General features: G+C 39.1%; 1 protein-coding gene across 2 annotated transcripts; it reads right to left on the reverse strand.

Annotated features, from left to right (window-relative positions):
- Positions 1-943: 943 nt before the first annotated feature.
- On the reverse strand, positions 944-59856 carry LOC127414206 (NACHT, LRR and PYD domains-containing protein 3-like). Of its 2 annotated transcripts, XM_051652071.1 has the most exons (9): positions 59798-59856; positions 49279-49407; positions 31078-33006; positions 25294-25467; positions 24473-24646; positions 15457-15630; positions 11083-11256; positions 2617-2663; positions 944-2539 (listed from the first exon to the last, which is right to left on the reverse strand). In XM_051652071.1, exons 2-9 carry the CDS (start codon positions 49392-49394, stop codon positions 1962-1964), a joined length of 3366 nt encoding a protein of 1121 aa, XP_051508031.1. In that variant the 5' UTR covers positions 49395-49407; positions 59798-59856; the 3' UTR covers positions 944-1961. The 2 variants fall into 2 exon arrangements, with proteins under 2 accessions (XP_051508031.1, XP_051508035.1); XM_051652075.1 differs by lacking the exon at positions 15457-15630.
- Between the last annotated feature and the right edge of the window lie 12233 nt (positions 59857-72089).

The raw sequence follows: 72089 nt of genomic DNA on the forward strand, positions 1-72089 counted from the left end.
ATGCAGCTTAAATGGATATCATACCGATGTCTCAGAAGTCAAAGTCTGCTGGTTTCAAGTGTTTTAGTTGGTTTCCTTCATCATGTAGCCTATAGGTAAGTGCCATTTTCACAACTGTCACATCTGTTTAGGTTTTTCTGCACTAACATAAGAACGAGAGAGAAAAAAAAAATTACGTTTTTAGGTGTGCCAACTCTTCTAAATAGTGTGGCTATAATTATTTCTGGAATGTGCATTTAAATTTAGAGTTTTTACAAAGTCTATTATTAATTAATTTTAAATCAACAATTGGTTTTTCATATCAGCGTTTTCGTGCTTATAATAGATATGCCAGTGGTTTTAATTTGGTCAATAATTGGCCGTTAAATATCATTAGCCGATAAATCGGTTCATCCCTAGATAGAACTTTTATTGATATTAGACTTTTTATAATTAGACAAGACAGTTAAAATTGCCTGGAACTGTTAAGGAGAAAGAGGGTGAATGAGCTTGTGTGCATCTGTTTGATATACAGAACTGTTTAATTGATACGTTGTTGAACGGTGGTCTATTATTGTGGTAACACAATGGCAAGGAACAACAAAACAAACAGTGATTGGTTGTTTACACGTCTCAGATGTCTTCACGTGCAAGCAGGCGATTCCTGGCGTTGTCAGGCCTTGAGAAACAAATTGTTCAAATGGGAAAATGTATCACCCCTTGGCGATAACCTAAAAATACCAAATATCAGCTAATTAATCGGCCGACCACTAATAACGAGGCGGTAAGGGATAGACTTATAGTCTCTTCAATGAGCTGTGCTGTTTTTATACAGTTTTTGATCGTTTTGAGGATAATGCATTGAAAAAAAAGGGGGGGGGGGAGTATACAACAACTCCAGAAAGCACAAGATGTGAGAATTCAATTTAGGACCATTATACAGCTTGATACTGTGCATGCAAATGAAGACTTTAATGGCCCCGATATACTCATGGCAAAGTTCTTCTTTGTCATTCACTCAGAGCTAAAAAGTCTGAAACAGTCGAGCAACTGTATGCTTTTGGCAAACATTCAGACACTGGCCACACCACTGTGGGAGGCGTTTAGAGGAGCATTTAAAAATGAGGACACAACACTACATGTAAAACATCAACTAATATAACATCAAAATGTGTTATCAATGACTACGTGCCTTATTCTATGAGAAGAATTCACACAAGATCAGTAAAAGATGCTGTTTTTACAACTCAACGATCAGTTAAAGTAATATGCAGTAGATATGTGTAATTTGTCATGTTTACATTCTGAATTTGTGGTGCATACTAACACACTATACATGACCATAATATGCACCAGTTACCCTCTATTATTGTCATTTATGATGACACAAATACTACTTCAAAGATGGGTGTATAAAAGAGTGTTAATGGACAGAATGCAGACAAAAGAACAATGATAAGAGAGGCATATTTAACTTTGGGCAGATGTGTGAATGGCATTCAGCTGAAGATGGCACATGAGTGAAGCAGAATATAAAAGGAGCCAAACTATATAAAACAGTAGCCATTTGTAGCCATTAAAGTTCCATTCACCATGAATTCCAGGAAGTCAAAATGAAAATGAAATAAAGGCACTGCATTATATATTGTGAGTACACTTCTGAGGATTTCCCATTGAGTTGTTCTTTTTGGTTTATTTGAATATAAAAGTAAAATAAACCCCCCCTCATTTTTCAAGGATAACACAACAAAGTTAAAAACCTATTTCCATTGTGGTCCTTGAAAATACATAACATTGATTGCGACTGGTGTACTGACATTGATAGTAACTGGCCTTTACATACTATGTCCACATATATAAAAAAATGATGCAATACAACAACAAAATATTCTGAGTTAAATACAACTTAAGCTCTGTGGTCTGTTGTTCTCATAATAATGTTGACTCATCCTGCAGTTTGTAAAAATGAACGGAAATCACATTTACAACATATCACTTACAATGGAAGCTTGTTTACTGCGAATGAATGGAATCTGTCCAATCGAACACAAAGACACTGAGTCATGAACTCTAAAACCAGCATAGAGGGGTTCAGTGAATGTGGTGTGGAGTGTGTATAAGTGTGTGAGTGTGTGTTTGTCAGAGATGCTGTAGAAGGACAGAATGCCAGCTGGCCAGTCCAGATACACTCCTACTCTGTTAGAGGGGGGTGAAGGGACAGGTATGTCTGTGCCATTTCTGTGACAAACTAACAATCTTTTATCAGAGCAGTAGAGACTCCACGACTTTTCATTGGATCCAAGCTCACATTCCTCACTCCTTCCTTTTCTGTTGATTCCTTTATAAGTAATTGATATATGAGCCTTCCAACTCCATTCGGCCTCCCAGTAACAGCGTCCAGTCAGACTCTCTACACACAGAACCTGAGGATACTTATCAAATCTCTCTGGATGATCAGAATATGACTGCTCCTCTCTCACATATGTCACCTTTCTGTTCTCTTCAGACAGAACAAGTTGAGCATTTGTTGTGTTTGGATCCAGTGTGAGATAACAGAAATCTAAAAACAAGAAGGGAAAACATTTATACACAACAAAACAACAATCACTAAACAAGTATGTATGTATGTAGACCTACATTTTTGTAGACCAGCTCTAATCATGAACTCTCCACCATGATCCACACTACAGTAAATCAAACACACAAACATATAAACATGTTATAACATTCAACGCATACTGTATATGGAGAAACATAACAGAGACAATTAAATGAGCACTTAAATTAACCATTACTTGATTAAAATGTAATGTTGCAATCAATAAATAAAAATGCTAGAGCTGTCAATCAATTAAAATGTTTAATCCAATCAATTACATAAAATTATGATTAATAAAATTAATCACAATTAATTCCATAAATCAATACGTATATATATATATATATATATATATAGCCAAATCCCCCCTATTGAAATATTACGAGTCATCTGCTCCGAGTCGTTCTCAGCCGAACGACTCAGACAAGAACATTCCAGAGGTGAACTAATCATTTCTGTTTCTCTTAATTTGTCCTTGGCTGCATCATACATTTTTCCTTATTGGGACTATAATCAAAGTTTGCATAAGTAGACGTGTTGGGGGGGATTTGGCTATTGAAAATGTAACATTTAAAATGTAATTCTGCTCAAATGAACGAAATGAACGAAATGACTTGAATAAAGATTCGTTCATTTTGCTGAACAAGATTCAAAGATTCAAGTCAGTAAAATGATCCGATCTTCACTAACAAGCACAATAGATTTTCACTGAAAAATCTTTTATATTATATATATATATATATATATATATATATATATATATATATATATATATATATATATAATATAAAAAATATTTTTGCCACTTGTAAATAAAATATTTAACATTTATTAACCATAGATTCTAAATTTTAATGGTTAAATGAACTGTGACATTTTTAATCTCGTTTAATTGTAAAACTGCAGTCGCAACTTTCCCAAGCTCAAGGTTGCTTTACAATTTGCACATTTCATTGATACAATTTGATTGATACAAACACACACACAAAAATAAATAAATAAAATAAAATAAAAAATATTAATAAAAAATAAATAAATAAAGTATCAAGACATCACTATCACGTATCTGTTAAATCTGAGTCAAAATGTGTAGAAAAAATATATGTTTTTAGTTGAGACTTGAAAGCAGTTAAAGAGGAGATATTGGGAAGATTAAGAGGTATTGAGTTCCACAGTTTAGAAGCAACAACACAGAATGACCTACCACCCACTGTGGCCAGATTAAATCTAGGAACTGACAAAAGACCAAGTTCAGAGGATCTGAGAGACCGAGATGGGAGATATGGGTGAATTAAATCAGACAAATAAGTTGGGGCAAGACCATTTAAAGCCTTAAATGTTAGAAGGAGTACTTTGTATTTAATGCAAGTTGCAACAGGCAGACAGTGGAGATCATGCAGAAGAGGTGTAATGTGATCAGAACGCTTAGTGAATGTGAGGACTCTTGCTGCAGCATTCTGAACATCTTGTAGCCTAGCAATGCTTTTTTTGGTTAAGCCAACAAGCAGGGCATTGCAATAATCCAGGCGTGATGTGATCAATGCATGTACTAGGGTTTCAGCATCAGCCAAGGTGAGAGAAGATCGGAGGTGTGCAATATTCCGTAGATGGATAAAAACATTTTTAACGACAATGGAAATGTGAGAATCAAAAGAAAGAGTTGAGTAAATAGGACGCCAAGATTACGGACAGTGTGGGAGGGCTTCACATGAACCCCATCAATGTCAATACATCCACATCACAGAGGAACTCACATGGTCCGTCCACACTGAGGTCACTGTGAAGAAGGCTCATCAGCGCCTCTTCTTCCTGAGACGGCTTAGGAAGTTTGGAATGAACCACCACATCCTCACACGGTTCTACACCAGCACTGTGGAGAGCATCCTGACTGGCTGCATCTCCGCCTGGTACGGCAATAGCACTGGCCACAACCACAACGCCCTGCAAAGGTTGGTGCGAACTGCCAGACACATCATCAGAGGTGAGCTTCCCTCCCTCCAGGACATCTATACCAGGCGGTGTGTGTAAAAAGCTCGGAGGATCATCAGAGACTCCAGCCACCCAAGCCATGGGCTGTTCTCACTGCTACCATCAGGTAGGCATTATCGCAGCATCAGGACCCGCACCAGCTGACTCCATGATAGCTTCTTCCCCCAAGCAATCAGACTTTTGAACTCTTGATCTCTCACAATCAAAATACATCAGCACTGCACTTTATTAATTTCACACTGGACTGTCATAAATTATATCCTCTCTCAACAACACATTGGCAACTGTAAGGCTAGGTGCCAAGAGAACTGTAACCCAGCACTTGCCCACATGGAACAATGAAAGACTTCCGGGAAAAACAACGCTCAAACTCTCTCACAAGTAGGATCTACACCTGAGAAAACAAAGGCATCACTGTGTGAAAAACCCAGCTTACCCCCACAAACTCCAGCTGTTCTCTCTGCCCCTTGTCTCCCCCACAAGGTCCACACACACACAAAAAAGATATATATGTGAAAATGTAACAAACAAATACCATGAAAACAAAGAATGCAACTGTATGTGTTTGATACCATTTAAGCCAAATACTGCATAATTCTGGAGGTCTATCCCCCTCCTTGACCTACAATTTAAATGATCTTCTGTATGTTAACAAGGTTAAACCCCAGGAAGTCAAGAACACGTTCACCCCCAAATACTCATTGTTCAAAGGATAATAACATTTGGTACACAATGTTTATTCTGTCTGGGTATTTAAGGAAGGCTGGCAAGAAGCTCGGGGAGTCTGTATTCAGATCTCCCATACTGTCGCTGTATGTAGTTCTATTTGCCAAGTATGTTTCTCTGACTTATATAATGTTTGTTTATTCTGATCATATGTGAAATTAGGTTTTACTGAATTCTTGTAACAATGTTTTATATCCTACCTGGCAAATAAATTGTTATTATTTGATTTATTCTGAATTCATCCGAAATCATTTGTGACCGGTAGATTGTGTTAAGATACTGTTTGTTACCGCAAGTATGTGACCAGTATAAGACCATTACTGAAGCTTAATGATAGGAGAATACATGTAAGATTTCAGTCACTGCTTATCATCCGTCATAGCAAGTTGTGTGTACGTCTAAGCGATGGTATCATCTGATTATGAGAGAAGCCAAATCAGATGATATTGAGATAACCCTACAACCTCTGACTATGAACTGAACTGGCTCGCTTGTGACGTGAGATCCTCGTAATTGAAATAATGGCTGGTGCGAAAGACTAAGCGACATTCAAGTATTGATCGAAAGGACAAATGAAAATTAAGATGATTCAGAGTAATTAATAACTTAAAAAGATAAAATTAAAAGAATGATCAGAAGTTAATTAGAGCTGTAATCTAAATTAGAGGTCAATTTAAATTGGAGTCAGATAAAATTAATAACAGAATAAATTTGTAAAGTGTAAATTAACAATAATTGCTTTACTTCAGCACTCAGAAAAGACAGAACAACGCAGAGAACTTCAAGGGGCCATTCTTATTGGAATCCGACATCGGAAAAAATTGTTTTGTTTTTAACCCTTTTACACAACTGACTATCAACCAACAGCCTGAACATCAATACAGTAAAATACAACCTACTGTATATTTTATATACACTTTATATACTATTTTTATTGTATGTGTATTCTATGTGTATGTGTATTCTATATTGTGTGTATTGTATACTGTACATTGTATATTATTTTTGTGTTGTGTAATTATGTGTATATTAGATATGTAAATTGTGTTGTGTAAATCTGATGTTTATTGTAAATTGGAATATGTCTCATCACTGTCATGACTGCTGTGTTGCTCGGAACTGCACCCAAGACTTTCACCCACTGTTGCACTTGTGCATATGGTTGTGTGACAATAAAAGTGATTTGATTTGATATCTACCCGGCAAAGAGCCGTCTCAGTGCTATGTGATGTGCGAAAACCAGACCAGAAAACCAGGTAAAGTTGATAAAGAATATTAGAAAGTAAATAAGAATGCAGTTGAGTAGTCACTACTCTTTCTAAGATTTTTTATAAGAATGGCAGATTTGATATTGGCCTGTAATTATTGAAATTTAAAAGGTCAAGAACAGGTTTTTTTTAGAATTGGAGTGACAACAGCTGTTTTCAACTCTACTGGGACTGTGGCAGAGGCTAGGCTACAGTTTCTCAAATGTGAGATAGTAGATGCGATATCTGATACACACATTTTTAGTAGAGAGGTGGAAGCAGGGTCAAGTTGACAGGATGTAGAATTAGACTTTAATTTGTCTGTGAAAAACTGAAGAAAGCCATTTACAAGCTCATCAGAGCCAGAGACAGCATGTTCAGGAGGCTTAATGAGTTTGCTTACAGTTTTAAAGAGTGCCTTAGGTCTGCATTTAAAGTTATTAATTAAAGAAGACAGATATGTTGTGCGTGCAGTAGTTAGAGCAGCCAGATAGTTAAGCATGTGTTCTGAGTAAGCCAAAGAATGAGCAGTAAGTCCAGTTTTCTGGTACAATCTTTCAAGACAACGACCTGAAGTTTTGATAGCCCTGAGCTCAGGAGTGAACCAGGGTGCAGCACAAGTAGAGGGAACCAGCATGTTTCTCAAGTGCTTTAGAAATAGCATCATTATAGATAGAGCAGACCGCTGATGGACAGTGAGATAATAAAGAGTATGACAGAGAGGAGGCACATATAGCAACAGTGAAAGATGTGGGGTTAACGGAGCTGATTTTATGGTAAGACTATTTTTTAACCCTATTTGTGGGACGACTGAAACTAAAGTCTATGAATTTGTAGTCTGAAAAGACAAAGTGAGAGCCAGAGACTGAGATATTAGATAAGCCAGATGTACAAATAAGATCCAATGTATGTCCCCAAGAGTGAGTTGCAAAATCAACATGTTGAATAAGATTGAAACATTCAAATATAGACATCAGTTCATTAGCTTGAGCAGTATTTTCATGTATATTGAAATCACCAAGTACAATAACAGATGAAGGCATGGCACAGATAAAAGTAATTCATTAAGTTCAGAGAAGAATTCAGGATGAGACTTTGGAGGTCAATAGATTCAAATTACAGACAAAAGAGGAGACATCATGAAACTCAGAATACTTAATAGTCTCACAGCAAACAACAGCCAGTCCTCCACCTCTACGTTGGGGATGCAGTTTAGAAAAATGAGTGTGTCCAGGCGGCGAAAGCAGGTTTAGATTAACAAAGTCATTGGGCACTTTGTTTCAGTAAGAGGCATGTCCAGATCTTTGTCAGTGATTATGTCATGGAGCACTGATGATTTGCCCATTAAAGAGCGACAGTTTAACAAGGCACAGTGTAAATTTGAAGGTGTGATTTTGAGGATGCCGTAATAGGGATCAATGGGTAATGATCTCAGATTACCATAATTAATTACATGATTCCATGGTGAAGGTTGAGATTTACGAGGGACCAGGCTTTTCGACAAGATAATTGGTATGCCAGTTGGAGACGAGTGGTGGACCGTCAAAACATTCCTCTGTGAACGATGTATAAAACGCGGATGGCGTGCAATTCCCAGTTGTTTACACCACTCATATATATCTGAGGGTAGATGAAAAGTCCTTTCAAAGTTCTAAGTTGAGCAACTGAGTACTGAACAGCCATCTCAGACAAAAAAGTATAGTTAAGCGTGACAAAAAAAAACCAATACAAAAATCCAAGACAGCATTTGAAAGCAGCTAAGCACAGACATGACCATTTATGGCTTGCGACCCAAGCAAACAACTGAACAATACAACAACTATGTTAGCCAGAACCATGTCGGATCTATACCAAACACTCCACTGGAAGGAAGGCTACCCAACCGTACAAATGAATGCCAACACAAATGATAAAGAGAGCAGGAACTCACTGTACCAAAATGTCAAAAAAGTGATGGATACTCGCAGGTAGAGGGCTCGCAATGGATCAGTGTGATGCAATCACAAAAAAGAGCCAGGTCAGTCAACAGGATATTTAGTATAAAGAGTCCAGGTAAAAATGTATTCCAAGAAAGCAGTTAATCCTTGTTGATCAGCAAGGATGGGGTTGTGAGCAAGATCAAATGAAGTAGCACAGCAATTTAAGTTATTGTCCAAGAATATTCCGACAGCTACTTGATGCATAAGAGATATCCAACAGAGAGGGCAAAATACGAAAATAAAAAACAAAACAAAAAAACAAAACAAACAAACACTAGGCACTAGCATGAAGCGGCAGCACAAGCGCGCACAGCGTTTTTACACCAGAAGTGACAATGAAGAGTCATTAACATGTGATACAGTACATACACTACACAATACAGTACATGGCCTCTAAACTGCAGTAATGTAGTATAGAAGCACTCTAGGTAACCTACTTATCTACAGTAAGTTTCAGTTACTGCAGTTACGGTTTGAATGATAGACATAACCGTAAAACGACTCAGATTTAGCTGGACTTGTTGCCAGCACTGTTGTATCATGCAAAAGAACAGTCAACCAGAATACTGCACAACAAATATCATTAGGGACAACTGTTCTTCTACCCCTTCATTGTCCTCTTCCCCTCTGTCTCTGTCTCTCTGCCTTCCATACATCACTCTGACCTATCATTAGGACACATGGTTTCTCCTACCACTGCTATGCAGATGATACGCAGCTCTACCTGTCATTCCAGCCTGACAACCCCACCGTTTCAGCTCGCAACTCTGCCAGCCTCTCTGAGATCTCGGCCTGGATGAAGGAAAGTCACCTTCAGCTCAACCTTGCCAAGACAGAACTCCTCGTGTTCCCGGCAATCCCATCTGTTGACCACAACCTCTCTATTCATCTGGGTTCAACTATGCTAAAACCAACCAGGACAGCCCGGAATTTGGTGGCCAACTTAACTTCACTACAAACATCTCATCAACCGCCCAGTCTTGCAGGTCTTTACAACATCAGGAAAATCAAACCTTTCCTGTCTGAATATGCCACACAGCTTCTGATCCAAGCTTTGGTCATTTCAAGGCTGGACTACTGTAATACCCTGTTGGCCGGTCTTCCAGCTAGCACGATTAAGCTACTGCAGGTGGTCCAGAACACTGCAGTGTATCTGGTCTTCAATCAGCCAAAGAGAGCTCACGTCATCCCACTCTTGATTTCACTCCACTGGCTGCCCACATCAAATTCAAGGCTTTCACTCTTTCTTCAATTCACTCCTCCAGGTCTATGCCCCAACTAGCCCTCTGCGGTCAATGAACAAATGGCACCTAGTGGTCCCTTCGCAAAGAGGCACAAAGTCCATTTCACGATCATTCACTTTCTTTGGTCCTCTGTGGTAGAATGAGCTTTCAACCTCCACACGATCTGCTGATACCATTTCAGCATTCAAGAAACAGCTGAAAATACATCAGTTCCGCATGCACTTAAAGGTGGTGTAAGCGATTGCTGAGAAAGACTGTTGATATTTGAACTCAACAGCCAAACATACCTCTCCCTTCAGTGCTCCTTCAGAAGCTCCACCCCTCCAAATTCATGCACACGCAATAGTGTTGTGTGGATCGGTCCAATACACTTTGTTTATTTTCCCATTTACACAGCCAGTGCTGTGTACAAACACCAGATTTTTTTTCAGCGCACACACAGAAGGAACGACTAGCGGACCGTGAAGAGATATTCATGGAATTTGACAAAAGTGTATTGGATTAAAATGACTTACTCCACCTTTAACCAATCAACACTAAATACTCTTAATTTTTTATGTTTTTTTTTTATGTGTCTGTGTCTTTATTCTGAGCTAGCATCTTTACTTCTCCAGCCACTGTGAGAATTTGGCAGTGCAATACTGAAGATATTGTTGACTTTTTTAAGACAAATTGCTTGTTTTGTTCCTCATTTGTAAGTCACTTTGGATAAAATCGTTTGCTAAATGACCAAATGTAAAATGTAAATGTACATACTTTCAAACATTGTTAGAATCCATTTTCCAAAGTACATAATCACCTGTGGCCCTTTTTATTTATCCTGAGATTCTGACTGGAGTGTGAACAATTTTGCTACTTAGTTAACACACGTTCCTCCATGTGTAAACACTGAGTTCAGGCTTTGATGCCTTGTGTTTATTATTTTGAGTGCTTGTGATTTCTGAATGAGAACATGTTTAAATCTGTGCAAAATGAGGGAATTTTTGTGTAGAGTTTTGTGTACAAACTGGAACGTGTGAAATGTAAATTGTATTTATAGTTTTGAGAAATGTGTCTGTGTTTCGAGAGCTGAAAAAATGGTTAGGAGAATTGGGCCAAAAGAATCAATTATAGTGTGTTAACAATCGAGAAAACTATAATACAGCATTTGACAGGCATTTTGACAAACTTAATATTGAAGTAAAACTACTTTTGACATCCCTACTTGTGTAAAGACAAATATGTAGTATAGTGAAAACTGTAGTGAAACAGGCGCACACACACACACACACACACACACACAAACTCAAACAATCTGACAGTATTTCTGCTAAACGTACTTGAGTTTATCCAGTGTGCAATTCAGATCATTCAGCCGTTCAGAGATCAGCTTGACTCCTGAGTGTCCTGGGTGATTGTAGCTCAGATCCAACTCTCTCAGGTGTGAAGGGTTTGAACACAGAGCTGAAGCCAGATGACAACAACCTTCCTCTTTCACCATGCAGCCAGACAATCTACAAAGATCACATTATCCTTTACATTTTTAAATCTATAGATTTCTGTTCATCTACATCATATTTCACAACAGTATTTTAGTTATTCAATTAAAGGTCATGTTTTTTTTTTATTGTCTTGTTCTTTTGACCACTATTGACTCTGCCAAAACTGTGTCCAAGTTTGCCTTGATTGTAAATCAATTTTAATTTATATAAAGCCCTCATGTTTGCCCAGTCCTTTGTCAAATAATTTATGTTTAAACGAGCCAAAGCTCTTAAATCTCTTTTGCGTTTACAGTCAGATTCAAACATTTGGTTTGATGTCTTCAATGTCCATGTCATCGGTTCCATGTATGTCTTGAACAAACTTGGCACACTAGTTTGAATATATGGAATGGAGAATGGAGGGTTTTTACAGCAAAAAAACTGCACCAAAAATGAAGTGCAGAACGTAAGACAAATATTATTGATTTGTTTCAGAATTTTGCCTTTGCAGCCGCTGAAGCAAATTTAATGAAATTCAGCTCGCATTCTACGAATAATTAACGCTTAATATGCTTCTGATCTGAAATGTGCATATGCATTGCACTATTGAAGCTTGGTTTCACGTGAGATGGCACAAGCCATCACAGAATCAAATATAAACTTGGAATTACCTGCATTTATGCATACATTTGTCTTGAAATTTGGTTTGATCTTCATCTAAGTTACAATAATGAACAAACACAGTCTGTTTTAACTTATAAATCACAAATTACTGTATTGTTTTTGTACATATTGAATACATCATTCAAACATTCGCAGTGTAAGTTAGAAAAAGTATGTGAACCCCTAGGCAAACCTGGCATCCAATTAATTAAACGAGATTGGAGGTGTGGGTTAGAGCTACTTTGACTTATAAAAAGCACTCAAACATTTTGAGTTTGCTATGCACAAGAAGCATCTGCTGACATGGACCATGCCTCACAAAAAAACCACAAAAAAACAGATCTCAGAAGACCTATATGGAGAGCGGGGCGGGCCGAGTGGGCGACTGTGCGGAGCGAGGCCGGGATGGACAACTGCAGCGGATTTTCTCGCCCAGCTGTGGGTGATTACAGTGTTAATGGGAGAGAGATAAAGCTGCGATGAGAGATGCAGTCAGGGAGAGACACAGGGAGAGAGAAGGAGAGAGCGAGAGAGAGAGAAAGAGAAAAAAAAAGAAAAAAAAAACTTGTCGGCTCCCGGACACGCCGCCCACTCGGTCCTCAGTCAGCTGGTCCACCTCTGTCCGCGATGCTAGGTGATGGCACTGGTTTCGCTCAGCCGTCCCTTTTGGTAGCCTGCTGAAGAACCCATTGCGTCTCACCAGATCTTGTGTCCTTGGCACCACGTTCTTGAGCCAGCAGCGAGGACTCCAGGACAGCGTGATCTTTCTCCAATTTTCCCAGGTTTCGGCACCAGTTTAAGGAAGTTTTTTGACTCTCTGAAGGAAGCGGGAGCCGTGCAAACATCCAACATCAGACTCTTTATTGTCAGCACTTTTCAGTGTAACAAAACATTCAACACCGCTTCTTTTCAGCAGCACGAACACACATCAACGGGGTGCTTTTCAGCTCCCCAGACACACACAGCTTCGTTGTAGCTCTCTCTCTCCCTGTGTCTCTCCCTGACTGCAGCTCTCATTGCGGCTTTATCCCCCACCCGCCAACACTGCAATCACCAACAGCTGGGCGGGATAATTCGCTCCAGGTGTACATCCCAGCCTCGCTCCGCACAATCGTCGCTCGGCCTGCCCTGCTCTCCACAAACTGCAATCAAGAATTGTTGCTTGCATTAAGCTGGAAAGGATTACAAAGTTTTTTTCCCGAAGAGCTTAGATATTGATCTGTCCACAGTTAGACAAATTGTATATAAATGGAGACAATTTAGTACTGTGGCTACTCTCCCTAGAAGTGGCCATCCAGCCTAGATGACTCAAAATGCACACCACAGAATACTCAATGCAGTAAAAATAACCCTACAGTGACAGCTAAAGACTTGAAAGAATCATTGGAACTGGTTAACATCTCTGGTCATGAGTCTACTATATGGAAAACATTAAACAGGCATGGTGTCCATGGCAGGACACCATGAAGGAAGCCACTGCTTTCCATCAAAACATTGCTGCATGCCTGAAGTTTGCCAAAGACCACATTGACACTCCACAACACTACTGGGAAATTGTTTTGTGGACTGATGAAACTAAGGATGAATTGTTTGGGAAGAATATGCAACACTACATATGGCCTTAAAAGGGCACCCGAAGGTGAAGTATGGTGGAGGGTGCATCAAGATTTGGGGCTGCTTTGCTGCTTTGGGGCCTGGACTTGCCATCATCGAGGGAAAAATGAATTCCCAAGTTTATCAAGGTAAACTACATAATGTCAGGGTGGCTGTGCACCAGCTGAAGCTCAGTAGAAGTTGGATGATGCAGCAGGACAATGACCCTAAACATCAAAGTAAATACACTACATAATGGCTTCACAAAAAGAAAATACACCTTTTGGAGTGTCTCAGTCAGAGCCCAGACCTTAACCCAATAGAGATGCTGTGGAATGACCTCAAGAGAACCATTCACACCAGACATCCTAAGAATATGGCTGAGCTGAAGCAGTTCTGTAAGGAAGAATGGTCCAAAATTCCTTCAGAACTTTGTGCAGGTCTAATTTGCAGCTATCGGAAATGCTTAGTTAAAAGGAGGATCGACCAGTTATTAAATCCAAGGGTTCACTTACTACATTACAGCACTGTGAATGTTTAATGGGATGTGTTCAATAAAGACATGAAAGATTATAACTGTTTGTGTTGTTCACTTAGGCACATTGTGTTTGTCTATACTAGTGACTTTGATGAAGATGAGATCACATTTTATGACCAATTAATGCATAAAACCAACTAATTCCAAAGGGTTCACAAACATTTGCTTGCCACTGTGTTTGTATATATATACACAGTACTGTGCAAAAGTCTTAGGCACATAAGATGTTTCTCAAAAGCATTTGTCTTAAGATGGTTATTTTTATCTTCAGCTTTAGTGTGTCAATAGGAAATATAAATGTTTGACTCCCAAACATTACTTTTGCAAATAGAAAAGATTAGAACAGAAGAACAGGGAGCCCTGCAACATATGTCATGGCCCCCACAAAGCCCCCCACTGAACACTGAGTCAGTCTGAGATTACATAAAGAGACAGAAGCAATTGAGACAGCCTAAATAGATAGAAGATCTGTGGCGAATTCTCCAAGAAGCTTGGAACATCCTATCTGCCAACAACCAAGAAAAACTGTGTCCAGGTGTACCTAGGATAATTGGTGCTGTTTTAAAGGCAAAGGTGTTCACATCGAATATTGATTTATCTTTTTTTGTTTACTGGACTAATGACATTAAGTGATAAATGAAAACTATTAATGTAATTATTTTTGAAGACATCCTCACTATGCAACATTTTTCACAAGTGCCTAAAACTTTTGCACAGTACTGTGTATATATATATATATATATATATATATATATATATATATATATATATATATATATATATACAGTTGAAGTCAGAAGTTTACATACACCTTAGCCAAATACATTTTAACTCAGTTTTTCACAATTCCTGACATTTAATCGTAGAAAACATTCCCTGTCTTAGGTCAGTTAGGATCACTAATTATTTTAAGAATGTGAAATGTCAGAATAATAGTAGAGAGAATTATATATTTCAGCTTTTATTTCTTTCATCACATTCCCAGTGGGTCAGAAGTTTACATACACTTTGTTAGTATTTGGTAGCACCTAAAGGCATGACATCATTTTCTGGAATTTTCCAAGCTGCATAAACGCACAGTTAACTTATTGTATGTAAACTTCTGACCCACTGGAATTGTCATATAGTCGATTAAAAGTGAAACAATCTCTCTGTAAACAATTGTTGGAAAAATGACTTGTGTCATGCACAAAGTAGATGTCTTAAACGACTTGCCAAAACTATAGTTAGCTAATATGAAACGTCTGACTTCAACAGTATATATATATATATATATGTGTGTGTGTGTATAAACCCCTCAGTATTCCTACTTACACACAGAAGTGTTTACCTTCATACAAACTAAGGTTTTTTTTAATTTTTTTTTTATAAATAATTTATCAACTAAATTAAAAAACAAAAAATTTCAATTTAGTGAATTTTCGCATAGTTTTAAATACCTCAGTATGCTCAGTGTACAGTGTGGGCTCTGCAGTGCATCAGAGAGCAGCTTCACTCCTGAATCCTGCAGGTCATTGTTACTCAAGTCCAGCTCTCTCAGGAGGGAGTCTGATGATTGTAGAACTGAAGCCAAACTTTGACAGCACTTACAAGTAATATTGCAGACACTCAATCTAAACAGATCAATAAAAAAAAATAAGTAATTAACACCTGTCAAACAACCCAAATAATAAGTATGACACAATTTAGCTGACAATTATCACTTCTGTCTTTAAGGTGAAGTACATAATTGCTTTAATTTTATTTATTCACAGATCGTGTCTATGCACCGTTGCAGGGCTATGCAGAGTGGAACACGGTTGCCAATGAAAATGTAATGCAAGTCACTAGCCAGACTGGCAGTAAGACTCAACATACGGTGACCGTAGGTTACGGTACATTAAATGATATGTAAAAACATACTGGATAATACAACACGGAAAGTCAGGGGTTAACCCTCCTTCACAGTAGGCTTCCAAGAGCTTCACTGACTCCAGAAACCAAGGGCAGTTTGGCCAATCTGGTGCCACCAACAGTACAGTTTCCTTGTCCTCCTGTATTTTGCAGCAAGCAGATGGGCGGAAATGCATACTTTGGAGACACTCCAAAATGCAAGCAACAGGTCCCTGTGTCTGCAAGCTTGTTTCTCTCTCTGTGCTAAAAGCACCAGTCGTCGAGCAAATGTAAGATGCAAATGCCGTTCAGCTTCAGCAGAGCAAGCGCAGCATCAACACATTTTATGAATGTGCCAGGAGCTAGAGACAAGCCGAAGGGCAGGACTTTGAACTAGTAAGCAGCCGCTTCAAGGGTAAATCTCAATAATGGCCTGTGGCGAGGGGCTGTGTACATGAAAGTATGCGTCTTTCAGGTTGATCGGCACAAACCAGTCCAGAGGACATATGTGAGACAAAATCTGTTTCTGAGTAACAATCTAGAATGGAATCTTTAAGTATCTGGTTCAAGTATCTCAATTCCAAAATGACCTTCTGTCCTTTTTGGCGACTATGAAATAGCAGCGGTAAAACACGCTCTGAGTGTCGTCCACCGGTATCGCTTCTAAAGCATCTTCTGCAAGGAGATTTAATACCTCTGAGCAGAGAACCGGTGCTTCTCGCACCGTCACAGTGGAGGAAATAATTAAGTTTAAACGAGGCGGCCGCCTCACAAACTGTAGAATGTAGCCATATTCAATTGTTCTCAGCATCCAGCTGGAAATGCCAGAAAGAGAGAGGGACAGCAGGGGCTGGTGCCAGCTTTCCCACATGTTCGTATAGCGAGCCAGAAGACACAGGGACTAAAATAATGCTCTCGCTTAATAATGGCATAGCTCCCAGCATACGACAGCAAGGAAAGGTCGTGACTGCAGGAAAACTAAACAGGTTCTAGGTGATATGTAGGCGCCTTGATCTCTATGTTGCAACATGGCAGTCTTCTGGCATGGCATTGACTACTTGGCAACAGTAAAAAATAAAATAAATAAATAATAATAAAAAACAGGAAGAAACCACCTGTGTTACATAGGAGATTCTCATTTGCAGCTCACAATGGTAAGAGTGTCTGACAAATTTAGACAGGGGTGTTACAATAGCAGTGCAATGGTGTGGGCTGCAAATCGCCAAAGTGTACTTATAGCCAAGCAAAAACACATCTTTAGAATTCAAAATGACTAAGACTCAAGATGGGCAACTTCACATTTAAATAATAAAAAAATACTCATACTACAATCCATAGAGCCCATAGTTTCCACACATTGAGTGTAATTGGCAATATTCCATTCGGTCAATTGCAAAGATTGCATCATATTTGTGTTCAGGATGAAGATTTTATTGAAAATGCAGGGGTTAGGGTTAAAACACTTACTAAAAAGGCCCTTAAGAATCGATACACCCTGATTCTTAACTGTTCGAAGAACACAATATGTCAAAGAATTCAAAATCCTCGGGCTCTGGAGATATTAAAAGACACTTACGTGCTTAAGCTGATTCCCCTCAGCGGCAGTCCGAAAGCCCTGGACTTAATTCGGACAGTGAACTGAAAGAAATCCAGCGTGAATTGATGAATGTGTCGGCAATGCTGGCGAAAGTCGTAGAAGACTTGGAGGATCTTGCGGTTATACATCGATTGATTACTTCCATGGAGACTAAATTCTCTGAGTTGGTTACAAGATTGTCGGAAGTCGAGAAACGGATCGATTATCTGGAGTCATCGGAGAGGGAATTAGCTGCTAATCTGCTAGCAACCAAGACATACTTGCAACGCGTTTTAGAAAATTGGAAGATCTTGAGAATCATAGCCGGCGAAACAACGTCCGAATTGTTGGAATTCCTCAGCATGAGGAAGGCCGAGATATGGTGAAATTCCTAGATGAGTTCTTCATGAGTCTGCTTGACATAACAGGCCATAAGCTGGAAATCGAGCAAGCTCACAAAGTCCCGGCTCGCATATCCGATGAGGGAGACAGGCCCGATCAATTCTGCTTTATCATCCGATAAAGATCTTGTGTTATGTGAGGCGAGGAGCAAAGGAAAGCTTTCTTGGAAGAACCACAGCATTTTCTTGTTCCCAGACTTTGCAAATTCGAAAAGAGAGAAACGTGATTGATTCAAGGAATGCAAGAAATTCTTACATCAACGGAAGGTCACTTTTGCACTGATGTTCCCGGCCAAATTGAGAATAGATACTAAGGATGGCCGCAAAATATTTACATGCCCACAGCAAGCACTGTCTTTCATAAAAACATTTGAGTGAGTAAGCCATTTGGTGATTTTCATTTGGCAAAATGAATATTTCTTACAGGACATTGGAGTGAGTTTGACTACCCGAAGAACTGCACGGCCCGCTTTTTAAATTTTGTTTTTTGTGCTGTTCCCGCTAGCAGCTGGAGCTTGTTTTGTGGAGGAACACACCCTCGAGACAGTTTTTTTGTTGTTGTTGTTTTTTTGTTTTGTTTATTCCGCTTACTGGCTGGAGTCTGTTTTATAGACTATCTTCTGTTGTGTAATTCTGTCTTACAAATTTTTGTATAGAAAACCGGACTTGAGCAATCCGTCGGCAAAGTTGTCGCGGGGGTTCTCGTAGGTGTACATGGACTGTTTAAATTTAGAGGGATGGACGCCGGAACCCCGGCATGTTTTTTTTTTTTTTTTTTCTGTTTGTTTGGTTCTGGGGAAAGTTTGGGGGTTTTTGCACTAATGGGGAAGGTGGTCTTTATAATTTTATTTTTGACATACAATCTATTTTTTCTTATATGTCAAAATGTCAAATGTTAATATGAATGGATTGTCTCTCTCCACATGGAATGTGATTGGGTTGGGGCACCCCATAAAAAGAAGGAAGGTTATTTATTTTCTTAAACGTAAGAAATATTATATAGTGTTTCTTCAAGAAATGCATCTTTCCCCGCAGGAAGCTGAAAAATTTGGGAAGATATGGGGTGGACATGTTTTCTTTAGTGCTGGCTCAAGTAAGAGCAGGGGAGTAATTACACTGATAAGTAAACATCTACAATTCAAATGTCTCAAACAGATTAAAGATAAATTAGGAAGAGTCATTATTGTTTTAGCAGAAATTCAGGGGCAAAGGTTGATTTTGGCTAATATATACGCACCTAACTTTGATGATCAGGGCTTTTTTATAGATCTTGAAGGGATGTTGCAAGCCGCTGGCACCCCTCATGATATAATATTGGGAGGAGACTTTAATCTTTTGATGGATTCAGTCCTTGATCATAGTGAAGCAAAAGTGTGTAAGCCCCCTAGAGCAACAGTGACGCTTCACAGGATGTGTAAAAATCTTGGTCATATAGATATTTGGAGACATTTGAACCCATCTGGTAGGGACTATAAATGTTTTCAATCAGTCCATAAGATTTATTCTAGAATAGATTTTTATTTTATTTTATTTTTTATATCTAAGTCCCTCATTTCATCTGTTGTGAATTGCTCAATTGGAAACATTTTAGTCTCAGATCAGGCCCTGGTGAGTTTAGAGGTGCTGCCACATATGGAGAAAAATAAATCATATAGTTGCTGCTTTAATGTATCCGTTTTGCAAAATCCTGTATTCCAACAAATGTTAAAGGCCGAAATCAATGTTTATATGGAGACCAACTGGTCCTCAGTGTCCTCTGTGGGCATGGCTTGGGAGGCACTCAAGGCGGTTCTTAGGGGTCAGATTATACAGTATGCCTCAGTCATCAAAAAATCCAAAGCACGAGAACTTGTGGAGTTGGAAGGGAATATTAAAAAAGCCGAGGCAGAGCTGAAGCACCGAATGTCGTCTGAAGGCCTCAGAGAATTGACCCAATTGAAATACAGATATAATACTATTTTGTCATAGAAGGTGGAGTTTTGGCTATTCAGGGCAAGACAGTCATACTTTGAATCGAGAGACAAGGCAGGGAAGCTTTTGGCTAGATATAAAAAGCATAGAGAGTCTTTTTCTACCATTCCCTCAGTGAAATCTGCTGGTGGTAAAATATATACCTGAGCCATTGATATTAATAATGCTTTTAAAGAATTCTATCTTGATCTTTATAGTTCCACATCTTCGTCTACTGATGAAGATATTAGAAACTTTGTGGAACCATTAGAACTCCCTAAACTGACGACTGAGCAAAAAAATTATCTTGATTCTGAGATAAACTTGGAGGAGCTTGACGAGGTAATTAAGGCCTTACTACAGGCAAGGCTATGGGGCCAGATGGTTTTGCTGCTGAAATTTTAGATCTTATGCAACAGAACTGGCTCCACTTTTGTTAGAAGTCTATACAGAATCATTAAAGAATGGAAAGCTTCCGCCAACCATGACACAAGCCCGGATCAGATTGATTTAAAAAAAAGACAAAGATCCAAGTGAGTGTAAGAGTTACCGTCCAATTTCTCTGATCCAAATAGATGTAAAAATATTGTCAAAAATCTTGGCCAACCAATTAAGTAAAGTTATGACATCTCTTATACATATAGATCAGGTGGGGTTTATTCAGGGCCGCAGCTCTTCTGATAACATTAGGCATTTCATCACTATCATGTGGTCAGTGGCAAATGATCAGACTCCGGTTACTGCCATCTCACTTGATTCCAAAAAGGCATTTGAATGGGTAGAATGGGATTATCTTTTTAAGTTTTTGGAAATATATGGGTTCGGGAACACTTTTATTAGATGGATTAAGTTACTTGATTAAGATTGATTAAGACTGGATTAAGACACCCGTTAGCGGTGGTACAAACAAATTGATTAATTTCAGATTATTTTACTCTGGATAGGGGCACCCGGCAGGGTTGCCCTCTTTCCCCATTATTGTTCTGTCTTGCCCTGGAACCATTAGCAGCCACGATAAGAAAGGAGTGGTGGCGGAAGGTTTAGCGCATAAGCTTTTGCTTTACGCAGATGATATTTTATTATTCATCTCTGACCCCACTAGATCTATGCCTTGCCTCCACAGAATTATTAATTCCTTTTCTAAGTTCTCAGGGTACAGAGTCAATTGGTCTAAATCAGAAGCTTTGGCTCTGACAGCGTACTGCCCAGTAACGGCTTCTAAGCCGGGTGCCTTCCAGTGGCCCAAACAGGGCATTAAGTATTTGGGTATTTTATTCCCAGCAAATTTGTGTGATTTAGTTAGAGTTAATTTTGACCCTTTAATAAAAAGGTTTTCGAGTGATGTGGGCAGGTGGGCTTCATTACATTTATCATTATTGGGAAGGTTAATGTTATTAAAATGAATTGTATTCCAAAATTCAACTACCTGCTACAGTCTCTCCCTATAGATGTCCCCCTTTCTTATTTCAAGCAATTTGACAGCATAGCGAAGTCCTTCATTTGGAATGGTAAGCGTCCCAGATTACATTTATTTAAATGTTGCCTCAAAAATTTATGATGAACCCAAAATTATGTAATAATAAGTCCCCTTTCTGCTGGTCAGAGTGGATTGTGAGGGAGGTTATTACGCTTGGTGACCTATATGAGAGTGGAGTGTCGAGATCTTTTGAAAATATGGTTCAACATTTTAGGATTCCCAGATCTCAGTTCTTTAGGTATTTACAGCTGTACCACCTGCTCTGTACTATTTCTGGGGGTAGCATACACCCCCCTAAAGCGGCAGATACTCTGGAAGTGGTGATTACTGCTTTTGGAAAAGGGAATGAGGCATCAGTGTATTACTCCCTGCTAATTCAGAGTCTGGGGGACGGGGCTTCAATTTCTCTCAAGAGATTATGGGAGAAAGATTTAAACTTGTTATTGGAGAAAGGAGTGTGGGCTAGGATTCTAAAAAACATCAAGTCTACATCTTGAGATGCAAGGGTGCGTCTGATGCAATTTAAGATTTTGCATCGATTCTACTGGACCCCCTCTAGATTGTATAGGCTTGGTCTTAAAGACTCACCCACCTGCTGGCAATGCCAGTCAGAAGACAGGTACACAACCCATGTTTTTGGGGTTGTGTTAAGATTCAGGAATTTTGGTTGAGGGACCAGCACTTTGTGTGTGACGTACTGGATCATCATTTTGGGTGATGGGTGGGTCCTGAATATAGGAGATAAATACATAAAAAGCTGGGTCCTAACCAGGGTGACGACTGGCAGACAGCTAATCCTTAGGGGATGGAAGTCAACTGATGCACCCTCATTTCGTGGGTGGTGCACAGAGTTGGGTAAAGTGGCAGCTTTTGAGGAAATGACTTCCAGAACCTGGGGCAGTTATTTGTCTCATTTGGAATGGTCCTAGCGAGGGGCAGTGGAGGGAGTCAATTTATTTTTATTTTATTGGTGTCTTTTTTTTTTCTTCTTCTATCTGTTGAACTTTGTCTTTTTTTATGTACTTATGTATTTCTATTTGTGTGTTTGTATATATGTGGGTATGATGTTATATATAAAGGGTTATAAGTTGATTCCGAATGCATAATTCTGTGGTTAAATTTATTCCTGTCTGTGTTGGAATCAATAAAAACATTTTAATAACAAAAAGGGAGTTCTTATGAATTTAATTAAGGCCACAGTTTGGCTGGCTGTGAATGGTGAACTGGATTTAACCCCTTTTTGTTTGAGGGTCATCCCACAATAAAATAAATAAACAAATATAAATAAAAAATGCTTTGAGAGAGCTTAGTCTATTTTTACTATATAAACTATATTGTACTTAATGAATGCATTGCACTTTTTTGGTTTGTTCATTATTTTTTGTTGAATAAACTAATAAATAAATGTTACACTTATATAACGGTTTTCTGACACAACACTCAAAACCCTTCACACAGTGAACAGTGGACACTCATCAACCACAGCCACTGTGCAGCATCCACCTGGATGATTATTGTGGACACCATTGTGTGCCAGTATGCCAGTGGTTCTCAATTGGTTTGGGTCACACCCCTTTTAAAACAAAAACTTTTTTTTTACTTTAAAAAAAGTACAAAAACTTTTTGTTTTTACTGAAAAAAAAAATGCTTTTAAAATATTAAAATACATTTTCTTTCATCTTCATTTGACAAAAAAGGTTTTATTCAAAATACAATAAAAACTAAATGAAAAGTTTCACTTCACTCCAGTGGGCGCTTGGCCGCTCAGAAAACCGAATCCTCCATTCATCCGCATTTAACTACCAGAAAGTTTTATATCTCATTGGAGACTTTTTTATTTAATTATATAATTATATATTTTTATTTTTTTATATAAACTGATAATTGCAAGGATTCATACCTATGAATGGAAATAAGCTTCAGCAGTCTCTATAAAAGTTTTTTTTTTTTAAATCCTCATCCAGTAATAATAAATTACGGTGATTGTCGCATCCTAGCCAGCACTGAAAAAAGTAACAAGTATCACGTGACAGTGTGTCTATGAGCTGTTTCGTTAGCGGTCAGGACCTCTGGACAATAACTAACACCTGATTAATGATACTGATAAACTAAAAACTGACCTTTCCGCCATCATTTACTCACCCTCATCGTTCAAAATCAGTATTACTTTTTTCATCTGTGAAACTCAAGATTGAGGGATGAGAGGATTGTGATTGTGGCAGTCCAAGCTCCGAAAGCACATATCAAAACACCTTAAAGTTGTCCAGAACACTTGTGCCTTAGATCTCAATTCTCCTGAAGTCATATAGTATGTTGTGTGAGGAAAAGACAGAAATGTAAGAGTTAATTCACCTCGTCACTCATCTGAAACTGGCGTGCACGCAAGCATAATCTTGTTTACATGAGCGCACCTGACATCAACACTTTGGGCTATCAAGAGCTGCGCATGCAGGATGCGCTGTGGTGCCAGGCTAAAGTTTAAAGGCAGAGGAAAATAAATTGCGCACATCAGTTCTTATGTGTTTTTCACTTTTTTTGTTGAATGTGTGAAAGTGAATGAGATTTGAGGACGTGTCAGTCTTCCGAGGCCCCCTTGCAATACCTCGGCTTTAAGAACCACTGCACTATGCTAACCACACACCAGCTATTGGTGGAGAGGACATAGTAGAGTGATAGATCCAATTTATGGATGGGGATTATTAGGAGGCCATGATTGATAGGGACCTATGGGGGAATTTGGCCAGGACACCAGGGTTACACCTTTACTCTTTTTTTTACGAAAAGTACCCTGGGATTTTTAATAACCACAGAGAGTAAGGACCTCAGTTTAACATCTCATTCGAAAGACGGTGCCTCTTTACAGTATGGTGTCACCATCACTGTACTGGGCCTCACTAACACCTCTTCTAGCAGCAAACCTAGTTTTCCCCAGGAGGTCTCCCATCCAGGTACTGACCAGACTCAACCCTGCTTAAGTTCAGTGGATAACCAGTCTAGAGCTACAGGGTGATATGGCTGCTGGCAATAATTTGATTTCAGCCCCACTCTGCAATGACTAGGTACCAATAAACTGCAAAAAACACTTTATGACTATATACATGAATGCTAACCATGATTAAGAAACACCATATATTCATAATTTATATTTCTACATTAATGTTACAATGTGAAACTCAAACCTCAGTATGTTCAGTTTACAGTTTGTACTCTTCAGTCCATCAGAGAGCAGCTTTACTCCAGAATCCTGCAGGTTATTGTTACTCAAGTCCAGTTCTCTCAGGAGGGAGTTTGATGATTGTAAAGCTGAAGCCAAACTTCCACAGCACTCATCAGTCATATTACAGCCTGCCAATCTAAACAGAACAATACAAGATTGAGTTATTACAGGTGGGTGTTCTGTGATTAGTTTCTAAATAAATTTCAGTTTGGACAACTGAAGTTCATATTATTTGAAAAAGAACGAAAAACTAACGGGCACCTATAATGTGTACTAAAAAAACAACAAAAACTAAATAGAATTACAGACAAAAATATTTTCATTTTTATATTTCTAATCATTGCAAGATGGTCTGGTATACGTTATCTTGCATTACAGGCTTAGTTCACCCAAAAACGAAAATTCTGTCATTATTTCATCACCCTCATTTTGTTCCAAACCCATGTGACTTTTTCTTTTTCTTTCATGTAAAACAAAAGAAGATGCTGTATGCTGAATGTTATAAGGACTGATAGCTTCAGTCATCATTTACTTTCATTGCATCTTTTTTTTCATACACTGAGAGTGAATGGTGACTGGGGTTAACATTCTGCTTAACATCACCATTTTGTGTTTGGAACAGCATGAAGGGGAGTAAATTAATTTTCAATTTTCATTTATTTTTATTTTTTTTAACTAACTTCAATCTTAATTTTACAATCAGTGTATCCTGGCCAAGATCTGCACACTGACACAGGAAAGGGTCATCTGATTCAGATCAATGACTCAATGTGAAACTCAAACCTCAGTATCTCCAGTGTACAGTGTGGACTCTTCAGTGCATCAGAGAGCTGCTTCACTCCTGAATCCCGTAGCTCATTGTTACTCAAGTCCAGCTCTCTCAGGAGGGAGTTTGATGATTGTAGCGTTAAAGCCAAACTTTCACAGCACTCACCAGTGAGATTACAGCCTGCCAATCTAAACAGAAATAAAAATACAGCACAATATGGAGGAGATGGTGGTGGCTTAGAATTTTGTCTTAAATATTTATCGCTTTACTAATATCCTGTCTCATATAGCTAACCTGAATAATACTAGGTTAATTTGAGAATTCTGTGCAGAAGCAATCACTGTGATTACTGGCAGATGTATGTCAGTTCATGTAAGATGTGCAGACATGTATAAAAATACTCTCGCAACAGTGAGGTGGTTCTTCACTAACTTCAAGCAAACTAAAAGCATGACAGGAAAGGATCTGTCAATCAAGTCTGTTCAATAAAATGGGCAAGGGGATTTGGCAGTCCCTCCAGAATTTTGCGTTCTCACGATCGCAAGAATTCTTGCAAATTCATCCAATCTCCAAATTATTTTCGGTAGCTTGCAGTTTTCTATAATTTCTGCAAATGTTCTGCATAAACTGTGAATATGAGGTATTCCCATCACTTTCCTCCATGTTTGACAGTGGCAAAACAAATGCTTGAAAAGCTTAAAGCACACGTGATATATCCAACAGCACAGCTGCCATTCTATTATCTCCACAGTAACAGTGTAAGAGTCTCCTCAACTCCTCTGTGTCACTGCATGCCATTAACCCTGCATGTATGAACCTGCAATGGCCAAGAACATTTGCCACTACATGAATGTTAAATTAAAGTGAAACTGGAACTTTTTGCATTCACTATCAAAATACTTGTCTAAACGTTCGCTGGACCGCAGACAGCAAACGTACATCACAGACAGCTTTCAGTCTTCACACTCATTGCGGCGAATGAGACACAAAAACCCATTAATGGCATTTCTATATTTTCGCTTAAAATTCCCTTAGTTGGATGGTAAAATGTGATTGGAATTTGAAGTGCTTAATACAGTACCAATCTGACAAATGGAAATATATGCTAAACACTTAAAATCAACTTAAAATAAAAAATGTGCATATATGTACATATACTCATACTTGGCACTAGTGGTCGACTGCCGATATATCCAGAGTGCAGGGTGGCTGATAGGCAGATACAATGCCGAATATATCACACAATTTAATATAGTAAATAACATAAATAAACTCTTATTTAGGACTATATATACTCAATTTCACACAAAACTTTAACTTTGTAAAAAATCTACATTTTAAAACAATGTATTTTAAATGGTAGATAGCAGTTTCTTCTGATTCCTGTTTAGTCATCAAATTTTAGTAATTTATTTGCATATGAAGAAATTGTTAATATATTAGGAAGAAGGAAATAACTGTACACACAGTAGTCCAGCAACCACGGATGGCATGTCCACGTTAGCAATCGCATTTTCTCAAAAAATACCAAATCAAACCAATTGTACTTACAGTTCATAGTGAATAGGACACTTATAGCACATGTGAAGGGCTTTTACTCTGAAGTGGCACAAGAGACTATTTAGCAGAGACAGGCCACTTCTATTAAAATTAACTGCAGCCAACGGTCAACGGATGTAGATAGGAAGTCCCGCCTTACAGGTAAAAGAGCCAATCACCTTTTAGGTACAGACATCGCCTGTCAATCAACTCGAGAATGTGCATGCGCATTAGCTATAAAAACTGGGAAAATTGAGTTTTTTAGCATAATCTGAGGTAAAGCAGCACCATTTATGATCCTGGTGTTGTCAGATTTTACTGATGATTTGAAATATATATTTTGATCATAATCTTGACCAACCATTTTGGAGATTTTTGTCTTTCTCCATTCAAGTAGATAGGAGCTGCACTTTCATGACTGGAAATAGCCTCCCGAGAGCGTTCCAAACATGGCCGACAGTGGACTGACTTGCTAGAAAGACTTGGGTTGCAGTCACGCGCTCGTGCGGATCCAGCACGAGCCTCAATCTCCTGACAGTTTAAACAGCCTGGATCGCCTGCTTGGATTGTGACCACTGACCATCATGATTTGTGAATGAGAGGAACTTTTGATCCTGATCCTGAAGTTTTTGATTCTGGCTGATAGAATACGCGCTTCAGAGGAAGACATTAGATGAGCGCTCGACAAGAAGAAACCACTGGATTTTCGCAAGGTTCGAGAATTGCATCTGTTTAAATTATATGCATATTTGCAAATGGTATATAATACAAGTTTTATAGATATTTGCCTTTTATTATTAGAAAAGAAAGTTAAAGGTGACAGGGAACTGTAGAGGTGTGACTGTTAGAATACATGCTTTAGGGGACCTGGGTAGCTCAGTGATTTAAGACGCTGACTACCACCCCTGGAGTTCACGAGTTTGAATCCCAGGGCATGCGGAGTGACTCCAGCCAGGTCTCCTAAGCAACCAAATTGGCCTGGTTGCTTGGGTGGGATGGGGTAACCTCCTCGTGGTCGCCATAATGTGGTTTGTTCTCGGTGGGGCATGTGGTGAGTCATGTGTGGATGCCGAGAAGCCTCCACACGCGCTATGTCTCTGCAGTAATGCACTCAACAAGCCATGTGATAAGATGCGTGGGTTGATGGTCTCAAATGCAGAGGCAACTGAGATTCCCCCTCTGCCAACTGGACTGAAGCAAGTCACTACACCACCACGAGGACTTAGAGTGCATTGGGAATTGGCAATTCCAAACTGAAAAAAAAAAATAAAAAAAAAATAAAATACATGCTTTAGAGGAAGATATTAGATGAGCACTCGATGGGAAGAAATCATATGTGAATTACATGTTTAAACGAGATGTCTGCATATTTGCAGACGGTATATAATAGAAGCTTTATTGATATTTGCCTTTTATCATTAGAAAAGTGACGGAACTGTTGAGGAGAGACTGTTAGAATACGTGCTTCAGAGGAAGATTTATGAGCGCTCCACGGGATGCTGGATCTGCTGAAGTTTTGTGAGCTTGGTTTATTACATCTGTTTAAACGAGATATGTGCATATTTGCAGATGGTATACAATATTAGTTTGATTGATATTTGCCTTTTTATCATTAGACAAGACAGAGAGAGGGAGAATGAAACAGGCGAGCACTTTAACATCATGAGCTCAAACGTGTCTGGTATGCAGACCGTTTAAATGACACTGTGTTGCACACCAGCCTATTATTGTAGTAACACGATGCATGTAACAACAAAATGAACCATGACTGGTCGTTTACATGTCTCAGTCGCTTCACATGCAAGCAGGCTATTTTTGGCGCCTTCAAGAAAAAATTGGCCAAAGGGGAAATTTATTGGCCGATGCTGAAAATTAAAAAAGTCAGAATCGGCGATATATCGGTCGACCACTACTTAACACCTGTACACCTATATATTCATGCAATTATCTAATCAGCCAATAGTGTGGCAGCAGTGTAATGTATAAAATCATGCAGATACGGGTCAGGAGCTTCAGTTAATATTCACATCAATCATCAGAATGGGGAAAAAAATTTGATCTCAGTGATTTGGACCGTGGCATGATTGTTGGTGCCAAACAGGCTGGTTTGAGTATTTCTGTAACTGCTGATCTCCTGGGATTTTCATGCACAACAGCCTTTAGAGTCTACTCAGAATGGTGCCAAAAACAAAACAAAAAACATCCAGTGAGTGGCAGTTCTCCAGACTGAAACACTCCATTGATAAGAGAGGTCAATGGAGAATGGCCAGACTGGTTCGAGCTGACAGAAAGGCTACGGTAACTCGGATAACCCCTCTGTACAATTGTAGTGAGCAGAATATCATCTCAGAATGCACAACACATCCAACCTTGAGGTGGATGGGCTACAACTGCAGAAGACCACGTCGGGTTCCACTTCAGTCAGCCAAGAACAGAAAGCTGAAGCTGCAGTAAGCCTACCATCTGTTTAACTCAGCAGAAATCCAGATTCATCAGACCAGGATATGCTTTTCCAGTCTTTAACTGTCCAGTTTTTGGTAAGCCTGTGCCCACTGCAGCTTCAGCTTTCTGTTCTTGGCTGACAGAAGTAGAACCCAACATGGTCTTCTGCTGTTGTAGCCCATCCACCTCAAGGTTTGACATGTTGTGCATTCGGAGATGCTATTCTGCTATTCTGAATTTACATTTTTAGGTTCTGCTGAACATTTTACCGAACATCTTTTGTGATCCATGGATGAAAGAAAGTCATACTGGTTTTAAAAACATTAGATAAGTAAGTTATGGTAAGTTTTTATTTTTGGGTCAGCTATACCATTAGGAGTTCAAGTCAGTTCTCACCAGATAAAAGTTGGCAAAATGCACTGCAAATTAACAGATGGAATCCTGAAAGACCTTGCTGCTAAATCAGTTATGAAGTTTACGAAAAATATATAATAAAATGTATATGCAATTAAAGATACAATTTTAAATATGTATATTATTAATATATTATTTATATTACGTAAATCTGTACATATGCCTACTTATATTATTAAAATGGACTGATCCACAAGGCAGAGAATATGCCTGTATATATGAGATGGAGCGTGACAGAGATAGAGATGAGAGATTTATCAGGTGTTTAAGAGGTTGAAGTTGTCTCTTAAATGTTTCTCTTCATCCAGCAGTAGTTCTGGTAGCATTTTACACAAAGCATTGTTTCCATTTCTGCCTTTCTTGACAAAGGTGCTGTAAAATGAGCCGCACAATGTGATGAAGCAAAACTAGACTGCTCAGTGTCATGCGCTTGCACTGTACAGTCAGCTTTGTGGTTTATAAACAGGAGCGATAGTTTAATCGCATTGCTCACTTGCAGAGCCTTCTCTTCGGGAGTGCGTCTATGATGCCTTAAAATGCTTCCTCTGGAGGAATCTCACAAGTTTTGGAACAGAACCACAGTCTAATTCGATAGTAATCACCCTCACATCAGAGATACTTGAATAAACAATTTTATTCAACCTTACAACCCAAGGAGGGAAATGTTAAAAAAAAAAAAATAATAATAATACCTCTTGAAATGTATTTTAAGAATTTTTAATACTTTTTAATGGCCTTAATTTTCACCAAAATGATTTAATCCCTTTTAATACTTTTTAATGACCTGCGGATATGCTGTAATCACAGTAATGTGGAGCCATGTATGGTCTTACCTGTGGTAATGGCCTAATCATTACAAATGCCATTGTTAAACAATGAAAGAACAGTGGTAAACTTTCAAGTAGGCAAGTACAATTTAGAATGAAGGGGTTAAAACTTCCTTGAATTATGGACAAATTACTGACAAATTTTCCTCCTGTTCTATTCTACTCCTGTTCTAACTAGTCATGTTTGCCTTCAGATAATCTTAATGTGACTTGCATCGTTACGCTTGTGTCTTGCTAAACTAATATAATTCTCATTCAAATAAAATGTCCAGACAAATGCATGCAGTTACAGTCTCCAATTACCTTTAGAACTTTTTGCAAGTTGGGGGATTTTGGATTGTGAAACTGCTGAGTGGCTAGTGACCTTGAAAAGCTACTAGCCACAGTGGTCGGTGATCCAAAAAAGGTTAATTTCAAATTCTGATATATACTGTATGCTGTATATACATATATACACTGATTAGCCACAACATTCAAACCACCTGCCTAATATTGTTTGACAGCCCTAGTTATGAAAGTATGCATATAGGAATTGCATATCACTTCACATAGTCACATAAATAAATCAACACTTACAGGGCTTTTCTGCTGTTGATCACACCTGGTATCAATCGTCTTCTGCCCTCCTCAGATGTGTTGTATTTCTTCAGGTCCAGTTCATCCAGCACCTCCTCTGACATCTGAAGCATATAGGCAATTGCTGAACAGTGTGCAGCAGTGAGTTCATACTCTGAGTGTCCCTCTGATTTCACAAACTCCTGAATCTCTCTGGATAGAGTCTGATCTTTCATTTCAAGCAGACACAGGAACAGATTGATGGATTTTTCAGTGGAGAGATATTCATCATCATCCTCATCACTATCAATATTGCTATCCTTGATTCTGTCTTTAATGTACTGTGTGATTTTCATGATGCTCTCAGAGCTGTTCTCTGTGTGTGTCAGTAGATCCTGTAAGAGTCTCTGATTGGACTCCAGAATGATTCCCAGCAGGAATCGCAGGAAAAGATCCAGGCGTCCATTTTCACTCTGTAGGGCTTTATCTAATGTTACTTTTAGTGACTCATACAGAGAGATTACCTCAGGACTATCCCACTCATATCTATACTCATGTACTTGGTCATGTTCAAATTCTTTATAAAGAAACAACTGCATATTCTTGACAACATGGGAGTAAAACACATAAAAAGCTGCCAGAAATTCCTGACAGCTCAAATGAACGAAGCTGTAGACTTTCCTCTGTTGAATCACAGATTCCTCCTTAAAGATCTCAGTGCAAATCCCAGAATACACTGAGGCGTCAGTGACATCTATACCGCTCTCTCTCAGGTCCTCCTCATAGAACATGACATTGCCCTTCATCAGCTGTTTGAAAGCAAGTTCAGCAAGTTTCACAATCATTTCTCTGTTGGACTGCACGAGTTTTTCTGGATCTCTCTCTTCATACTTCTGATTTCTCATACTGAGCTGAATGAGCAGGAAGTGGATGTACATTTCAGTCAGAGTTTGAGGGATTTCTGCACTCTCATCTTGTTTCAGGATGTTTTGAAGCACAGTGGATGAGATCCAACAGAAGACTGGTATATGGCACATGGTGTGGAGGCTTCTTGCTCTTCTAATGTGTGAGATGATTCTGCTGGCTTGATGCTCATCACTGATTCTCTTCCTGAAATATTCCTCCTTCTGAGGGTCATTGAATCCCTGAATTTCTGTCACACGATTGATGTATTTGGAGGGGATCTGATTGGCTGCTGCTGGTCTGGAGGTGATCCAAATGAGTGCAGAGGGAAGCAGATCTCCTTTGATGAGGTTTGACATCAACACACCCACTGATGAAGTCTTAGTCACATCAGAAACTTTCTCACTGTCTGAAAACATCAGTGGAATTCTGCTTTCATCCAGACCATCAAATATGAACACGACTTTACACTCATCATAGATCTTTGAGTCCAGATCATGAAGTTCAGGATGAAAGTCGAGCAGAAGTTTGTGAAGACTGTACTGCTCATCTTTTATTAAGTTCAGCTCTCGAAATGTAAGCACAAACATGAAATCAACATCCTGATTGGCTTTTCCCTCGGCCCAGTCCAGAATGAACTTCTGCACAGAGACTGTTTTTCCAATTCCAGCTATGCCATTAGTAAGAACAGTCTTTATTTGTTTTTTTCTCTTTCTTTTCTCGATTATGTATCCTGGTTCAGGTAAGTGTTTAAAGATGTCATTGCAGTAGATTGGAGTGTCTTGCAAGTGCTGAGTTCTGGCTGTTTTCTCCATGTGTAAAACCTCATGTTCTTCATTCACCCCTTCACTCTCTCCCTCTATGATGTATAGCTGTGTGTAAATCCTTTTCAGGAGAGATTGATTTTCTTGCATTCTGATTCCCTCAAATAAGATCTCATACCTGTTTTTCATGCTGGTTTTGTGAGTTTCTTTGACTCTATGCAAAACATCATTCGCTGGTTGGTGAGGATCCTGATGCAGGTCAGTAAGACCAGCTATATCCACACTGCACAAACAAGAAGCAAAAAAGATTTTAAGTATTTTAAATACAGAAAAGTATTAACATTCCTACATCTCTGAGAAATATCAGTATAATAAACTCATTATATATACATGGCTGTAGCTGATTATCTTACAGATCAATTTCTGTCTACAGATACAGATTGTGGATAGTTGATGTCCTGACATAACAAATAGAATTCATAAAGGTTCCAGTCTAGAACTGATATTGCTTCTTACAAACTGCAGGCACTGAAGGACCATTTTCTGCAAAAATAAAAGCAACTGAACATTAGGAGACATTCCTTTACATTCATGCCTATAAGTTTGTTTTTATTTTAATTTTTTTATGTTTTTCTTTATACAGTGTTGTTAAAAGGAGACATTGCATTAAAATAAAATTTGTTGTATAGGACAAAGAATGTAATTTGTCTGCACTGAAAACCCACACTGCAATGCAGGGCTTGAATCTGGTATCTGGGTTTTTACACAAAAAGCATCCTATGATCTGTGAAGAGCAGTTAAGCAGAAGGAGGTGGTACAGAGATCAAGTAGAACTTACAAAGCTATGTTGGACTATAAAGGAAAACCACCCATCACTGTCAGCACCAATGAAATACCTAAAAGATCTGAATTCCTTATTAAGTTTTACATTATGAAGGAGCATAATACATTAGTAGAGTTGGGATTTACGAGCAAAAAGTGAAAAGGTCTCTCAGAAGAATTAACAGCAGGAGAGCAGACAGACTCTGAGGACATTCTAAAAGTCTTTACAGATCAGCTGGCTCAATTGTCCCAATGCAACCAACATCTTATCCAGGCTGTCTTAATGACTATCATCCTGCATAACTCGACCACTGTGGTTATGAAGTACTTAGAGAGGCTAGTCAAGGACAGATCATTCCAGCTAACTAGGCAGACTGATCTTACTGTGAATTCAAAGACAGTAGGTTGAATGTTCTGCTGCTGAAATTGGTCTGCTTTAAAAATTAAAATCACTGCACCTCTAGTGGCTGAAGCTGGAAGTGTTGGTGAACTCTGGTGAGTTGGAGATGTAGAATACAATTGCAGAACTTATTAGCAAAGTAATCTAAAGCAAAGGAACACCAAAGCCAAGAAACAATGAACTCACCAAGAAAAAACACATTATATTAAACAAAGCTTGACAAAGGAGTATGGCAAACACTGGGGAATATACATAAACTCACTAATAAGGGAATGAGACAAAGCTGGGAGGAATCAGTGAGGGAGGGAACCAGGAAGGGCGTAAGAGCAAGGACTAATTGATAAACTTCAAAATAAAAGACACATAAGACAATTTAAGACAGCCTTTAATGGCCACTAGAGATCATCCTATATTCACGACAGAGCCCATTCCCTAGGGGCATTTCCTGATGACCAAACAATCAAGATGGGTGGGGGGGGGGGGGGGGGGTTGACAAAGTTCTGGATAGGAGACTTAAAAGCTGATGACTCTGGAACAGACCACGGGGAGCCAGCAGCGGTTCTGGAGACCATGAGGGAGCAGGCAAAAGTAACTGAGATCATGAGAGATCCAGCGGACAACCATTAGTCCAGGGCGGAGCAACTGGAAACCACTGAGGAACGGCACAAACTTACCCAAAAAAATCGCTGCTGAACGCAATTTGCACATGCAATTCTGATCTTGCAGACCAAATCTGACCAGAGTGACTCAACCAAGAAATGTAACATTTCCTTCATTTATACTGTCATCACAATCAACATGAATGGAGTCACTTCTTAACTTCTTAACTTCTTAACCCCCACTCTTCCCCTGGTCAGGTGAACCTTCTGATTTGCCAGCCCTGGATGACTGGATTAGGAGTGAACAGACATGGAACATGGCACATGTCCATCTCCAGTGAGCCATAAGACAGCAAAAGCATCAACTCTACCCCTGAAGGTGTCCTGTGGTATCTGGCATCAAGACATTAGCAGCAGATCCTTCATGTCCTGTAAGTTGTGAGGTGGAACTGCCGTGGATCAGACTTGTTGGTCCAGCACATCCCACAGATTCTCAATTGGATTGAGATCTGGGGAATTTGGAGTTCAGGGAAACACATTGATCTCTTCATCATGTTCCACAAACCATTCTTGACCAATGTGTGTAGTGTGGCAGGGCGCATTTTCCTGCTGAAAGAGGCCACTGCCATCAGGGAATACCATTGCCATGAAGGGGTGTACCTGGTCTGGACTGATGTATAGTTATGTGGAACTTGTCAAATTAATGTCCAAATGAATGGCTGGACCCAGGGTTTCCCAGCACAGCATTGCTCAGAGCATCACACTCCCTTCACCGGCTTGTCATCTTCCCACAGTGCATCCTGGTTCCATCACTTCCCCAGGTAAACGGCACACAAGTACAGAGCCATCCATGTGATGTAAAATGGGACTCATCGGACCAGGCGACCTTCTTCCATTGCTCCAAGTTCCTGTTTCGATGCTCCCATTCCCATTGTAGTAGGTGCTTTCGACGGTGGACAGGAGTCTTCATTGGCACTCTGATCGATCTGTGGCTACATAACAGGGTGTGATGCACTGTGTGTTGTGACACATTCATCCTGTAGCCATCAAATTTTCTGTGACTTCTGGCACAGTAGACCTTCTGTCGGTTCGGACCAGATGGGATATCCTTCGTTGCCCTCGCACATCAATGAGCCTTGAGCGCCCAACACCCTGTCACCGTTTTATGGTTTGTCTGTCCTGGGACCACTGTTGGTAGGTACTCACCATTGCTGACCGGAAGCACCCCACAAGCCATGGCATTTCAGAAATGCAAATTTCTGTCTGGCCATAACAATTTGGCCCTTGTCAAAGTTGCTCAAGTCTTTACTCCTGCCCATTTCTCCTGTATTCAACATGGTGACTATGAGAACTGATTGTTCGTTTACCATCCAATCTACCCAAACCTTGGCATGTGGCCTTCTTAGGAAATGATCATTGTTATTCGCTTCACCTGTTAGTGGTCATAATGTTTTTTTCAAGGTGCTGTGGGAAATTAAACTAAACAAACTTAAGTTATTACATTATGATTGTACCTATGAATAGACTACTTTACTGAGTTGGGACTGTGCTTCTGGTGAAAAGTTGATTTCCTACTTCATATCATATATTGTTTTCTTTTCTTCAGGCTCTTAATAATTTAGGGAATCTTTAGAAATATGATGTCAAACCAGGCCAGTTTGTTTCCTAACATCAAACATCATTATAACAGAACATGTAATACACACATGAGCTTTATTAATAATCTGTTCATAATTCTTAAAGGTGCTGACTTTAAAGTCCTTTATTTGACTTGCCCTTATGTTTAGCATAATACTTCCATTTATTAACAGTGGCATTTGTAATAATAATGTATGTAATAAATAACAAAAGGTGTTTGGTCAGTGTTGCAAGTCTTTATAAAATAATAATAATAATAATAATAATAATAAACATAAACTTAGTATTCTTATAGCATTTGTAATGGAAAATAATTGCCTAAACACTTTTAGAAACACCACGATTGTACTAAAATTAAGTCTAATAGATTCCTCCCAAGATATTATTTAATATGAAACTATTAAAAACTATTACTATGATACATTTTAGTAGCCTAAGTATGGTTATGTGTCTCCGTAGTGCTTCAAAGTAGAAAATTCTCAGTCGAATTCAAACAGGTTGCACAAGTTTTATCGTGCTCCAGAAACAGGATAGCGCTGAGCAGATTACTTGTGCAAGTGTGTCTACGGTAGACCATGCGGCAAGCAAGTGACATCAGGCTTTGACCGTCATGCACATATGATGAGAAGCATTTTTAGCGCTTACAAAGTGTCAAACGTGAAATGAATATCAAATCCAGGGCATGCTGAGTGACTCCAGCCAGGTCTCCTAAGCAACCAAATTGGCCCAGTTGCTAGGGAGGGTAGAGTCACATGGGGTAATCTCCTTGTGGTCACTATAATGTAGTTCTCGCTCTCGGTGGGGCGCGTGGTGAGTTGTGCATGGATGCCGCGGAGAACAGAGTGAAGCCTCCACACGCGCTATGTCTCCGTGGTAACGCGCTCAACAAGCCACGTGACAAGATGCGTGGATTGACGGTCTCAGACACAGAGGCAACTGAGATTCATCCTCTACCACCCGGATTGAGGCGAGTCACTATGCCACCACGAGGACCTAGAGCACATTTGGAATTGGGCATTCCAAATTGGGGAGAATTTTTTTTTTTGATTTTTAAGTTTGACAAAAATGTCACAGGACACTTTTGCCCTCTAAATATGTGATTGAGTGGCACCAGATGTACGACCGTGCTAAATTTGAGGTTCGTTGGAGCTCACGGAGTGAAATTAGAGCATATCCAACATACAATTTATCCCATTCATTTTCTGTAGTGGCTTGGTGGACAACACTCAGAAAGCTCCAAATGACTCCAACTTGAAATATATAGCTTCTCATGGGCCCCTTAGACAGTGTGCAAAGTTTGAAGTCGGAATGACTTTGTTAAGTGCTTAATTCGCTGACTTTTGAATGAAAAATGACCATTTTGGGGTGTGTGTATTACATCTGTGTGCAATAAAAGTGAGAAGGTTAAATGCATTAACTACGCAAAAACATTTTACAGCATTGTTTAATTAAATAATCCTACTACATTTGGCAGTCCCAATACATTGTAATACTGAGTGAAATCCAGGACTATGTGTAGCCTAGGTCTATGATAAGAAATACCTTCAATATCTTCTTTGTCACAAAACAAAACAATATCCTACTTGATAGTATTATGTCATGCATTGTATCTTCCTCTCTCCCAAACTCCACAAAACTGCACAGAACTACGGTGCAGGCCCAGTTCCATATCAAAATCACTGAGGGTGCTTCTGAAAATAGTGGGGGTGCTCTGTATAAAGTGGAGATGTATCATAATTACACATTTTTTAATAGATTAAATCATGTTTAAATGCTACTTAAACAACGTAAAGAAACGTTTGGTTTTTTAATGTACAAAACATTTATTGCTTCTGGGTTTTTTCCCCCCATGATCTGTCACTGAAAATGACAGCAAAATTCTGCGCCTGCAGATTAGGACATACTGATTTGCAAAATCATACATGTTTATAAGTTTTGATGCAGCATTTTGTGCATTCACAAAAATGCAAGGATTTTTGTGTGTTTGCTGGTATTCAAGAAAATCTGCTTACCAATTTATAGTATTAGTCTTTCATATTCAGTTGAGCAGGGGTGTGCAATTATTTTGGTACAGGGGCCACATCAGCTGTTAAGTAGTACATGAAACAGAGAAGATAAAAAGTTCTGCATAGTTGTATCTTTTAAGCCCAGACATGCACTCAATGAATTATGCTCAATTTTCAGTGTATACTGAAGGGACCATTCTTGCTTTAAGTTTTGCTGCTATACTTTCTATCATGTGTTAGTAAAACTGAATAAAGGCTGAATAAATTTATTAATTGATTATTTTACCATACTTCAATGCAATGGTAATTTAGTATTCAATTTAACACTCTATATGTTATTTTTCTGGAATATTTTTCTTGATTTTTTTTTAAAGTACTTCCCTATCATTGAGGGATTTAAATGTGTAATTTCTGCATTCTAAGCCCCCAGGTCTTTGCAACAATTATAAGGCCATCTATGAAACTGTTTTAATGGGCAAGTGGGACGTCTAGAGCAGGACTTTGAAATATTAGATCCTCGACCGTCAGGGGCCCCCAAATCAGGTCCTAGAATTTGGAGGCTCTGGTTGTTTGCTAAGTATTAAAGCCTCAGATGATATATATTCTAGGGGTGTAATGGTTCACATTTCTCACAGTTCGGTTTGTATCATGGTTTTAGGGTCACGGTTTCGATTCGGTATTTGTAATGTACAGAAAAAAAAATATTACTGCCAAATACTAAATACTTCAACATGTTTGCCCTGAATAAAAATCATTGTTTTACAAGAACCATAGTTGAACTATCGTAATTGTAGTATAAACAAATTAACCACAAAATCAACATGGTTACTGTCATGTTTACAATATATAGTATAATCATGGTTACTATATGGAAACTACAGTATTACTGTTGTAAAACCATGGTTAATTGTATCAAAACCATGATTTCTGCAAAGAAAAACATGGTGACAGCAGCCATGGTTACTACAATATTACTATAGTAAAACAATGGTTCATTTTTGCTGGGTCTTTATCGTAAAAACCTGCGCTATTACGCTACATGCATTGGCATAAAATGCATTTTAAACTCTACTGCACATATATTCAATATTCAGAAGCTGTCATCACTATTAAAGGAACTTTGCTATTAAAATAGATACAAGGGATGTTGTGATGCGACGAGTGTTTTAATCATCCGTGGAAATCACAAATCTTCATCAGTGGAGTAGGGAAACTTATCGCTGGCAGTGAACATCCCAATTGCTTTAGTTATTGTTTTATGCCTGTCCGAATCAGCACTGAGTGCTTGCTTAAAAACGAAAGGTAGTGTGTGCAGTTTTGGCTCACCTTTCCCTGGTGATTTCACTGTAAATGATCATATGTCGATGTATTACCAGTATAAAGCTCTCACATCGAGCGATGTCTGCAAACAGTGCCTGCTTTGTAAAAGCTTTTTGACCATTGCTGTTGTAATTGACTGCAGAAATAAAATATTTCCAGACAGGCGACCTGATTGACACATGGGGCTTCTCTATCAGAGGCTCTTTTTCTCCACTTGCCATTTTCAACTACACACAACGTTTGCAGAACAGTGATGTCAACAAGTTGACCCATGTGAAACAAAGGTGGAGCATATCCATTTACAGATCCATTCAGGTGCATTAGCGGAGCTTGTAACTGTGCATGTCTAGTTGACGCTTTATTTTCTTCTCAAAACCTTGTGCTCCAGATGCATCAATAATCTTGAGATGAACCGTGGTGCCAATGCTTCCCGAATGTGGGTGGCGAACCGTACGGTTTGTTTTTTTACTGAGAACCGTTACACCCCTAGAATATACTGCTGCTCATGGGCCTAAAAGTCAGCCTGTCTCATTGATTCCTATGGCAGGCAGAGAGATCTGTTGAAAGTTCTCATAATCAATAATTTTCTGCTCCCTAGGACTTAGTCATCTCAGTATGTCGATAAGGGGCTCCTAGCGTGTCACCGTGCAAAATGTGGGCTCTGTCGGACCTCTGGATGTGATACCAGGGTGAATCTCAGTGGCAATTTATACCATTCATTTCTGTAATGCTTTTGTGGACACCACTCTGAAAGCTCCAAATGACTCCAATTTGAAATCTATGTCTAAGGGGCCCCTTAGACAGTGTGCAAAGTTTGAAGTCTGTGTGACCTTGTTAAGTGCTTTATTGGCTGACCTGTGAGTGTAATGTGGCAATAATTTTTCATGAATATATTTATATATTTATTTATTTTTTACAGTACATGCCTAACACTGAGGAACATGAGTTTTTATTATGTTGTATCTGAAGGCCCATGAATGAGTATTCGACGCCTTCACCTGCTGGCATACTATTTAAGGGTTTTTTGACTGAATCATACAGGAAGTGCCCATGTACAATGTATTTAAAAGGCACCAAATACACAATTCATGGACAGTAATTTTTTTAAGCAAATTACACATTTTAACACTTTTAAGTTACATAAATGTGTTAATTAGGGTGTGATGAGTGTTTTAATGCAATCAACAAAATTCATTGTAGTTGTAAAATATAACATTTAAATGAATTGTCCATGTACCTAGTATTGAGTCTCCATAAAATAAATTGCATTTGGACACTTTCAATTTTTAAGCAAATGACACATGTTTGAGTTGTAAGTTACATGAATTTGAATTTCTACAGAATATGCTGAACTGGAGGATTTTATCTGCTGCAATGGTAATAAGCACTTATAGACTTGAATTTGAATTCCCACACCACTACTCCAAATTCAAGGCTATTACAATTGCAATAAGCACTTGAATTCGGAATCCTACACCCCTAACTCCAAATTAAAGGCTATTAAAATGTTAATAAATACATAAATGTTTAATAGAGTATGTTGAGTGCTGTACTGGAGGTTCCAATAATAATATTATATATAAATATTCATAAATAAAAAGTGTTGACTTTTTTCAATCAAAATCTCTAAATCATACACTACCGGTCAAAAGATCTGAAACACTTACTCGTTCTTTATTATAATTTTTATATAATAAATAATAATAGTAAAGTCATCAAAACTATGGAATAACATAAATAGAACTATGGGAATTATGTTGTGACTAAACAAAATCCAAAATAAATCAAAACTGTGTTATATTTTAGCATCTTCAAAGTAGTCACCCTTTGTCTAGAATTTGCAGACATGTACTCTTGACATTTTCTCAACCAACTTCTTGAGGTATCACCCTGGGATGCTTTTTAAACAGTATTGAAGGAGTTCCCATCTATGTTGGGCACTTATTGACTGCTTTTCTTTATTATTCGGTCCAAGTCATCAATTTCAAAAACTTTTTTTTGTAATAAAATTTTAGTTTTATAATGAAATCAATTAATATGTTGGCACAATTATATTTTTGTCTACAAAACTAATTTCAAACATTTAAGCATACACCTTCAGCTCAAAAGATTTTTAAGATCATGAGAAACATTTCAGTCAAGTGTTTCAAAACTTTTGACTGGTAGTGTACATAAAATGCCCATGTACAATGCATCTAATAGGTGCCAAATACATGGTATTTTATGCAAATTATACATTGTAATGAGTTGTAAATTAGATAAATGTGTTCTATTGAGTATGCAGAGTGCTACACTGGAAGTTTTATTGATAATATTAAATGTTAACACTAATAAAATTTGGTAAATGTTCAATAATTTGGAAGTGGGGTGATTTTTGTGGACATCAGTTTTATAAGTTCCAGGATCAGTATATTCATGAAATCTGAACAATGTGCACCCTTCAAAACCTCAAAATTCCACTGTCCACGAAAGCACTATTCTTTTTAATGGGATTATTTGTATGTGGGATCTCCATATCTCCTGAATGGGACAACTCAGAGACTTGAAACCCATACTCCTGTGCTCATTTCAGTGCCCTCTATCAATGGTGTGAATTTCAAAAAGATTGGATAAAGTCGACAAATAGTTTTTTTCAGATGAAATTTTCAGCTTAATCTGGTCTTCTTGATATTCACACCATAGAAAGAGTAGGCTGAGATTAGAAAAGGAGCACAGGTTTCAGTTTCCTAAGTCTATCCAGAGCTGAGATCTGAAAATGTACATTTTATCCCATTCACAGAAATAGTGCTTTCATGGACAGTCGAATTTGGAGGTTTTGAAGGGATTATGTTGTTCAGGGGGAGTCAGAGAGTCACCTAAATATGATATTTAGTGATTTCCTGTATCCTTCATATTATAAAAGAGATGTTCACCAAGTCATTATTTGAGGCCATTCAAATAAATTGCCCGTGGTACCATCCCATTTCCAATTGGAAATGGACATATAGTGTGGAATATTTTTATCAAATTGAATATAAATTAATCAAGTATAATCAATGTAAATATAGCCATTTTATTCTACAAGTATTTCTGATGGTCAAGCATGAATCTTATTGTGTGTGTGTGTAGAAGCCTGTATAGTATCGATATATGTCACATATGATAAACTGCTCTCATGACTGCTGAGAAAATATATGGTGAGGTTCCTCCACAGGTGTCTCCTGTCCACTTCTTAAAATAAACAGACTGGGGTCAAAGAATAGGGTGATGGATAATGGTGACATGTATGGAATGTATTAGCCACGCCTTGATAGATCATATACAAGCAGGAAGGAACCCAGTTACTGGAGTTGCGCTGGGAGCAACTCGGCTTTTTTATCTCTGATAATAACGTCTATCTTCTGGCATCAAAACCCCAAGACTTTGAGAGTGATTTTTCACAGAGATGGCAGAAGCCACAACAATAGTATGTTGCTGGACAGAGCTAAAAGACCAGCACAATACAATAGGAGGTCCATTCAATAATTTGGAAATGGACATTTAGTCTGTTGGTGGATACAGGGTTAATATACCTATACAATACATTGGAAGTGGACATTTAGTATGTTGGTTAACTTATAGTGAGTAAACCTATTCAATTTATTGGAAGTTGTCAAATGGTAGGGTTTTGGGGGTCTTTGGGGTAAAATTGGGCAAAATAGATGGAAAGGGGGCAGATAATGGGTCTGTGGATGGCCCTGCCCCCTCCGGGTGGTCTGGGGGTCTTAGGGATCAAAGCGGGTAAAATAGTTGGTTAGGGGGCAGATTGTGGGTCTGTGGATGGCCCGCGGGTGGTCCGGGGGTCATCGGGGTCAAAGTGGGCAAAATAGTTTGTATGGGGGTAGATAGTGGGTCTGTGGATGGTCCCACGCCCACCCAGGTGGTCCGGGGGTCTTTGGTCCCGTTCTCCTATTAAACGAACATAGTGCGATAAATTGCCCGTGGGGCAGGTCCGCCTGCAATCTATATGAATGGTGAAGGCACCCATTCATTTAAGCCTGAGGTGGGATGTGAGGTCGCCACTCCATGGGTGAAGGCTGAACTGCAGGAGAAATACTTTCTAGTGGGGATTTATTTTAACGCTTGTGGTGGGGGTCTGCAGGGTTGCTTTAGGGAGGCAAACCATGTTGGAAGAATGACCTCACTGTAGCACATGCGTGCAGACTGATCGCAGAACAAACAATAGACCTGCTGGAATGGCAGCATTGTGAAACACGGAACAAACTTTGGACTCCACCTCCCAGGAGACCATGCCCACCACTCGTGACGGGGGTAATATGGTGTCCGGGGAGTCGGCGGAGGTCTCGACTTCAAAACATCGAGAGAGGGCATCAGATTTTATGTTTTTGGAACCCAGATGATAGGAGAGAACAAAGTCTAAACATCCAAAAAACAGAGACCAGCGTGCCTGACGCCACTCACCAGCCTGACTGCTAACAACTTGCCAAAGTTGTAGTTCCATTCCGAGGGTGTGAGACAATGGGAGAAAAGGGTGCACAGATGTATCATTTCATGTAAGGGAGATCGCTGTGACAGGACCACCCCAACGCCCACCTCTGATGCATACACCTTCACCACAAATTGCCGAGACGGACTGGAAGAAACAAGAATGGGGGCAGAACAACATCTCTCCTTTAATTTTAGAAACACAGAGTGAGCCCATGGAGATCAATTAAATTGAGTCTTGGTGGAGGTGAGAGCCGTCAGAGGTGCGGTGAGTTGACTAAGATTCTGGATAAACCAGCGATAGAAACCTCTGAACAACTTTATGGGAATCTGGGGTTGGCCAATCAGAGACAACCCTGACCTTACTAGGATCCATGCAAAGTACCTCAGACAAAATGATGAACCGCAGGAACGGAACCGACTGCAAGTGAAAAACACACTTCTTCACCTTAACAAAGAGTCGGTTCTCTGCCAGTGAAGCACCCTCCTGACATGCTGGACATGATCTTGGATACTCTGGGAGAAGATCAGAATATCCTCTAGGTAAACAAATACAAACTGGTCAACCAAGTCACAAAGTACGCCATACACAAGCCCCTGGAAGACAGCCGAGGCGTTGGCCAAGCTGAAGGGCATGACCAAGTATTCAAAGTGCCCCCTAGGGGTGTTAAAAACTGTCTTCCACTCATCCCCCTCCCTGATCCAGACAAGGTGATAAGCATTTGTAAAGATAGTCACCCCTGCACGAGTTTGAAGGCTTAAGACATCAGCAGCAAAGGATAACGATTCTTTACCATGATATTGGCACGGGACTGACTGAATACCGCCCTCAGGTAAAGGTATGTCACCAGCATCCCAAGTAAATCCACTGGCTCATCCTGTAACACAGAACAAGACCCAACAGGGGAGACAGCAGAAGACAGACAAACAATATGGACTCCAGGCCAGAACGGAATTAGTTGACCAGTCAATGTGAGGGTTGTGAATTACCAGCCAGGGGTGTCCCAGCATGACCGGAGAAGAAGGTGACTTGAGGAGGAGGAACGTTATTAGTTCAGAATGGTTCCTGGAGATGAGGGTCAGCGTTCGGGTGGAATGACTAAACAGTGACAGGGGCGTCCTACTGAAGGCATGGGCAAAGATGGGCTCCTCCAGTGGGACAATGGGAATCTACAACTTGAAGGCGAGCTTGACATACAGGAAGTTGCCCTCAGCTCTGGAATCGACTAAGGTTGAGACCAAGTGACTGCCTGACCCCCACTGCAGTCGTGCTGGGAGGAGAGTCCATGATCCAGGGGATTTTCTCAATGGAGTGGTGCTCGTCAGTAACCCTTTACCCCCCCTTAAGAGCTGTGCCTTTTGCTGGACAGGATGCAGGAACATAACCGGTGAGCCTGCAGTAGAGACACAGGCCCTGGGTGAGAAGTTGTTGTTTTTCCTCAGGATGGAGGCGAGTTCTACCAGAAAGACTCAGAACAATGAGAATAATCATAATATGGGGATAGAATAGTTTCCTTGTAGTACATATAGTAAGCCCACGTCCTAATAGTAAGCCCTGTCCTATGGTTCAGCACTCAGATCTCGCTCAAACCATCAGATCGTGCCTGAAGACGAACGGCAGGGGAGAGGAGCTTACCCCTCAGCAGGACGGTACCTAAACTGGTGGTGAAGCGGTGAATGGGGAGTGAAAACAACGCACACGATGCAATAACCGACAGCTGCAGATTTATAAAGAAGATGCTGGATTATGATCGAAAAAGACACCTGAATTGAATGAATGGTGTAGGCTACTATGAGTCTTCCTGACAGAACTACAGCTACGCTTCCATTTCTACCAGAAAGACTTGGAATAGTGAAAATAATAATAATATGGGGATAGAATAGTTTCCTTTGGTGTAAGCCCTGTCCTATGGTTCACTCACACTTTTTGCTTGAACCATCAGATCCTGCCGGAAGACAAACAGCAAGGGAGAGGAATTTCCCTCAAAAGAAATTTAAGGCCTAATGAAAGTTAAACCCCCAAATATTAAATAAAAATAACAACTCAGAATGACAAACCATGACTTCAGATATTGAAGATAACCTGAAAAAAGAAATAAAAAATTGTATGAAACATAACACAGGATATGACTAAATACACATTAACCTACAAAAGTGTGCTTACTCGTGTCATAGCCGACAGAAGCATAGACTAGCTTGTGTGAATTGGTGGCCCCATTAAAGATGAGCGTCGATGTGAAGAAACGGGCAAAAGAGTGCCTGATACATGTGTGCAATACCCTTGAAAAGGATAAACAAAGCTTAAGAGGTTTTGAGAGCTAAATAGGGTGAGCTTTGATTGTGCCATATCCTTGAAAAGGATAACAATGCTAATGATGTGTCTGAGCCCTGAATAGGCCGAGCGATTGTTGTGCAATACCATTGAAACGGATAACTAATGCTTAGCTACATGTTCAAGCCCTGAAAAGGGGAGAATTGTTGTGCAATACCCTTGATAATGATAACAATGCTTTTGATGAATCTGAACCCTGAATAGGATGAACATTGTTTGAGCAATACCCTTAAAAAGAGTAACAATGATATTATGTGGTTTGAGGGAGGGGAGCTTTGTTTGTGCAGTACCATAGGATAAACAATGCTGTAATTAGGTGTGTATATATATATATATATATATATATATATATATACACACACACACACACACAGTACTGTGCAAAAGTCTTTGTTTAACAAAACATTTGTCTTAAGATGGCTATTTATATCTTTAGCTGTAGTGTGTCAATAGGTAATATACATTTTAGACTCCCAAACATTCCTTCTGCAAATAAAATAGAATAGAAGAACATGTAACCCTGCAACAGATGGCATGGGCCCACAGAGACCCACATAGAACATTGAGTCAGTCTGGGATTACATGAAGAGACAGAAGCAGTTGAGACAGCCTAAATATATGGAAGAAATATGGCAAATTCTCCAAGAAGCTTGGAACATCCTATCTGCCAACAACCAAGAAAAACTGTGTCCAGGTGTCCCTAGGAGAATTGGTGCTGTTTTGAAGGCAAAGTTGGTCACACCAAATATTGATTTAGCTTTTTTTATGTTTACTGGACTTTGGATGATGTTAATTGAAAAATGAAAACTAATTATGGCATTATTTGTGAAGAAATCCTCACTATGCAACATTTTCACAAGTGCCTAAAATGTTTGCACAGTACTGTGTATATATATATATATATATATAGATAGATAGATAGATAGATAGATAGATAGATATACTGTATATTTTTTTTAAATAGGTGAGCATAGATTCACGCTACACTAGCGAGAAAGGGTTACCCATGCAAAAAGGGAAATATAAATAATCTGAAAAATATGACGAAAGCAATAATATGCAGATCAAGAGGACAAACTATGTAATATTTGATACCTAAGCTTTGTTGAAGCCTGCGTCAAAGTCAACACACATTGCATGAACCATGATATGTGAAGTTTCAGTAGACTGAATATTAGGTATCTGCTTTGAAGAAGTGCTAATACCAGAACAGTGAAATCCTATACAGTAGCAAAAATATTATTACTTACCTAATGATAAGATGTTGTTAAAGAACGTGTTGTAGAAGCGTTTAAAATTTGACCAGCATTGTCAGAATTGAACAGAGTATAGAAGCTTAGAGACAATCCCAGTGTCAATAATGTAAAACACCCTTGATAAACTGGTTATTAGATGTATTAAACAAACAAACAAACAGGTCCAACTTGAAACAGATGACTGCCCATCTGAAGAATATTAAAATTACCATTTTATCCCATAGAAGCTGAAGGTTGAACTTTGTTGAACCACCAGTAACGAACACCAATGACAAATTCTCTAAAATTATAAGATGTCAAAAGCATTCGAACACTCTGGTATATAATATAATAATCAAAATAATATTAAATAGCTTTTTGCAATAAATCTTTCACATGATCATTAGTAATAAATACCAATGACATTTAATAAACAATGCATTAGTTAAATTAATTATTTGGTTTGCACACTCAAAAGGCCTGGCACCACTCACCTGAGAAAAATAAACACATAAATAACTGTAAATTATATAAAGTGGTGTACCAGATACAGGGGGACAAGGGATTATAAGGCAATTGACAATTTAAAAATATGATCTAAAATGTGCAAAAATAAAATCAAAACATAAAATGAATTTAACAAGAAGTACAAAAAGATGCCTTTATATGGGGTTCATGACTATTTGATTCTTTACCATGAATGAAAGTCAAGGTACACGTTTGTCACCATATTAGATAATGACTCAGTCATACTGCTTGGTTATTTGACTGAATTTAGTAATGTTGATGTGCAATAGCCTATCACTAGGTGTCAGAAGGCACACAGTGACATGTAATACTACCTCTTTAAGAGAACAGCTACGTAGACATGTTAAGTAGAAAATCTTTAACGTGCGATAGGAGCAACAGAACACGAGAAGCATCATCAAATTTAATGGAGATAATCAGACCACATACACCAAAGTATTATGCATAATCAACATGCATGAATACTGAAAATTATTCCCCAATGCAAAAGAATAATCAGGCCTGCAAACACTGTTGTAAACATATGACCAATCTGAACAAGGCTCCCCTATGTGACACGCCGCCATGCTGGAAAAACACACACACTTTGACACACCAAACACAAAGACTGACGTGCACCAAGCTCTCTTAAAATGAAACATTGCCGCTTAAAAAGCCATACTGATCCAGTATGTATGAATGATGAAGAGAGAATTGAGAACCTAAACTCCGTTGACCACCAGTTAGATGTATATGAAAATAGTTTCCCCCAACAGAAGAATAAACATAGGTCTTGCATATCTTGCTGATGAGACCAGCTGCACTGAGCGTCGAGATGAGTAAACCAGCGATGTATAATCCAAATATGTAGTGATTGTTTGCTTGAAAAGCAAAGGCATAGCATGAATTATGATTGTGTGTTTCACTTACGAGCGAGTGAGTGAAAACAACACACACGATGCGATAACCGACAGCTGCAGATTTATAAAGATGATGCTGGATTATGATTGGATGAGACGCCTGAATTGAAAATCAAACTTTGTATAAATAAAGGTTTGAATGAAAAAAAAATGTAACTTGTATTTTTTTGTTTCAAACTGTTCACCAGAAACAGTTTATTGTTAATGATTAATTGATCACTCATTGCTGATATAGTGCACTCACTGCTTTTCACTACACAGAGAATAGTGAATGAATGAACAAGTAAGCGTCTTGTCTCTGGATAGTCTCACCTTCGATCGGAGGTCACAGTTCCTTCACTGAACCTAGGGGCAGTTTCCTTTGACTGATCACTCTTCAAAGACACACAGCTGGGTCCTGGAGATGCTGCTCTCTGAGTCTCACTCATTTTAGTGGCAGAGCTGTCACAAATGTTAAATGATACAAAAACAAAACATGTGAATCACCTTGCTCTAATCCAATCCCCAATTCTTATAAAAAACGAATATGTTATTTATAATATAATACTAATATAACGTTTAGCAGAAAGAGTAGAATAACATGTTACAAACATTTGTAATTATACATTTACGATGATGTTTTAGTGTTACATTAAAATAAAAACAAAAATTTGAGAATAAATTCAACATTACTAGACTTAATTCCTAATATTACAGGGGAAAGTAATAAATGAGGAAATTAAAGGTGTAATATTGCATGAATAAAGTAGAAATATTTTGAGGATAGGGTTAGGCAGCTGAGGCAGCAGCTTCATCAATGCAGTAAATCAAATGATTGAGTTAATAATCACAGTTTTAGTTTAAGAAATTATGATTTAGTTAAAGCATACTTTAGGATATAATTTACCAAGATAGAAATAGTGTGGAATTTTGCACAATGTTGCTGAATGAACATTAGAAGGTATGTTGAAAGAGGCCAGGGCAAATGTCTATTGTCTATTTATTATTATTATTATTATTATAATTATAATTATTATTAACCTGTTAGAGATGTCTTAATTATTGTATGCATGTTTGAATACATTTTCTATCAAATAATGTATAAAAAGTTAAAGAGCACCTATTATGATTTTTAAATGTGCCTAATTTTGTTTTAAAGGTCTCATATAATAGATTTACATGCATCCAAGGTCAAAAAACACTTTAATTTGCTCATAATTTAAATTGCAGCATTAACTTTTATTCCCAGTGTCAAAAACGACTCCTTCAATGATCCGTTCTAAAGGATTCATTCTAAACTCCTCCTTTCAGAGAGCATACTCTGCTCTGATTGGTCAGATGTCCCAGTCTGTTGTGATTGGTCTACCGCTTAGTGTAGTGTTTGAGGGCGGGTCAAAGCTGTTCGTGAGCAGCCAATGAAGACCAGAGGCAAGTTTTTTGTTACCAAATTAGGTAGGTTAGTACAGGAAGTAAGTCTGGAATTACTAACGACTCGTTTCAGGTGTTCAGAATCGGTTCTTTCTTTTGGGAGTCAATAACTCCACATTTCGTGCACTTTGATCTTTGAAACTTTGCAGACTTTTTTACATTCACAAACAGCTATATAACACACTACATGAAAGGTAATATTTGAAAAAACATAATAGGTGCTCTTTAAAGGTCTGGCGCATATTAGCCTATATCATTAGGAAGCTGGGACTTTGCTTTTCACTTTAGTGTTATAACTCAAAATGTGTTTCTTGGTAAAAGTGACTTAAAATGATGGATCAGGTCACATATGTCATGTACCAAACAATGATGTTAAGAGATCTGTAAGCCAAAATGGTCAATTTGCTGGGTCTCAGGAGAGGTTATGATAAAATATTTGCTGCTGGAATAAAGCAACTAATCAGTGTTGCAGTATTTTCTTTCTTTTTCTTTATTGAAGCAAGTTGAAGTATTTTTAAATCTTAAAAATAAATATTAAAAAATAATTGTACAAAATTAAAGGATTATCTTCAATAATGGAAATCAAAAGACGGGTTTGCACAATTTAGCTGGATTTGAAAAAAACAACGCTGGATTTTGTGGTAAGTGTAATAAAGTCGAAAAGAAAATTCACACAATATACTAGTGCCGTTTTCTCCAACAAGGCAAGGGAGGCAGTTCCTCAAAAAATGTAGGTGATAAAAATATCTACTGAACATAAATAAAAACAATTAAAATATCACAAAAAGTGAGCTCAGATCATGTGTTTAACAGTCATATTTCCAAAGTAACTCTTTGTAACAGCAACACCAGCAGATAAAGTTTCAGAGGGAGGCAGTGTCTCATTGCGATCTCATTGAGTTCGATAGTGTCCGCCTTTCATGCTCTTGCACTCGCAAGAGGTCTCTGTAGATCGCTATGAATGGGATGAGCTGATGGAAGTGGAGAGATATTTACAGGGTAAGCAACTAACTGACTCGGACAACTCCACTTTCGGTTACATCCAAATAAAAATTAACTTAAAATGACTTAAAACGTTGTGTAGTGACATGGTTTTTAGTGAGCACTCACTCTTAAAGATACAGCTCCATGTCATAATACCGTCACTGTTGCTGTATTATTTCATGGCCATTATATGTACAATTCACATCGGAAAAACACAGGCAACTTGAGACGCGTTTTTAATCATTTAACAGGTTTAACGTCACAGTGTCTAAAACGTGGCACACCTGCACAAGAAGTTGAACAACAGCGAGGCGCTTCACTACAGTTAAAGGCGTCCATTTACTTTAGCCCATGTTTACATAGGAAATTGACTGAAAAACAGCGCGGAAGGATGCAAAAATGTACAATTGGGCTTGCCTACAAGTTCTAAGTTCATGTGAGAGGAGATTTGCACTGCAGTTTCTAAAAAAGCAGACTTGCTAAACTGGATTACAGTGTTCTCCTACAACGACTATTTACTTAAAGGTAAGAAGAATGTTTTTTTTTTGTTTGTTTTTTTTGCATACCCGCCATGGCATTTTTTTTTGTGTAATCTTATTATGTATTGGATTTAAAATTGCATTGTGTCATCGGGCCTCAATATCAGCAGTTGTGGGAAATACTTTACTTACTAAAGTTTATCTTATCTATTTAAATGTGTGAAAAAACTAATATTTTTAAGAATATTGCCATTCAAACTTTTTGGTTTCCTAAATAATGAAACACATTTTCATTATTGCTATTAGCCTATTTACCATCCAGCTGCATAAAGATAAGCACGGCATTTCAAATGGAATAAATCACCCTCCAAAGGGCACTTTGAAGGGAGAACAATCATAAAAGTCATGCAGTAAGATCACTTCAAACATACTTTCCCATTAAAATTACCTAAAAAAATGAGTTCCAAATGACCCTAAGTTTTTAGTCCTCTAAAGCTCTCACAGTGGATGGTAAAGTCTTTGGGAATAGGGCATAGGGATGATCACCTCTGAATGGAGCGCACCCTAAAGGAGGTTGTGTGACGTGTGTTAAAACAATTTCAATGCGTCATCAATTACATCAGTCAGTGGCTCATAGCATGGATCAATCTATTCTATTTATGCGCAACACCCATATATAAATCAATAATAATAAATACTAATAATGGGCAACAAGAATCCTAAAATTCCTTGTAAAATGTTGTCTCCTAATCTCACCCTGCATTGTAAACTGGAGAGATTTGTACATAGAGTCTATAAATGCATCTAGACATTGTTTAATAAGTTGTTGACCAGTAGTTTCTCTGCATATTAGCAAATGCAGCAACAGTAGTGATGTCCAGTTCATGAACAAATCGTTCTTTGAACCGCTTCTTTTCAGTGAACGATTTGAACCAGTTCACCAAATCGGACTGAATTGTTTGAAACAATTTGTGTTTCGAGTCAACACTGATCCACAAGTTACTCCATCTTAACCTGTCTGCCTGACACTCCAACTCGAAATGAGACAATAACTGAGAGTAATATGATCCTAGAACTGGTGATATCTGCTTTTCCTAACTCTTCTTTGCAACAAACTGCTCCAACTAGTTCACAAATCAGATGAACGCTCCAGTCGCAGCCATTCACGAGTCAACAGTACGAGTCGCTCGCAGCAGTTCTTGAGTCACCAGTACACTGGATTAGGAATCGCCTCTTTCAGACATAAATAATGAGAAATACTGAGAACTGATGAGAGAGCTGCTGATAAGCATGCGTGAACAGAGGACTTGAATGAGGGAGTGAAACGTTTCATTCAAGAGATGTAAATGATTTTTACTATTGAGTATTGTGCATGCAGATTATATTTGAAGTTGTTATGAGCTGGATCATGGTTTCTGTAAAAAGGGTGAGTTGATTAAGACTAGTTCATTTACTTTATATGCTTTAGACATGTAGAACATCTGCGTTTGTACTGTATAGCAATGTCAGTAGCCGGGTTTCCATCTAAATATTTCAAATTATTTAAGCGCATTTCTAAAAATTAGACTAAAGAAATTACAAATCGTTGTGAGTTTCCATCCACTACGTCATGCGCATTATCTTAAAGGTGTAATATGTAAAAAAGTTAGCCAATGTGTGAACGACTTGTAACGCAACTTAAAAAATGAGCCCTTCCCGGACTTTCTAGGTTGCCTATTAAAGCCTGTAGGCTGATTTTCATGCGAAGGGAGCGGGTCGCTTTTGCCAGAAAATCCAAAGGATGTGACGTTTATGCGCACTCCCGAGAGCCTTGCCTCAGTGCTTCTCTTCCGCTATTCAACAGCGACAACAAACTGCAACACTAGGTAACGCTATCTTAGGGTGATTTCACACTGGCATTTTAGTTCGAAACAGAGCACAGTTCGCATGAAAAATTGGTAATGTGAAAGCTGTCATGCAGACCAGGGTGCGCACCGCGGTACCGAACCCGAGACTACCTGTAGGAGGTGGTCTGAGTTCGGTTGCAATGGAACTGTAGCGCGATTCGCATGAATGTGAAAGCAACTCGGACTCGGGTGCACACTCGTTCAGGAAGTAAATTAATCTGCACTTGCATTTTAGCCGATGACGACATCATTAGTTTCGACAACACACGAGGATCCACACATTTCTGAAAGTCCCAAAAAAGTAATGACACCACAATGACATACAAGTACAATCAACACTATAAATACTGTCTGTCTATCTGTCTATCTATCTATACACCTTATAAATACTATATATAAATACTATTATAGGTTATAAATATAGGGTATAATAGGAGATGACAGTGGCGATAAATTCACCTTGGACACAAGCGTAAGCGTGCAGTGTAAACAAAGATGCAAATTAATTCCTTGCAATCAGCTGTCTCCTCAAAAAACGCAGTTTGCGATCAGCAGCAAGTCGCCTTCCCCTGGACATCTGATGAGTTACAAAATGAAACGCACATATACGCAGCTGTCGTTAACTCTGCTGTGCATAATGGCACCAAACTAACAAAAAAACTAAAAGTATGATGAGTCACGTTGTGTTCACCATGTGTGTTTGTGATAACGTAAGATGAACGCAAATGGACCGGGGTTCAACAGAATCGAGGGTGAAACCAGACCAACGCTGCGGGGGGCACCAGGAACAGTCGCACTCGGAATCGGACCGCAGCAAACGTGCCCAGTGTGAAAGCCCCCTTGGAGATGGAATCCAGCAAACGTCCGGCACCCTGCACAACACCGACTCTTACACAAACTCTGAGTAAGCCAAAAAAAAAAAAAAAAAACATTTATCTACTGAATCCCATCTGGCTAAGCGGGAACGTAATCGTGGTCGAGCAATAACTCGAGTGAAAATTGTCAGGGCATTTGATTCCTGGAGGGACCTTCGTTAGGTTTTGGGGATCAAAACTGACCCTGAATTGGTGTTCTTCTTATTGGACAGGTAAGCTTACATAACTGCAAAGCATGTGAAATATAGTGCCATAAGGATTGATCTGTGTAATTTTAGCTAAACTACAATAACTCATGAAATGAATGCTAGACAATGTTCAAGATAAAGCAAAAAGACCCATTCATTAGCATAACATAACTTAGTTATACAGAAAATATATACATTCTATTATTATAAAACAATAGCGCATCGAAATATCAGAATGACAGTTGTAATGGAATCACATCAATACTGAATTGTGTCAACATATTTATAATGTACAGCCTATTTTATAAACAGCTACTGTCATCATCCCCAAATTTAGCTAACAGCTATTGATAAAGCTGGATAGCTAGCTAACGCCGACATAGGCTATCGTATAAATGCAGTCAATGTATCATGCAAAGAAAAGTGATTACTTCAAACTACAGTCTCACATAGTCAGACCTATATCCACACTTTGTTTTAGCCCTGTTCCAGCAGTGGAGAGTCAAATATAATATACAGTCTCAAAGTTTGTAGTAAAACAATCATAACTGTGTAATATTAATTACGCTACCTCATCTGTCAGCATGATGGGTCCACCACCGTGCAGTCCAGCTAATTTGGGAGAGATTCGGGGAGACGCAGGTGGACCTGTTCGCCTCCCGAAAGCCCTCATTGCCCCCTTTGGTACTCCCTGTCCGAGGCTCCCTTTGGCACGGATGCCTTGGCGCACAGCTGGCCTCGGGTGCTGTGCAAGTACACGTTTCCCCCAGTGTGCCTCGTCACACAGACATTGTGCAAAATCAGGGAGGATGGGCAGCAAGTCCTGATGGTTGCGCTGTACTGGCCCAACCGGACTTGGTTCTCAGACCTGATGCTTCTAGCAGTAGCCCCTCCCTAGCGCTTTCTCCTGAGGCAGGACCTTCTCATTCAGGGGCAGGGCACGCTCCCACGGCCAGGCCTCTGGAACGAACCTCTACGTCTGGCTCCTGGACGGGACGCAGAAGACCTAGCAGGCATTCTGCCAGTTTTGACAGACACGATCACTCAGGCCAGAGCCCCCTCCAGGAGGCGGCTGTACGCTCTGAAGTGGCATCTCTTTGCAAATTGGTGTACTTCCCACGGGGAAGATCCACGGAGATGCGTGGTCGGGCCTGTGTTGTCCTTCCTACAGGAGGGGCTTGTGAGAGAGCTGTCTCCCTCCACCCTGAAGGTGTACGTGGCTGCTATAACAGCATATCATGATACACTGGATGGGAGACCCTCACGGCAGCAAGACCTGATCACCAGGTTCCTCAAGGGCGCGAGCAGATTGAATCCCCCTAGGCCGCACCTCATTCCCTCTTGGGATCTCTCTGTGGTCCTACCTGCCTTACAGAGAGTCCCTGGAGCAGGCCGAGCTCAGCACTTTGTCACTGAAGACGGCCCTCCTGGTGGCGCTCACTTCTATCAAGAGGGTTGGGGACCTGCAGGCGCTCTCTGTCACCAGTGAATGCCTGGAGTTCGGGCCAGCATATTCTCACATGATCTTGAGACCCTAGCCCAGTTACGTGCCCAAAGTTCCCACCACTCCCTTTCGGGATCAGATGGTGAACCTGCAAGCACTCCCTTCAGAAGAGGAAGATCCGGCCTTGTCATTGCTGTGTCCAGTTCGCACCCTGCACATCTATCTGGACCACACGCAGAGCTTTAGATGCTCGGAGCAGCTCTTTGTCTGTTTTGGAGGGCAGCAGAAGGGGAAAGCTGTCTCCAAACAGAGGCTGGCCCATTGGATTGTGGATGCCATTTCTCTGGCTTACCAATCACGAGACCTGTCATGCCCTTTGGGAGTCTGGGCGCACTCCACTAGAGGTGTTGCGTCCTCTTGGCACTGGTGAGGGGCGCCTCTCTAACAGACATATGCAGAGCAGCGGGTTGGGCTACACCCAATACGTTTACAAGGTTCTACAACCTGTGCATAGAACCAGTTTCGACACGAGTGTTTTGGGGTAACAACAGGTAGGCCGGGCTGCCGTTCGGGTGTATCGCTTGCATTTGCACCTTTCCCCTTTCGAGGTGATAATGTGTGCTATCTTGTCCACAACAGTTCCCCGCAACTGGTGAACACTGGACGCCTCTTTCATTTCTTAAGCACTATTCGGTGACGAACTCGGCGGAGGAGTAACGCCGCCAGGCCCATTACTCGTGGTATGCCCCTTTTCAGGTGAGCCCACGTACTTGGGCTCAGTGCTCCATACGTGGTGATTCCCCCTCAGTAATCCCGTATGATGCGTTTCCGCTGTTCGGTTTCCTCTCAGGTGAACCCTGTGTTTCCCCTCAACAGAGCTCGCTCTGCCTCGGCCACTGTTGCTGTGTACCCTCTCTGTAGATAGGGTCCTCCCCAGTGGCATCATTCCATATGTGAACTTCCCCGTTGGTAAGTCCATGAGAGGTATTCTCCACATGTTAACCTCCCTCTGGTAGGATGTGGTCTCCGTAGTGCTCTCCCTCCTGGAGAGGGAAGAGCACTTCCCCAGCACTATTCTAGCAGGTGCTTGGCGGGAAATTGCTTAATACAAAAATCAGAAAAGGCCACCGCCTGTAACCTCCTCAGGTAAGTGCCTCCTCTCACCCTTAACAGGACCAGGGAAACACCTTACCTAACTTGCTAGAAAGTCACGACATGGTCGAGCGCTCGCTGCGAGGCACGCAGCAGCCTGCCCGTGTCCACTCCTCCGTACCTCATGACACGTTTCAGCACCTGCGGCATTTCGTATTGGAACCCCTAGTGTCACTACATCGACACAACGTCGAGTGAGTGACAGACAGGGAATGTCTTGGTTACTGATGTAATCTCTGTTCCCTGATGGAGGGAACGAGACATTGTGTCCCTCCTGCCGCAGCGCTGAACCGACCGCTGACATGGCCGGACTCTCTCTCGGCTCCTCAGCACAAATATGAATGAGTGCTGCACGCCATCTCCTTTTATACCCGTATGTCCTGGGCAGGGAGTGGCATGCAAATTCCACTCGCTAATTTTCATTGGCCTTTTCTGAATAAAGCAAAGGTGATTGGGGCTCTCAAGAGCGAACCCCTAGTGTCACTACAACGACACAAATTCTCGTTCCCTCCATCAAGGAACAGAGGTTATATCAGTATCCAAGACGTTTTTTCATTGAAACCTGTTTCAAGTACATATATTGCATTTTGAGACCAGAGCAGACAGACAGCACACTGGAGGTTCAGTCATTCACTAAATAGGGAGCAAGGGAGCATCCTATAGCTCTCTATGCAGCTAAGTGCATTTAATCCTAAAATCCAACCAAAAGTTCAGTTTCAGGCTGCAGATGATGTTTGGATCACTCAACATGTTTGGCAGACATGGGACAATGATAATCAGTACATAGATTCAGAATTTATAATGTATCATTTTATTTTAACAGTGATTGTGGTTGGCAGTGATTGGATGATGCTGGACATTACTTTGAATCAGAATTAATTATGTTAATTTCTGATGTAATGTCTGTAATGTCTCAAAAACATGAATAATCAACACTCTTGGAAACATAATAAAACATTTCATGAAAAAAATCTGACTTTCTATAGCTTAAGTGTTATCTAAAATGTCACAACTTAGTCTCACTGTCCACATAAGTGGACATCAATTTTTAGGAGATCTATTTTCTCTTGAATTTTATTTTATTTTATTTTTTGCTTGTTTATTAAGTTTTACAAGTTACAAATCAAAAAGGGAAACATAAAATGCACACAGCAGTCACGCTCGGGTCTCAGGAGGTTAAAGACCAGCTGTGGGTTAAACACTTCCAAATGCCAAGGGCTATGGAAGAAGAATTGTGTGCCAAGGTGGGACCTTTGTTCACATCAAGCTAACACGTGCACGAATGGTCAAAAACACGTCATCGTTATGCAAATAAACTTTAACTAATGCAAAACTCTAGAAAATCCACCTCCTCCTAGTGCATTAATTTCATGTGAATTTTGAGAGTTTATTTGCATATCAAGCGTTTCCATTCAGGATTTCATGTGCACAATTTGAAAATGTGCATTAAAAATTGTTGGATAGAAATCCAGCTAGTATTGGGTGTTTTAAGTGCAAAACTTTAATGTAGGAAACTTATAGGGGATCTAAAACTAAGCACATAAGCACTAACCACAAATAATATAATATTGAGCAGCAGCTTTTGAAGTTGCATTTGCAGTGACATCACCTCCCCTCTTCCAATGATTGGCTAGAGGAGCTGTCGATCAAGAACTAGTGGACCAATGGGGATGCAAAATGCCCCCTGATTTACATGAAACTCTACTCACAAGTCCAGAACTCGGAAACAAAAGCGAAGAAAAATACAGCGTAAGCGTACAAAAAAATGAAAATATGAGCAAAATTGTCACAAAGCACAAAAAACTGTAACATAACCAAGGAAAACATGATTTTGTTTGCAATTCAGATGACTTTGCTTTAATTATTCCTTTTATTTTTCTTCTTTTTTTTTTTTTTTTTTTTTTGCAGCATATTTTACATGTTTATATATTTTTGGTTCATGCTTGTTTTTTTTGATTTGATGAAACACTGCTGACAATGAACACTGAATTATGTGTAACATGTCTATTCACGATCATTGCTGATCTGTTCAATTAAATTTTGACTTGTCATATTACAATTATCATTCTGACCAGTCAAATATAATTGTAATAAAATAATTATATTAAAAATATATAATTGTAGCTATCACAAATCTAATTATGGATAGTTGGACAAAAGCTTTAAATGCTAAAACGGCTTGCGATAATATTACTAACAATTCAGTGTTTCTCTCGCATGCTTTATAATAATCAAGACATGCAACGAGTCGTTTTCATTTGATATTTAAACGCGCATTACTCTCGAGCCCAGTTAAAGTTACGAAGGTAAAGAAATAGTTCATCCATTTTATGAGTCACTTAAATGATCAGAGTAATGAAGGAGTTTGACAAAACATTACACTATAACAATATTGAAAGTCTTTAGCTGAACTTACTGTGTTTGTGGTTCTTTCCAGCAATCTCACTTTCGGTTTCGATTCTACAGAAACAGAGCTCGTTTGAGCAGAACTGATTTCGGGTGATTTCCGGTGTTGTGCCTAATTCCGACTGCCAGGCTGAAGCCTACCCCGCCTCACGTACACCTGCACAGTACCGCCGTATTTCCACTAGATGGCAGTAAAAAAGTGGGAATTTCGTCTTCACCCAACCCATCCGAAAGTTCAGTTAGGATGACAAGTTATACATTTTCCAGTAGATGGTAGCATAGACTTTGAAATTTAATTCAAAAGATTTCAAATGTCATTGCCCTACGTCCTTATGGAAACAGCTATTTGTGTTTCTACACAACTCGTGAACAAGTCGATCCTAGGTCTTTTTTGTCTACTTATTGAACGTTAAATCAGTATGTAGCCTACTGGTAGTTTTACACTAAGGTGTCACATGCTTTACAAAAGAAAATTTGTTTGTCAATCTGACACACTCAACACTTGTATTGTTACAATGTTGTCCAAATGAACACATTAGTGTATTTAATTTGCATGATAATGAATAATGTTACTGGTACTGGAGAGAGAGAGAGAGAGAGAGAAACGAACAAACAAGTTTAGCCAATAACACTGAAAAGGGTATTTTCTGCCCAAGCATTCCCATTAAATAAACATCAGGAGAAATAAAATATGTGCAAATATCCTAATTTACAATAGCATCCAGTGTTTGAACAATGTACAATGTAACTTAATAAATAAATAGATATGTTTTTACAGAAAAAACAAGGGTATTAAATTAACAAGAAACCACCAAAAAAAATCTTTATTCTTTATTTCTTTCTTTTTACTTTTAAAAGAATATTATTATTTAACTTGTGGCTATGATAATATCATTGAAGATTTAAAAAATCCCTTTACCTTATATTATATTATATATATATATATATATATATATATAAGAGGGGTTGTTTTTTTAAAGTCTGTACGAAGTGTCTCATGAGCTGGAGGAACTATGGCCTTGACCCACCATAGCCACATTTATGTCATATTTATGCCATTAATGTATATTGCCTCGCCATGGCAACACCTTTAAATATATATCAAATCCGTTCACAATTTAGCATCTTCAATATCTTGGCATAATGTTGCCCACATTTGGTGCCAGTCACATGAATCCCATAGGAGCAGTATTAACAGTTCATGTCTTGCAGTTAAACAAACAAATTCAGTACAAAATGGCTGACTTCCTGTTGAAAGTTTTCCGGCTTGATGAGAACTATCTACGTACCAAGTAAGTGAAACTGACTCCACTAATTTAGTCAAAACGTGGCGCTAAAAAAACCTAGGACTAGTTCATAAAAGTAGGTTTTTTACATAATCATGAATATTTAATGAATGATTTGATTGACAGCAGTGGTTCTTGAGGCAAAATTGTTCAGTATGAGGAGATCTAACAAATAATATGAATTATAGCTGCGTCCCAATTCAGAGGCTGTATCCTTCAAAGGTCGCATTCAAAGGCCGATTGCGTCACTGCTGCGCGACAAAGGATGTCCCAATTTGAAGGCTCCTTCAAATGCAGCCTCCAAATGCGTCCTTCGTTTCCTGTGAAATGAAGGATACAACAGATGGATCCTTCGCGGCCTTGCCTACCCCAGAATTCATTGCACGCCAGTGATGACAGGATTTGTTTGAGAGAAATTGCTGAATTACACTTTTAAACGTAAGTATTGGGTTTCAACTTACTCAAATATCTAATGATACAAATGTAAAAAAATAAAAAAATAAAAAAAACTTTAAAGTGGTTCAAATGTTGACATATCTTACTAAGATGTGATTATATATAGTTTATACTCTTTATTATATACAGAAATGGACCATGGTGAAAATATTTAGACAGTTTGTGAACCATGTTTTGTTTTCAGACAGTTTAATATAACTTTCAAAAAAGTCCAGTTCAAATGTTACAGTCACTCGGCAGTCCTCCGTAGGCTAGACTGTCCCAATTAACAATGCTCAGTCTGACCTTCACGGCTTTCGAAGTCGTGGCCTTTGAAGTCCAAGTCCTTCGAAGGATGCAGCCTTTGAACTGGGACACAGCCATTGTGTGTATGTGTGAAACACCACGTAATTAAAGAGTCGTAAATCTCGTTAGCGCCATCCATTGGTTGATTTCTTTCAAATTTCTCACAGACCTCTAGAGCCAGGAGTTGAACAGGCCCACCGAGTTTTGTGCCAATCGGCCTCCGTTAACCTTGTCTAATATGTGCTCAAACTTCATTGGACGATGGCAGCCATGTTTTTTGAGATACGCCAGTGTCCTCATAGACAATCATGGCACCTTGGACAAAGACACTGCATGCCGATTTTCAACTCAATTAGACTAACGGTTGCTTAGTTTTTTTTTCTGTGACCTCAGATTGAGCTCATACACATGTACCGAGTTTGGTGAAAATATCTTATTTCCTTCGGGCGTTATAGCCATTTTAGTAAAAATGGCCCACCATTTTCGAACGTTTTTGCACCCCTTAGTTACCGTGAGTCGAAATTTCAACTTTATTTTGATAATTATTTATAAGCAGACTCCAGAGTATATTTCTGCACCGGTTTGGTTCCGATCGGACGAAAAACCTAGGACTAGTTCGCAAAAGTACGTTTTTAAGATTATCTGAAATATTTACCGAATGGTTTGACAGACACCAATGCTTCTTGAGGCAAAGTTGTTTAGAATGAGAAGAGCTATCAGGTGATATATATTACTTGTGTTTTTTCACAACACTGCATTATATACAACCATTAACACCTACAAAAATCGTGATAGCACCACCTAGTGGCCGATTTTTTTTAAAATTTGCACAACCCTCTCAGACCAAGGGTCAAATAGGTCCACCAAGTTTCGTTCTGATCGGTCATTGTTAAAATTGTGTAATAGCTGCTGAAATTTGATTGGCCGATGGCGGCCATGTTTTTCAACATAAGTGAATGTTCATATAGACAATGATGGCAGCTGAGACAATGTATGCACATTTTGAAGTCAATAGGATTAACGGTTTCATAGTTATAGCCAATTTCATGTTTTTTTGGTATTATAGCACCACCATGTGGCAAAACCGGACCAAAGCTTGACCTCTTACATAAGCATGCCAAGTTTGGTGAAGATATCTAATTTCCTTCAAGAGTTATAGTCATTTCCGTAAAATTGGCCACTCCTACTTCCGATGTTTTTGCATACCGTAGCTAGCTCGGTAGCAAGTTCAAACGTTTTTTGATACATTTTGATGTTGAGACTCCATAGAATCATTTGGCACTGGTTTGGTCCCGATCGGATGAAAAAGAAAAACTATGACTGGTTCGCAAATGTAGGTTTTATGAAAAATCCAAGATGGCAGAAAATACAGTATTTATAGGCGGAAATGAAATCAGAGATATACGATTGGTTTGAGCCAAGGATTCCAATGGTATAAAGCACTTGAGTCTACGACAAATGGTGTAGGAGTAATGAGCAGTTTCACGTTTTTGATCGCTGTAGCACCCCCTATTGACCGATTTGGCCAAGTCCGTGTTTCTGAGTAGTGAGCAATACTACTACCATCTGACCAAGTTTCAAGTCTCTAGGCCTTAAGGCCCGCTCTGCCCGATCAGTTTTATGGTGGAATAATAATAATAATAATAATAATAATAATAATAATCTTAACAATTACAATAGGGTTTCAGCGATAAGCGTTTGAACCCCTAAAAATCTTAACAATTACAATAGGGTTTCAGCGCTAAGTGCTTGAACCCCTAAAAACAATTAAAGTGAGAATGGTAACACAAATGTAATTCAATCAATGTACATAATGCATTTTAAAATGTACATATTATGTTTTCTAAACAAACCTATGCAGAAAAATCAAAGTGTTATATGAAATATTATGCAAATACATTACATTAAACATACCACTGTTTTGTAGAAGAGTGACAGCTATTGCTTTCCTCAATTCTTCCACTCCTACTGCCCTATTAAGAAAAACAATTGGTGGGAGGTCACGTGACGCCATGTGAGAAGCAGACATGTGAGCGACTGGCTCTGCGCACTTTGCTAGTTTTTTAATTACTTTCATGTTTAATTCGGTGAGTTTTGATACACCCAGTTACATATTTGATCTATGAAGTAAACATGGCAAAGAAGTCAAAATCCTCAGACTCTGGAGACATTAAAAGACACTTACATGCTCTAGCTGAAACCTTTGGCAGGCCTGTGGCCCGGGGACTCAATTTGGATGGCACATCGGGAGAAGAAATCCAGCGTCAACTGTCCAACGTCTCAGTGATGCTGACGAATGTTGTTGCTGACTTGGAGGATATCGCTGTAATACGTCAATCGATTACGGCAATGGAAACAAAATTCTCTGAGTTGGTCACAAGAGTGGCAGAGACGGATTGATTATCTGGAATCATCGGAAAGGGAATTATCTGCTAATCCGCCCGCGTCAAAAACAGATTTGGAATTCATTTTGGAAAAATTGGAAGATCTCGAAAATAGGATTCGAAGGAACAATATATGAACTGTTGGAATTCCTGAGCATGAAGAGGGCAGAGATATGGTGAAATTCCTGGACGAGCTCTTCCCGAGTCTGCTCGACATAACAGGCCATAAACTGAGTCCCGGCTTGCAGATCTGCTGAGGGAGACTGGCCAAATTTCTGAGATCATCCAATAAAGATCTTGTGTTACGCAAGGCGAGGAGCAAAGGAAAGCTTTCTTGGAAAATCACAATATTTTCTTGTTCCCGGACTTTGCGAATTTGACAAGAGAGAAATGCGATCGGAATGTAAGAAACTTTTACATCAACGGAAGATCGCTTTTGCACTGATGTTTCTGGCCAGAGTGTGAATAGAAACGAAGGATGGTCACAGGGTATTTACGTGTCCAAAGCAAGCACTGTCTTTTATAAAAACAATGGGTGAGTAAGCCATTTGGGGTTTTTCATGTAGCTCCAGAGTAGATTAACTCACTGTACTTACTCTGGTTGTCCAAGGAAGCTGGGCGCCATTTTTGTTTCTTTTTGCACTGGCTCCGCTGGATGGAGTTTGTTTTGTGGAATGACTCCTTCAAGAAACTTTTGCATGGACGGAAGATCGCTTTTACACTGAAGTTCCCGGCCACATTGAGAATGGATACTTAGAACGACTGCAAAATATCTTCATGCCTACACAAGGATGTCTTTTATAAAGTTGACGGGCTGAGTAAGTCATGGCATATTTTTTTTATGCAGCCTCCAAGTGAATTTGACTCGCTCAATACACACTTGACCATTCGAGAAACCGGGGCGCCTGTTCTGTTTTTTGTTTTTTTTTGTGCTGGTTCTGCCTAGTGGCTGGTGCTTGTTTTGTTGAATAACACTCCTTCAGGACAGTTGTGGTTGAATCTGTTCGTTCTTTGTGCTTATGCCTCCTGTTGGCTGGATTTTGTTTTTGTGGAATATTTTAAGGGACATTAGAATGATTACGTCATCTGCTGAACTCATATCACTAAACACTTGTCTGTCTGTCCGAGGAAACTGAACGGCTTTACATCAGCTGAAATTTGTTTTGTGGAGGAACACACCTTCGAGACAGTTCTGTGAATGAATCTACATGTTCTTTGTGTTTATTCTGCCTGTTGGCTGGGATCTGTTTTATAAAGTTTTTCTGTTATGTAATTTTGCCTCACAAAATATGTGCAGAAGCACCAGACTTGAGCAATCCGATGGCAAAGTTGTCACAGGGGTTCTCGTATGCGTACATGGACCTTTTGAGTTTAGAGGGATTGACGCGAGTTGGTTCTGTCATGTGCGGGGTTAATGCGCACGTTTTCCTTTTTTATGTATGTTTGGTTCGGGGGGGAGTTCGGGGTTTGATTGTTTCATTAATGGGGAATGTGGTCTATATAATCTTGTTTTTGACACGCGATTTATTTTTTCTTTTATATCAAAATGTCAAATGTTAGTATGAGTGGATTGTCTCTCTCCACTTGGAATGTGAATGGGTTGGGGCACCCCATAAAAAGAAGGAAAGTTATTTCTTTACTTAAGCATAAGAAATATGATATAGTGTTTTTTCAAGAAATGCATCTTTCCCAGCAGGAAGCTGAAAAATTTGGGAAGATTTGGGGTGGACATGTTTTCTTTAGTGCTGGCTCAAGTAAGAGTAGGGGAGTCATTATACTGATAAATAAACATCTACAATTCAAATGTCTCAAACAGATTAAAGATAAATTAGGAAGAGTCATTATTGTTTTAGCAGAAATTCAGGGGCAAAGGTTGATTTTGGCTAATATTTACATACCTAACGCTGATGATCAGGGCTTTTTTATAGATCCTGAAGGGATGTTGCAAGCCACTGGCACCCCTCATGATATAATATTGGGAGGAGACTTTAATCTTTTGATGGACTCAGTCCTTGATCATAGTGAAGCAAATGTGTGTAAGCCCCCTAGAGCAACAGTGGGATGTGTAAAAATCTTGGTCTTGCAGATATCTGGCGACTTTTGAACCCATCTAGTAGAGACTATACATTTTTTTCATCAATCCATAAGATTTATTCTAGAATAGATTTTTTCTTGATATCTAAGTCCCTTATTTCATCTGTTGTTGATTGCTCAATTGGAAACATCTTAGTCTCAGATCACGCTCTGGTGAGTTTAGAGGTGTTGCCACATACGGAGAAAAAGAGATCATATAGTTGGTGCTTTAATGTATCCCTTTTGCAAAATCCTGATTTCCAACAAATGTTAAAGGCTGAAATCAATGTTTATATGGAGACCAACTGGTCCTCAGTATCCTCTGTGGGCGTGGCTTGGGAGGCACTTAAGGCAGTTCTTAGGGGCCAGATCATACAGTATGCCTCATTCACCCAAAAATCCAAAGCACGAGAACTTGTGGAGTTGGAAGGGAATATTAAAAGTTCCGAGGCAGAGCTGAAGTGCCGAATGTCATCTGATGGCCTCAGAGAATTGATTCGTTTGAAATACAGATATAATACTATTTTATTGCGGAAGGTGGAGTTTTGGTTATTCAGGGCAAGATAGTCATACTTTGAGTCTTGTGACAAAGCAGGGAAGCTTTTGGATAGATATACAGTATAAAGCGGAGAGAGTCTTTTTCGACCATTCCCTCAGTGAAATCTGCTGGGGGTGAAATTTTTACCTCAGCCATTGATATTAATAATGCTTTTAAAGAGTTCTATCTTGATCTTTATAGTTCCACGTCTTCGTCTACTGATGAAGATATTAGAAATTTTGTGGAACCATTAGAACTCCCTAAATTGACGACTGAGCAAAAAAATTATCTTGATTCTGAGATAACCTTGGGGGAGCTTGACGAGGTAATAAAGGCCTTACCTATACCACAAGCAAGGCTCCGGGGCCAGATGGTTTTGCCGCTGAATTTTTTAGATCTTATGCTACAGAATGGCTCCACTTTTACTAGAAGTTTATATGGAATCATTAAAGAATGGAAAGCTTCCACCAACCATGACACAAGCCCGGATAAGTCTGATTCTTAAAAAAGACAAAGATCCAAGCGAGTGTAAGAGTTACCATCCAATTTCCCTGATCCAGCTAGATGTAAAAATATTGTCAAAAATTTTGGCTAGCTGATTAAATAAAGTTATGACATCTCTTATACATATAGATCAAGTGGGGTTTATTCGGGGCCGTAGCTCTTCTGACAACATTAGGCGTTTCATCAATATCATGTGATCAGTAACAAATGATCAGACAGAAATAAAGCTAGGCTATATTATTTATTTCCACCAAGAGCCAATTACAGAACTTTACTGCATCTACTACATGTACAATTTTAACAAGTGTTTTAGATAAAATACCAGTAACATTATTCATTATCATGCAAATTAAATACACTTATGTGTTCATTTGGACAACATTGTAACAATACAAGTGTTGAGTGTGTCAGATTGACAAACAAATTTTCTTTTGTAAAGCATGTGACACCTTAGTGTAAAACTACCAGTAGGCTACATACTGATTTAACGTTCAATAAGTAGACAAAAAAGACCTAGGATCGACTTGTTCACGAGTTGTGTAGAAACACAAATAGCTGTTTCCATAAGGACGTAGGGCAATGACATTTGAAATCTTTTGCATTAAATTTCAGAGTCTATGCTACCTATGGAGTCTATGCTACCATCTACTGGAAAATATATAACTTGTCATCCTAACTGAACTTTCGGATGGGTTGGGTGAAGACGAAATTCCCACTTTTTTACTGCCATCTAGTGGAAATACGGTGGTACTGTGCGGGTGTACGCGAAGGGGGATAGGCTTCAGCCTGGCAGTCGGAATTAGGCACAACACCGGCAGGTGTGTACATATACCGGATAGAAATGCTGTCCTTCTTGCTAAGTCTCATCTAGAATGAAACCGTCTCACATCAGTCTGAGTCGTGCAGCAATAAGGAGCTCGCAGCCGCACACTGACGTTTGTCCAAGAAGCACACGTTACTATCTAGATATTTTAGTAAATGCCTATGACGTTTTAAAATGAAAAGCAGTTAACAAGTTCTTGTTCTGATCTTTTATTTAACATTTTGTTCTTTTGATAAACGTAGTGAACTGATGAATGTAGTTAGACATGACTTGCTACGAGTAAAACAGGCCTGTAGGCAGAAATAAATAATGTCAAGCTCTGGTAATGCAGAGATGGGGTTGGCCTACAATAATCAGTCATAAATGCAAGTAATCAAGCAATTATCAAACACTCAAATTGTATGTATGTATGTATGTATTATTATTAACAATAATTCTGAAATCTTGACAAAAAAATCTCTACAAAAAGATTTTAGTTCTAATTTTTATATTTCTTAAAGAGATAAAAGTCTTTAAACAACAGATACAATTTAATACAATTAAATTTAATTGTAAATAATCGAGGTCACGTGACACCATGCAAGAAGCAGACGTGTGAACGACGAGCTCTGCGCACTTTGCAAATTTTTAAAAATTATTTTCATGTTATAATCTGGTGAAATTCAATACACCCAGTTACACATTTGCTCTTTGAGGTAAAACATGGCAAAGAAGTCAAAATGCTCGGGCTCTGGAGACATTAAAAGACACTTACGGGTTCAGGATGAAAGCCCCGACAGGCCTACAGACCCGGGACTCGATTTGGATGGCGCGGCGGGAGAGGTGATCCAGCGTCAGTTGTCCAACATGTCGGTGATGGTGACGAAGGTTCTTGCTGACTTGGAGGATCTCGCTGTAATACGTCGATCAATTACAGCGATGGAAATAAAATTCTCTGAGTTAGTTACAAGAATGTCAGATGCTGAGAAACTAATCGATTATTTGGAGTCTTCGGAGAGGGAATTATCCGCTAATCCGCCTGCGACCAAAGTTGATCTGGAACGTATTCTTGAAAAACTTGAAGATCTTGAGAATAGAAGCCGTAGGAATAATGTCAGAATTGTTGGAATTCCTGAACAAGAGGAGGGCAGAGATATGGTGAAATTCCTAGATGAGCTCTTCCCGAGTCTGCTCGACATAACAGGCCACAAGCTGGAAATCGAGTGAGCTCACAGAGTCCCTGCTCGGAGATTTGCTGAGGGAGACAGGCCCCGATCGATCCTGGCCAAATTTCTGAGGTCATCCGATAAAGATCTTGTGTTGCGCCAGGCGAGGAGCAAAGGAAAGCTTTCTTGGAGGAATCATAATATTTTATTGTTCCCGGACTTTCGAGTTCGACAAGAGAGAAACATGATCAGTTCAAGGAATGTAAGAAACTCTTACATCAGCATAAGATCACTTTTTCATTGATGTTCCCAGCCAAACTGAGAATAGGAACGAAGGACGGTCGCAAAGTATTTAAGTGTCCCAATCAGGCAATATCTTTTATACAATCAATGGGTGAGTAAACCATTGGATGTTTCTCATGTGAGTGGGTCGACTCGCTGTACTTACTCTGGCTTTTGAGGAAGATGGGCATCATTTTGGTTTCTTTTTGCGTTGGCTCCCCCTAGCGGCTGGAGTTTCTTTTGTGAATAACACTTTCCTTGAAGCTTTTGCACTGACGGAAGATTACTTTTGCATTGAAGTTCGCGGCCAGTTTGAGAGTGGACACTACGGATGACTGCAAAATATCTACATGCTCACACAAAGGATGTCTTTTATAAAGTTGACGGGCTGAGAAAGTCATGGTATATATACTTTTATGCGGCCTCCGAGTGAATTGACTTGACCATCTGGGGAACCGGGAACCAATACAAAGACATGTAAAAATATAACAAATACCATGAAAACAAAGAATGCAACTGTATGTGTTTGATATCATTTAAGAGGTCTCTGTGCGACTGGTATTTAAGAGGTCTCTTTCCCATGTTGATAAAATTAATGGTAACAAAGTTATAAGGTCTTTGCCAAATACAGCATAATTCTGGAGGTCTATCCCCCTCCTTGACCTACAATTTAAATGATCTCCTGTATGTTAACAAGGTTAAACCCCAGGAAGTCAAGAACCCATTCACCCCCAAATTCTCATTGTTCAAAGGATAATACCATTTGGTACACAATGTTTATTCTGTCTGGGTATTTAAGGAAAGTTGGCATGAAGCTCTGGGAATCTGTATGCAGATCTCCCATGCTGTACCGCTGCATGTAGTTTTGTCAGGTATGTTTCTTTGACTTGTCTTTTATTTTTAGTAATGCTTGTTTATTCTGATCATGTGAAATTGGCTTTGATTTGAATTTCTGCAACAATGTTTTATATCCTACCTGACAAATAAATTGTTATTATTTGATTTATTCTGAATTCCTCTGAAATCATTACTGGAGCTTTAATATAGGAGGAAGCCATTTAAAGACTCTCAGTTTGAATTTAAACCACTCAGGACAACCAGGTAGGACAACCACCTAGGACAGCCGGGTAGGAGAAAGCCATTTAAAGACTCTCAGTCACTGCTCACCACCCGTCTTAGCAAGTTGTATGTACGTGACTAAGCGGCAATATCGTCTGGTCATGAGAAAAGCCAAACCAGATGATATTAGTTAACCCTACAACCGCTGACTAAGAACGGAACTGGCTATCCATTTTTGGGAGGTTTACGTAATTTAATAACGGCCGGCGTAAGTCTCCAAATATCAAAAGGACAATGAATAGAAGAGGATTTAGAGTAATCAATAACCTAAAAATGTTAAATTAAAAGAACGATCAGAAAATAATTAGAGCTTAAATATAAATTAGAGGTCAACTTAAAATTGGAGTCAGATTAATATAAAATTGGAGTCAGATAAAATGAATAACGGAATTAAATGTGTGAATTAACAGTAATTGATTTACTTCAGCGCTCAGAAAAGACAGAACAACACAGAGACCTTCAAGGGCAATTTATTGAAGTTTCACTCCGGAACGGATAGAAAATTATCCATATCCTCTTTTTTACATCTGTATAATTTTGTTTTTGACACACAGTTTATTTATTTTTATTATCTCTCTCCACATGGAATGTAAATGGGTTGGGGCACCCCATAAAAAGAAGGAAGGTTATTACTTTTCTTAAACGTAAGAAATATGATATAGTGTTTCTTCAAGAAACACACCTTTCTCCGCAGGAAGCAGAAATTTGGGAAGATATGGGGTGGACATGTTTTCTTTAGTGCTGGCTCAAGTAAGAGCAAGGGAGTCATTATATTGTTAAATAAACATCTACAATTCAAATGTCTCAAACAGACTAAAGATAAATTAGCAAGAGTAATTATTGTTTTAGCTGAAATTCAGGGGCAAGGTTGATTTTGGCTCATATTTACGCACCTAATGCTGATGATCAGGGCTTTTTTTATAGATCTTGAAGGGATGTTGCAAGCCACTGGCACCCCTCATGATATAATATTGGGAGGAGACTTTAATCTTTTGATGGATTCAGTCTTTGATCACAGTGAAGCAAAAGTGTGAAAGCCCCCTAGAGCAACACAGACGCTTCACAGAATGTGTAAAAATCTTGGTCTGGATATTTGGAGACTTTTGAACCAATCTGGTAGGGACTATTCATTTTTTTCATCAGTCCATAAGATTTATTCTAGAATAGATTTTTTTTTTTATATCCAAGTCCCTCATTTCATCTGTTGTGGATTGCTCAATTGGAAACATTTTAGTCTCAGATCATGCCCTGGTGAGTTTAGAGGTGGTGCCACATACGGAGAAAAAGAAATCATATAGTTGGCGCCTTAATGTGTTCCTTTTGCAAAATCCTGAATTCCAACAAATGTTAAAGACTGAAATCAGTGTTCATATGGAGACCAACTGGTCCTCAGTATCCACTGTGGGC

The sequence above is a fragment of the Myxocyprinus asiaticus genome, chromosome 2 (assembly GCF_019703515.2).
Source record: "Myxocyprinus asiaticus isolate MX2 ecotype Aquarium Trade chromosome 2, UBuf_Myxa_2, whole genome shotgun sequence".
In the NCBI taxonomy this organism is placed as follows: Eukaryota; Metazoa; Chordata; class Actinopteri; order Cypriniformes; family Catostomidae; genus Myxocyprinus; species Myxocyprinus asiaticus.

Bases quoted from the DNA above. Each gene is read 5' to 3' on its own strand.
- LOC127414206 (XM_051652071.1), bottom strand. From the start codon at position 49,394: ATGAGTGAGACTCAGAGAGCAGCATCTCCAGGACCCAGCTGTGTGTCT. The intron at 24,647-25,293 runs GTTTGAGTTTCA...TGTTCTGTTTAG, and splicing joins TGTACACTGGAGATACTGAG to ATTGGCAGGCTGTAATATGA. The intron at 2,664-11,082 runs GTACGTTTAGCA...GATTTACTGTAG, and splicing joins TGCACACTGGATAAACTCAA to TGTGGATCATGGTGGAGAGT.